Consider the following 71303-nt stretch of genomic DNA (forward strand, 5'->3'; position numbering starts at 1 on the left):
CCCTGAGGCTAGGAAAACCTGGTCGTAGTTTTTTAGGGTAAATCTGGGAGTTTTTGCAGCGGCAAAATGAGTCTCTTGCACTATGAGAATGTCGGCTCGTTGGCTGTTAGCCTCTCTGAGAAGTGCAGATCTTTTCTGCGGGGAGTTTAAACCTCTAGCATTAACAGAGACTATTTTAAAAGACATTTTCCGGAATGGAGAGAGTCCGGCTCCAAGGGTAAGATCGGCGTAGATTTTAAAGTATATCTCCCGGTGTAACTATTTGGAGAAGTAAGAGAGGAGTAACTGATGCAGGGTTTGGGTGGAGAACAGTGAGTAAAAAAGGAGAGCTCAGTAACAAAAAGGGCCTGAGCTCAATGTGCAGACACTACTGCAAAAATACAACGAGGGAGAGAGATCTTGCGTCCACAACGTGGGACAGGGATCTCTGAACAGGCAGGCAAGTGCTGGGTAATGACTCTGCAGTTAGCCAGCCATAATGCGTTTGAAGATAAGGGTGAGGATTACGACTGATGGCCGTTAGAAGGGTCTCCTCCAGTTTCCATGAGGGTCGGCATGTGAGTAGGAGGGTTTGGTACGTCTTCTGGGATGATGTGCCATTGTCTCAGGAGTGAGAGCCCCATAGGGAGAGTGCACACTGCATGGGTCTTGTTTAGGTGTGTAATAAGAAGTTTAGTAGGAAAACCCCATTTATAGGGTATGTTATGATTTCGAAGCGCTTTAGTTATTGTCGCCAGCTGTCTACGGTTGTCCATCGTTGCTTTGGATAGATCAGCATAGAGCGCAATGCCAGTAAAAGGGTCTGGAAGACTTGCTGCTCGCTTGGCAGCGCTTAGGACTCTTTCTTTGACAGAAAAAAAATGTATGCGAGCCAATACATCTCTAGGAGTAGAGTTAGGGAGGTGAGAAGGCTTAGGAAGTCTGTGTGCCCTATCAATTTCCAGATCTCGGGTTGTCAGATCAGGTAAAAGGGCCCGCATCAAAGCTTGTATAAATTGTGTAAGCTCAGTTTGTTGAACCGATTCGGGGACATTGCGGAATTTAATATTGTTCCGTCTGGAACGATCTTCCAAATCTGCGATTTTAAGATTGATTAAGTGGAGTTCATCTTCGTGCTCTGCAAAGCCATCAACCAATTCGTTATGTGCAGAAAGCACATCCCCCATTTTAGCTTCTAAATGAGTAATAGCAGTATCATGCTGATGCACTACAAGTGACAGGGAGGAGACCGCAGAGGATAAGTCAGAATACAGCGTTTGTCTCAGTGAGAGCAGCATACTCTTCATAGAGTTCTCAGACAGTGGCTGGTCTGAGGCAGGAAAGGCATCTAGAACAGAAGCTTGCTGCGGTGGGGGGAGGGAGAACAGGCTGGGAGCTGAGGGAGACTGTAAAGGCTCTTCCGTTCTGAGCCTGGACTTTGCAGGGCTGGATGTTGTGGGCGAATTAGGAGGAGAGCACTCACCCTGTGTGACAGGCATTTGATGAGGTCCCGAAGGCTGCAGGGAGTTCCGATGCTGCTGTGAGGAGGAGGACCGCGCTTGTGATTCTCGGCCGCCGCCGGCGCCATTTTGGCCGTCCTGCATGTCAGGTAAGAAGTAATCCGTCAGCTTTCTGGGGAGAGACGTTCCCTTCCTTCGTTTCAGCATGACCGCTGAGTGTGAGGGAACTGTCAGGCTACCGGGGATATGTTTTCCCCTTATCTTGTGCCGCTGTGTAGGTCGCTGAGGCTGGTGTTCTGCGGAGCTGAGGTATTAGGCAGCCATCCGCACAAGCCGGCAAGCCACGCCCCCCCAACCTGGGAATTTGAGACTCTACAGCTATGTTAAAGTGCATTTACACCTCAGTCTTGGTGGATTTTCCGGGTCACACCCCCCTCCTTATGATGAAGGGATGCTAGCTCATTTCCTTTAGAGCTGTTTCATTTCACTTTTTTTTTTTTTTTTACAAGTTCTCTTCGCACTCCAGGTGACAAGAAGGTTGACATTACTTCTACCATGACTTTTACCATCATATTGTTATTACTCAAGTACTACTTGTCAAGCATGTTGTTTCGGTTTCTCTGTATTCTGTTTCATGAAAATAAAATACTTTGAAAGAATACCTAGGGGCAAGGTTAGACTTGGACACCTTTCCCACCGAAAATCCTCTGGCTTTCTGGGTCTTTAGGATGGATCACCGGCCAGAGCTTGCACAGTATGCAATTGAGCTACTGGCCTGTCCTGCATCCAGCATTCTTTCGGAACGCACCTTAAGTGCTGCTGGTGGCTTTTTAACCGATCACAGGGTGTGCCTGTCCACCGACTTGGTTGATCGACTGACCTTCATAAACATGAATCAGTCTTGGATCACCACCAGCTACCAAGCACCGGAAGCTGACTGCCCTGTTATGTTGACTGTCTATCCTCTTCCTCCTCCGCTGATATCTTGGAAGAACATTTTTGGTTCTGGGTGATGCCACCAGCCCAATTGTTCAGCCCATGTTTGACAGGGGTGTGTAATTACAGTGCAATGCTTTGCAGCAGGGCTCATTCCTGCACTCCAACTAGAGTATATGGGAGAGGTTGCAGTGTCGTGGCACCAGCAAGCAGTGCCTAATGCCCAATTTTCAGCCCCTGTTTAACAGGGGCATGTAATTACAATTCTTGATATAATTTTTCACAGCAGGGCCCATTCCTGCACCTACCGAGAGTAACTGTGAGGACGCATAGTATTGTGGCACCAGCACCACCACCACAACCACCAAAGGCCCATTTTTTCTACCACTGTTCAACAATGGCATATAATTACAATTCTTTTTTTTTTTTTTTTTTTTTTTTAAGTATGTATTGAGAAATAAAAAATAAATAAAATACAATTGCAATAGATACAGGCACGATATCGTAGGACCATCATCACAGATGAGGTACATAGAAGAAGAGATCGTACAAATACAATAAGCAGGAATTGATTATACCAAAACAGGGTAAGCTGAATGTTCAAGTTGGATAGACAGCAGTACCGTTGACAGAAAGAAAACAGTGTGATGTGCACAACGGAGTAATATTCTAAAAAATTACTAACTGGGTGGATCATGTAATAGGAGTTAGTTGCAATAGCAATATTTACATGGATATCAATATTTCCCGGGATTTATTGGATAACATATTATTAGATAGCAATAGCTGAAGGTGAAAAAAGGGAGGGGGGGGGAGTGAGTCCTTAGAAAACAGTCCCTGAGAGAGGAAGGTCCAAGAAGGCGGTCCTTATAACCAGTAGGTTGCTGGTGGCAGGTCAGTCCATAGATGGGGTGTTGGAGGCCCCTAGGTCCGATTGGTGCGCACCGTGGTATAGGAAGGTGAAATGACCAATATGGGTTATGTCTTCCGGAGGAAGAGTGGAAGACATGAAGGGAAGCCACATTGCATAAAAGCGAGATTTCGATCTTTCGTCACAAAAGTTTGCGTTGCAACGGTCCTTGTATAAGAGAGATAGGAGCTCTCTTTGAATTTGGGCGACAGTGGGGCAAAGAGATGAAGTCCAATTCTTTAGGATGGTTCTCCTGGCAATAAGTAAGCAATAGCAAAGACCATTCCGAGTGTGTAGGTCGGGCTTTCGGGTAGTTAGTGGGCACGGGGCTCGTGTTATGGGACCACGGAAGCAGTAGAGGGTCCCAATATCCAAAAATAAGGAGGAGGAGGGGGTCCTTTGGTAGTTTTAGCAAAGTTATTTTGAAAATGTAGGATAGGAAATGGTCCCAAAATGTGGAGATATAGGAGCATGACCAAAAACGGTGGGTCAAGGAGGGTCTGTGTTGGAGACAATGGGGGGATTTGGCACTGTCCTGATCGGTGTTGGATGGTAGGAAGGGTAGATATGCCCTGTGGGCGATATTCAATTGCGTTTCTCTCCATACCTCATTTGGGGTTAGGCGTTGCACCTTGTTGAGACCTTGCAGAATCTTGTCAACTATGTCCGCATCAGGAAAGTCTTTACCCCAGTTAGCGACTGATGAGGATGTTAGTGGGGAGGAGGTTTTCTGGACCAGAGGCTTGTAAATGTCCGAAATGTTGTATGAATCATCCTTGAGTAGTTGATCTAGGAAGTTTGGAGTGAAGTGTTTATGTTCATCTCTACAGATGTCCCTTAAGTAGCTGATGCATTGTCTGTGATGGAAAGCGTGTGCTGGCGGAAGGGAGAACCTTTCTGCTATGATTGGGAAGGGCTGCAGGTGGCCTGATTCCAGATCGCAGATTGTGGCAAAACTTGTAATTCCTTTCCCTTTCCAGACAGAGAATGGCTTGTAGAGTAGGCCAGGAGGAAAGTTGGGGTTTCCTTGAATCGGGAGGTGTCTGGAGATGAAAGGGGGAAGCTTAAGGCATTTCCTAGTTTCCCTCCATGCAATGGCAGTATCCCTCAGTAGGAGGTTGTGTTGGTACAGAGGCGGGGTCGATTTCCATCTACAGTGGAGGAGTGCTACCAGTGATAGTGGGGAAACCATGGCGGCTTCCATAGAGTAGTTTGAGTATGTTGAGGATTGGGAAATCCAGTCTAGGCTGGTTCTCAATAAACATGACAGGTTATAGATTCTAACATTAGGGAGACTGATACCCCCCTCGCGTCTGGGAAGATATCATTTCTTCAAGGCTATACGTGGGCGTTTGCCCTGCCATAGGAAGGATGAGTTGGCGGATTCCAGAATTTTAACATCCTTATGATGAAGGAGCAAGGGGATGGTTTGTAGGGGGTATAATAATCTGGCAAAGCTAACCATTTTCACCAAGTGGCATCTTCCCAGGAGCGAGAGGGGCAGATCCATCCAGTTTACCTGGCCAATGTGGATAAAGGGCTTTTTGGATTAGATATCTGGAAAGGGGTTCTAGGGCGATGTTGAAGAGAAGCGGGGAAAGTGGGCAGCCCTGGCGGGTACCTTTATGTAAGCGAAAGTCTTCTGAGAGAAGGCCTGCTGCTACTAATTTAGCTTCCGGGGACGTGTACATAGCGTTGATAAGATGACAGAAGTGCCCCGAGAAAACCCATTTTGGACATAGTCATGGAAAGCCACTCAAAGCTGACATTATCAAAGGCTTTCTCCGCGTCTAATGTTATTATGGCAAAATCACCCTCCGGGTTGTTTTTAGCATGTTCCAAAGCAAGCATGACCTTGCGGATTATCAAGGTGGCAGCTCTGCCTTTCACAAAGCCAGATTGGGCAGGGTGAATTAGGGAGGGGATAATAGCAGCTAGCCTTGTGGCAATGATTTTAGACAAAATTTTGACGTCCAGGTTGAGCAGGGAAATGGGTCTATAGGAGCCTGGGTTAAGAGGGTCTTTCCCTTTCTTGGAAAGTAGCTTTATAATGGCCTGATTGCCGGAAGGCAGATATGGGCCACCAGACCAGATGCCATTATATACCTTGTGGAGAGTGAGTTTTGTGATGGAAGAGAGGGTTTTGTAAAATTTGCTTGTGAAACCGTCTGGGCCTGGGGCTTTGGGCGGGATTAATTTGCGTATGGTGGTGGAGATTTAAATAAGAGAAATGGGAGCATTGAGGGCTTCTAATTGTTCGGGGGTGACTCTAGGCCTGACCACGTCAGCTAGAAATGAATGGGCAGATGTGTTATCTATGTATGGGGTCCGGGACATAAAGTGCTGTATAGTATTTAAGCATAACCTTGTTAATCGCTTGCGGGGTGTTATGCATTTTACCTTCCGTGTTCCTGAGGGAAGGGACCTTTGCAGAGTCTTGCTAAAAGTTTGCCCGCCTTATTTCCAAACTTGTGAAGCGTTGCGTCGAAGTGGGATCTTTTAGTTAGTTCAAGTGTGTCCGCCCACGTGTCAAATGCTTTCATTATCAGAGAGGGATCTTTGGGCTAGATGTAGCCGCGCACTGGCCCGTTTATAATGTGACAAGGCGTTTCTTTTAAAAGAGGTGGCATAGGAGATGATTTGTCCTCTGTGGAACGCTTTTCCAGTATCCCAGAAGAGGTTTGGGGAATCAGAGTGGGGGGAATTTGCCTCAGAGTATTCTAGCCAGGATTCTCCCATAAAGTGTTGGAAGTCAGGGTTATTGTGGAGGTATGAAGGGAAGCACCACAGTTTAGGGTGGGTGGGGGGGGTTAGGTCAAGATTGTCAAGTCGTAATGATATCGGGACGTAGTCGGAAATGGCTATGTCTAGTATGTCTGCTTCAGACATCATGGGAATGAGGTTGTCAGAGCCAAAAAAGTTGTTGATTCTCAAAAACACATTGTGGGGATAAGAGTAAAAAGTGAATTCCCTGTCCGCAGGGAGTGTAAGGTGCCAGAGATCGTGTAGGTGGAGAGTATCCATGGTGGAGGCAAAGTGGGTGGGAGCGAGGGGAATGCATCCTGACCTGTTGCACCGTGTGGAAGATCTGTCGTCTGTGGGGTGTAGGATGTCATTGAAATCACCGCCAACTAAACCTGAAACAAGAACAGGAACATAAACAATCGAGCGAACTTCACTCTTTTCCCCATGGAGTCACTGTGTAGGCCAGCCCCCAGTACACGACCCTGTGATAAGATACATAGGCGCCCGGGTGGGAAGTATCAATATGGGTTCGCCTGAGTGGATCATGTGCCAGGGTATAGCTACAGTTGTACACAGTGAGTCTAGGGGGAGAAGAATAAAGTCAGATATGCAATATAATAACACAGGCAGATGTACAATGAAAACATTAAAAAAGAGACCCATTGAAGTAGAACATTTAACATAGCCGGAATATGGTGAGTTGCTCCTAGCCGAGGCCAGGGGGCAGAGCAGGGGAATGGGAATAAACGAAAACAATAATGTGTCTGCCGGGAGGAGCAGACTAGGAGTTCGACCGAGGCAAGGAATGCCTGGATGATCAACAAATATAACCGAAAAGAATCAACATAGAGTAAAACTCACAGATCAGTGCCAGACTTGCAGCCCTGGTAGGAGAGGAACCCCAGGCCCTACATACTCAGAACAGCAGTATACAGGCGGTGCAACAAGACAGGAACTGTGTAGGTTTGTTGTGTTAAATATAAACTGTTTGTAAGTTTGAACTGGTACATTTTTAAAGTGTAGCTCCAGTCAAAAAATCTATTCTTAAGCTTTTTGGAAAACATAGGGAAGGGTTATCACCCCTGTATCATTTTTTTGTCTGTCCATCTTTTTTCATCTCATTTCCTGTTGTCTCCTTCCGTTTGCAAGTAGGAGACATTTGTAAGTTGGATGTTTGAAAGTAGGGGCCTGCTCTATATGCTCTGCAGAAATGTGGGTCTAAGGTGTTGGTGTTGCCACAACACTGTAAGCCCTCAAAGTGACTTTTGGTGGGCGCTGGAGTGCCCTGCTGTGAACGATTATATCAAGAATTGTAATTACATGCCATTGTTGAACAGTGGTAGAAAAACTGGGCCGTTGGTGGTTGTGGTGGTGGTGCTGGGGCCACAACACTATAAATCCTCACAGTTACTCTCGGTGGGCACAGGAACAGGCCCTGCTGTGAAATATTATATCAAGAATTGTAATTACATGCCCCTGTTAAACAGGGGCTGAAAAATTGGGCCTTAGGCACTGCTTGCTGGTGCCACGACACTGCAACCTCTCCCAGATACTCTAGTTGGAGTGCAGGAATGAGCCCTGCTGCAAAGCATTGCATCGGAAATTGTATTACATGCCCCTGTTGAACAGGGGCTCAAAAATTGGGCCTTAGGCACTGGTGCTGGTGCCAGGACACTGCAACTTCTCTCAGATACTCTAGTTGGAGTGCAGGAATGAGTCCTGATGCAAATCATTGCAACAAAAATTATATTACTTGTGCCTGATAAACAGGGGCTGAAAAATTGGGCCTTAGGCACTGGTGCTGGTGCCAGGACACTGCAACCTCTCTCAGATACTCTAGTTGGAGTGCAGGAATGAGTCCTGCTGCAAAGCATTGCAACAAAAATTCTATTACTTGCGCCTGATAAACAGGGGCTGAAAAGTTGGGCCTTAGGCACTGGTGCTGGTGCCACGACACTGCAACCTCTCCCATATACTCTAGTTGGAGTGCAGGAATGAAACCTGCTGCAAAGCATTGCAACACAAATTGTATTACATGCCACTGTTAAACAGGGGCTGAAAAACTGGGCTTTAGGCACTGGTGCTGGTGCCACAACACTGCAACCTCTCCTATATACTCTAGTTGGAGTGCAGGAATGAGCCCTGCTGCAAAGCATTGCATCGGAAATTGTATTACATGCCCCTGTTAAACGGGGATGGAAAATTGGGCCTTAGGCACTGGTGCTAGGACACTGCAACCTCTCTCAGATACTCTAGTTGGAGTGCAGGAATGAGTCCTGCTGCAAAGCATTGCATCAAAAATTGTAATTGGAGGGGTGTGACCGGAAGTTGAAGTGGACGGACGTGCCTGTGCTGAGCTCCGCCGAGGCCTCTCAGCATCCCCGTCCATCCTCGTCCACCGGGCGTTTTTTCGCCCCGCCGGATCCTCCATCCAGCCGGGGGAACATCTAAGCTCCGGATGGAGCCGTTATTTTCGGCCGTTCCCACGCCGAAATCGAACCCGGGGCCGCGGGCGGCGAGACAGGCCGGTCTCCGCCGCCATCTTGCGACCTACTCCGCACCTCGGGACCTACGGACGGCGGCTTTCGGGAAGCATCCCGAGCCGGATCCAAGGACGCCACTCGCCACTGGGCCCACAGGACTCCCCCGCCTGGGACAGGGGGCTGATTATCGCCCGTCGGAGGCCTGGAGAGGAACCAGCGCTACAGCCTGAGAGGTGAGACCCGGCGGCCATCTTGGTACACCTGAGGTCTACTGCAGTATACCTGCACGCTTCCTCTGGCAGCTGACTCGCAAATTCCTTCAGCGAGGACATTGACCCCAGTCTCAGCACAGCCTGTCTCCCCCTGGATAGTTGCCCGCCCGGACAAAACGCCTCTCTAAGTCCTGCACATGCTCTAGGCCCCACCAGCGGCCATCTTGGTGCACCAGGTTCCTCCTTCCACCCTCCTGAGGCCCACATCTGCCCAATCTACACCCTGATTTGTGCCTGGACTCTCCCTGTAACACAGTGGTGCAGTGTTTCTTGGACTCCCTCCCCCCCTTGCTCTCTAACCTGCAACATCCTATTTCGGGGTCACACCCCAGGTCCCCCTGCTTGACAGACATGTGATCACTCTTTACGAGTCCTAGCCGCCTTCCAATGCTCCCCTACCGCTTACAGTCGCTACTTCCACATAGGGAGCTCCACGTGTAACTGAATATATGCCTAGTCCCAATGCCTCATGGTGAAATACGGACCGAAACACCTCCCTCAGTCTCTGTCTCCTGATCTGCGGCCCTCACAGACTCTAGATCGCTTTCTAAGCAGACCGGCCTCCCCTGTTCCAACTCCAGGTTCTTCCACATATGCACAAGTGGCCTCCCAATTGTCCGTACAAGATAACCCAAGCCCTTTGTCAAGGGGCCACTTAGACAAAATGTCCGCCCCTGTTACAGTTGAAGTACTTGATGATAAACTGCGAGTTCTCCTGCAAGACTTGACCAGCAATGTCTCTAAAGAAATGGGTAAACTCGCCCATGAATTGCGGGGGGAGCTTTCTCAGATTGGGGAACGGACTAACGTCCTGAAAACCAAATTTGACGATTTACTGCAATATGTACACGTCTTGGAAGAAGACAATGCCGGTCTGAAGCAATCCGTCTCGCAGCTCCAGTCCCAACAGGAGGACCTGGAGAACAGGGAATGCCGCCAAAACTTACGCATCAGAGGAGTCCCTGAGACCGTTAGTGAGGGGGAGATTAAACCATACCTACTCAGCTTCTTCAATGTTGTCGCCCCTAAAGTCCCGGACATAGATTGGAGATTGGATAGGGCCCACAGATCTTTAGCCCCAAAGCCCCCGGCTGGGGCTAACCCTAGAGACATTATTGTACGCTTCCACTACTACGACAGCAAAGAAGCTCTGACCATGGCCACCCGTAACAAGTCTCGCCTGGAATTTAAAGGGGCCAAGATACAAATTTTCAGTGACTTATCCCCCATTACCTTGGCTAAACGTTGCAGCTTTCGCCCTGTAACTACCCATCTGCAGAATCACCAGTTCCCGTATCGCTGGGGCTTCCCCTTTCGTCTCTCGGCTACTAAAGATGGGACTCAATACTCCATGAGGGACCTTCAGGAAAGTGAAGCTTTCATACGCAATTTGGGTTTACCACCGCTGCCAGATGAAGACCCCGTCCCGCTTCCAACGACGCCCAGACCCACGTCCATCCCAGCACGGATTTGGACTCCAGCCCGCCAGAAATCGCAGAAGTCCTTCTCTACTCCCCAGCGTAATTTGCATCCCAGGCTGCCTCCTTGAAGAGAACTCTTAATTGCTGTGTTTGGTTGGACTCGGCCTCGGCCCCTATTTCACCATGTTTTTCCCCCCTTGACAGGGGGTGTTCGCACCCTTAGTTATGGGTTGTGACTTTTTTTCTCTCCCCATTTTTGGTTGATTGGGACTATAGTATATTGTTCTTACTGCCTGTAGCTTTTGCTGGAAGGTGGCGGGGTCCCTCCAGATGAGCTGGAACCCCTGATGTGCCTCCTTTTGTTCCGCGGCTGCGGCTGCGGACTCCTGGGTGGTCTTTACCCCCCAGGCCTTTTTTCTACTACTTATGGTTTATTTTTCAATTTTTTAGGCCTTTTTTTGGCCTTTTTATTCATTTTTTGCTCATTTTAGATGCTCTCTTTCTCACTCTTTAGATGCATTGTTGTTATTATATGTTTTCACCCGCTTTTCATTCCTAGGATACACCACGGTTCCCAGTATTTCCTTGGTTTGTACAGGTATATTTGTTTATTGTATGTTTATTATGGGTACTTTAAGCTCCAACTACTTGGTGCACAATGGCTTTGAGGGTACTTACTTACAATGTTAAGGGCCTGAACTCTATTCATAAGCGTTGGTTGGCTCTGAAGGAGTTCAAGTCCTCCAACGGCGCCTCTACTGACGTCGGCAGTAGCCTCGGAGTTGAACCCCATGACATGGTCGGATCATGCCTCGGTCCAGCTCGACCTCACCCTCTCTTCCTCTACACCCAGGACCTGCCACTGGAGACTTAATGATTTCCTTCTCCGTGATCCGGTCACTGAGGCTCATTTATCCCAAAGTTTAACTGACTTTTTTCAACTTAACGTAGGATCTGTGCGGGATGTGTCCACCCTTTGGGAGGCTCACAAGGCCTTCTTCAGAGGAATATGTATTTCAGCCGGCTCCCGCCTTAAGCGGGACTCGGCTACGCAGAGGCTAGACATTCTTTCACAATTGCAAAAAGCTGAGGCTCTGCTCTTGTCCTCCCCTTCGGTGTCCCGTCTTCGCACAGTGACCTCCTTACGCGAAAGAGTAAAATCTTTAGATATGCATAAATGCTCTAAAGCCCTACTCTGGGCAAAACAGAAATTTTATGAGTTCGCCAACAAGCCTCATAGGATGTTGGTGAATAAGCTCAAACCCCGCCCATTTCACTCCTATCCTGATCTTCTTATTCAGTCAGATGGCACTCCGACTTACTGCCCCTTAACAATGACTAAAGTTTTTGGTGCTTTTTACAAAAAATTATATAACTGCCTAACTTCCGTTCCCAATCACGTTTTCTCTCAAGATAGCTTTAATGACTTCTGTACCTCTTTGAAATTGCCAGTGTTGTCCTCTTCTCAGGTGGATACCCTGAACGCTGTCGTCACGCCAGAGGAATTGGCAGCGGTAGTAAAAGCACTCCCGTCCCATAAATCAATCCCCAGGCCCAGACGGACTTCCTTATATTTATTATAAATCTTTCCTCCCGACTCTGAGCCCCCATTTGCTAAATCTTTTTTCCTCTTTACAGAAAGGTACAGTGCCTCATTCCCAGTTCCTACATGCGCACATAACAGTTATCCCGAAGCCGGGTAAATCCCCTACCCTACCGGACAATTACAGACCCATAGCTTTACTTAACTCTGATTATAAGATCTTCACCAAAATTTTAGCTAATAGACTTTCCTTGATGATTCCCGCCCTGGTCCATAGTGATCAGGTGGGATTTGTCCTGGGTAGACGAGCCGGTGACAACACTAGACGTACCATCGACCTCATAGACCTGCTCGACAAGACATCCCGCCCTGCCATTATTTTAAGTTTAGACGCACAAAAAGCTTTCGACAGGCTGGGATGGCCGTACATGTTTGCCACGCTCCAGCGTTTTGGTTTTTCTGGTTCTTTCCTGTCAGCCCTGCAGGCCTTGTACTCGCTTCCCACGTCCCAGGTCCAATTGGCATCTTATAGATCCCCACTCTTTACGCATAGTAATGGTACTAGACAGGGATGTCCCCTCTCCCCCCTGCTGTTTATATTATGCCTTGAGCCCTTGGCCGCAGCTATAAGGGAAGACCCGGATATAAGCGGAATCTCCCTCAGACTGAAGGAATACAAGTTGTCTCTGTTTGCCGATGACATCCTCCTCACCTTGACGAAACCTCATGTCTCCCTTCCCAAACTTCATACACTCCTGGATACATTCAGTAGACTCTCGGGATATAGGGTTAACACGACTAAAACTGAAGCGCTCCCCATTCACATTCCTCCCCCACTTCTAGCTTCTTTAAAAAATGAATTCCCCTACCATTGGTGCCCTGTCTCCCTCAAGTACCTTGGCATTAATTTAACCTCTACATATAATTCCTTATACGAAGCTAACTTTGTTTCTCTGATTGCGGAAACGCATAGCCTGCTCCGAGGCTGGTCAACATGCCCTTTATCCCTCATGGGTAGGATTAATGTATTAAAAATGGCCATACTCCCTAAGTTTTTGTATCTCTTTGAAACGTTACCAATTGCTATTTCCATGCCTCAGCTTTGGAATATTCAACGGGCCTTCACTAAATTTATATGCGGAAATAAAATGCACAGAATCGCCCAGACTGTGGTCTTTGCTCCACGGTCCCATGGGGGGTTGGGAGCTCCTGATATAGTGAAGTATTTTTATGCGACTCACCTTCTGCCGGCTATCTCCTGGTCGTAGTATTTCGCTACCAGTAGATGGTCGGAACTAGAGATGAGTGTTGTCAGTCCTGTTCACCCTTGCTCTATGCTGTGGTCAGATCTGCCCTCCTCTATGGCTCAGCTTCGGCACATACTCCTTGGGCCGATGCTATTTACTCTATCCATATGGAAACAATGTCATAGGAAGTTCTCTTTCTCTTCTCCATGCTCACCCCTGTTGAATGTCATTTTCAACCCAGACTTACCAGATAGCCTCTCCCTGAAGAATATGCTCCCTTGGTTCAGTTCGGGTATCTTACAACTTCGCCACCTGGTGCACCCGATATCTCGTAAATTCCTATCCTTTCTAGAGCTTCAGAATAAATATGATATCCCGAACCAACTCCTTTTTTCATACCTCCAATTTAAACACTATTTTCATTCCAGATCCCCTGACCTGGCTTTGGTCAACCCTAGTGCCTTTGAAACCTTATGCTCTCAGGGTCCTTGCCAGAAGGGCCTAATATCCTCTATATACAGCATACTTCATAATTCAACCGTCCCTACCGCAGAAGCTCACCTCTATATGAGGAGATGGGCCACTATTTTACAGACTCCCTTAACTCTCTCTCAATGGCAGGACGTCTGGATGTCTACCTCCAAAGTCTCTAGGTGTGTGGAGCAGAGAGAGACAGCTTATAAGATACTGATGTTTTGGTACAAAACTCCTGAAATGTTACACAAATATGACCCCTCCATATCTAAGCTCTGTTGGAGGTGCCTACGACATGAGGGCACTCATTTTCATATTTTTTGGAGTTGCCCTTTGATTGTACCTTTTTGGTCTATGGTCCAATCCCTACTCCACACTGTGTTGGGGATTGATATCCCTTTGGACCCTAGGCATTATTTACTGGGCCTGCCTGTTGCGACGCTATCTAAATGCGCTAAGAAGCTAACAGCATATATCCTCCTAGCTGCCAAGAGAGTGATCCCTGTTCTTTGGCTGTCCTCCTCCCCCCCCACTCACTCACAGTTAATTTCCGCTATTGCAAACATACGCAGGATGGAACATATGACTGCTTTGGTACAGGACTCCCTACCTAAATTCTCTAAAATATGGGACAGATGGGACAACTCCATATTTAACCCTGAGGCAACACTCTGATGTGTAGATATGAGCTCTCAGGAAAGTCTCCCCACGGCTTATTCCCGGGATCCTATCCCTACATTCCCCTTTATAAATTACGGCATTTGGTTTAACTATGCATCTTTGTTTGCGAATCTGTGGTGTATCCTTTTCCTTTCCCCCCAATGTGATATATCAAGATACCAACATTTAGTATCCCGCCTGCGGCAGTTTTTGCTGTTACATTTGCAATGTTAATTTTGATTGTATGTATCGGAAGCATAAATACTTTGTTCTGCAAAAGAAAACTTTTTCTCAATAAATATACATTTAAAAAAAAAAAAAAAAAATTGTAATTGCATGCCCCTGTTAAACAGGGGCTGAAAAATTGGGCCTTAGGCACTGGTTCTGGTACCACGACACTGCAACCTCTCCCATATACTCTAGTTGGAGTGCAGGAATGAGCCCTGCTGCAAAGCATTGCACTCTAATTACACGCCCCTGTTAAACAGGGGCTGACATATTGGGCTGGTGGCATCGCCCAGAATCCAAAAATTTTCTTCCAAGATAACATTGCATAAAAAAAATGTAATTACACGCTCCTGTTAAACAGGGGCTGAAAAATTGGGCTGGTGGTGTCACCCAGAACCAAAAATGTTGTTCCAAGCTTTCAGCAGGATCATTGAGAAGGAAGAGGATAGTCAGTCAACATAACAGGACAGTCACTGAGCATCAACATTGCAGTCTTGAAGGGGTGTGACATTTTGACATAAAAAAAAATAAAAAAAATAAAAAAATCAGTTACATCAGCTTCAGGTGCTTGGTAGCTGGTGGTGATCCAAGAGTGATTCATCTTTATGAAGGTCAGCTGATCAACTGAGTCGTGGACAGGGGCACCCTGTGATCGGTTACAAATCCTCCAGCAGCACTGAAGGTGCGTTCCGAAAGAACGCTGGATGCAGGACAGGCCAGTAGATCAATTGCATACTGTGCAAGCTCTGGCCAGTGATCCATCCTCAAGACCCAGTAAGCCAGAGGATTTTCGGTAGGAAAAGTGTCCAAGTCTGACCTTGCCCCTAGGTATTCCTGCACCATGTAAATCAGACACTGGCGATGGTTGCTGGAACCAATGATACCTTCGGGGTGCAAACTAAAAAATTGTCTGAACGCATCGGTCAGACGGCCACCTTCTCCACCGCTCCTTCTCTGACTGACCGAAGCCTCAGCAACACGTTGTCCAGGACCAGGAGTTTGTAACCTCCCAGTCTCTGGGAATGCATCGCACAGACCTTTCTGCAAGGCCTCATCTTCTACCCCCTCTGCGATGGCAATATAAGGTCTGCAACCTTACCCTTGTACCGTGGATCAAAGAGAGTGGCCAGCCAATAATGGTCCCTCTCCTTGATCCGAAGAATATGGGGATCCTTCCGCAGGCTTTGCAGGATCAGGGAGCCAATACAGCGTAGGTTAGCTGAGGCATTAGGTCCAGAGTCCTCTGGGTCACTAAGGACAACATGATCCGCAGCCACCTCCTCCCAGCCACGTACAAGTCCACAGGTTTCTTGGGACTGTAAATCATCCCTGAAAGACTGCTGCTGCTACTGATGCTGAGTGCCAGTCTCCACCTCCATGCTGACACAAGCCTTCTCCACCTCCTCCTCCTCGTCCTTTTCCTGTGTGATGGGTCGGACAGCAGGAACACTGTCTGGATAAAGGGGGCCTTGAGAGGCAAGGAAGTCCTCCTCTTCCTGCCTCTGTTCTGCCTCAAGTGCCCTGTCCATTATTCCATGCAGTGTGTGCTCCAACAGGTGGACAAGAGGTACAGTGTCACTGATGCATGCACTGTGACTGCGCACCATCCTCATGACCTCCTCAAATGGTGACAGGACAGTGCATGCATCCCTGAAAAAAAAACAAAAAAACAAATGAGCTTCCCTGACCCTTTCCTGGTGCCGTAGTCTCACAGGTACTCATTAATAGCCATTTTGCAGCGGCAGCACATGCAGCAGAGTGCTAACGTTGAGTTCCACCTGGTTAGCATGGCACATATAAGGAGGTTCTTGGGCAGGTTCAACTCCTTTTGGAGCTCAGCCAGCCGAGAACTGGCATTAAATGATCGGTGGAAACGCACACAGACTTTCCTGGCCTTCCTCAGGACATCCTGTAAGCCCGGTTACCTGCCCAAGAACAGGCTGCACCACCAGATTAAGGATGTGAGCCACATAGGGCACATGGGTCAGTTGTCCCTGTCGGAGGGCGGAGAGGAGGTTGGTGCCATTGTCGCAAACCACCATTCCTAGCTTAAGCTGGCGTGGGGTCAACCACCTCTCGGCCTGCCCCTGCAGAGCTGACAAAATACCTGCCCCAATGTGGCTCCTGTCCCCCAAACAAACCAGCGCAAGCACAGCATGGCATATTTTTGCCTGCATACTTGCGTAGCCCCTTGAACGCTTACGGAGCAACGCTGGTTTAGAAGACAAAGCACTGGAAGAGGCCATGGAGGAAGAAGAAGAGGAGGGGGTGGAGGAGAGAGGTGTGTCACAACCAGTAGTAGCATTTTGGAGGTGTGGTGGCGGAACAACCTCCAACACTACTGCACCTTGTCCTGCATCCTTCCCAGCTGCCAGAAGAGTGACCCAATGGGCTGTGACAGATAAGTAATGTCCCTGTCTATGCCTGCTGGACCATGAGTCAGCGGTAATACGCACCTTACCACTGACTGCCCTGTCCAGCAAGGCATGGACATTGCCTTCTACATGCCGGTAGAGAGCCGGAATCACCACCTGTGAGAAAAAGTGGCGTTTGGGGACCTGCCACTGAGGAACCGCACATTGCACAAACTCACGGAAGGGGGCCGAGTCTACCAACTGAAAAGGCAGTAGTTGAAGTGCTAGCAATTTAGCCAAGCTAGCATTCAACCGCTGGGCATGGAGATGGCTGGGAGTGAACTTCTTTCTACGGTCCAGTATCTGGGGCAGGGCAATTTGCCTGCTACAATTGGACGTGGGTGTACTGCTAGCAGAGTGCCCGCAAGTACTTGGCTGTGACACACCTAATTCTAAACCTTCATTCCTCTCAGTGCAGGTTTCAAAGAGGACGGAAGGTCTAGTGGGGTTGGAGATCCCATCTGATGAAGAACTAGGAGAGGTCCACTTTGTTCTTTGGTGTGGGTCTGTAAGGTATGCTTGCCAACGAGCTGCATGGCAGGTCAATATATGTCTGGTCAAGCATGTGGTGCCCAAGCAGCTGATGTTTTGGCCAACGCGAGATACGTTTGAGACATATGTTGCAAATAGCATCTCTGCGATTTGATGCACTGGTCTCAAAAAAGGCCCACACCAAAGAACTTTTGGAATAACGCACAGAGGCTGCTCCCTGCACAGGCTGTGCTCTGCAGTGTTATTCAGTCGGTGTGCTGCCCCTAAGCTGGCCCCCAGAGGTGCCTCATTGGAGATGTGCCTCCTCCTCCTCCTTCTCCTCCTCCTCCTCTCTCCTATCAGGCACCCACATGGAGTCAGTGACCTCATCATCCCCTCCCTCTTCATCACTGGAGCAAACCTGGCAGTATGCTGCAGCTGGTGGAACATGACTGCCAGATTGTTCTCCTTCTTGAGCATCCCCTCTGTCTGCACTAACGCTACTGCCTTCCTCTAGCTGGGTATCATCATCAGAGCCTTCAAAACACTGGGCATCCTCCTGGAGCATGTACCCAACACTGTGCTCAAACAGTTTGGGGGACTACTAGGAGGACATGGTGGGTCTAGGGAAGGAGTGACTGATGACATTGAGACAAGGGAAGAGGACACATTGTCAGCTTCTTTGTTTGTACCCTGAGACTGGGTGAGAGAGGATGAGGAGGGCTTGGTCATCCACTCTACCAAGTCTTAAGCATGATGCGGCTCAACATGTCCAGCTGCCAAAAATAAGGACAAGCATGTCCCATGGCCACGTGCTGATGACGATGCACCGCGTCCACGCCCAGCACTGTTGTCTCTAGACACAGAGCCTGCTTGCCCTCTTTTATTGGCTCGTGTCTGTTTGCTTCTCTTTGTTGGCCTTCCAGACATAGTAATGGCCTGCAGGGAGATGGGAAAACCAGCAACTGGGTAGCTTTAGGTGCACACTGAGCAGATGACACAGTGCACCGACTGTAATTACTGATGCTGCCTGTCTGTGTTAGAGAAACAGAACAACACCAGCATTAAGGGGTAACTTCAGGTGTATACTGTGCAGGAGGCACACAACACCCACTGCAAATGCTGCAGATACCTGTATTACAGAACACCAGCAATAAGAGGTATCTTCAGGTGTATACTGTGCTGGAGGCACACAACACCCACTTTAAAGAGGAAGTAAACCCTGCTGGGTTTACTTCCTCTTTCATTCCCTGCAAAGGTAAAGCATAATGGACTACTATGCATCGCATAGTAGTCCATTAGGTGTCACTTACCTGACATAGGAGCCAGCGAAGTCACTGCTGTCCCCTGTAGTCCAGCACATCCATCTTCTCGGTGGGTCTTGCTGCTCCGCAGCTGTCATTCGGCGAAGCCGCAATGACATCACTCCCGCGTATGTGCACAGGAGCCGCCACTCGCAGCACATCGCCATTGACCGCGGCGTGCTCCTGTCTTTCAGCAAATATCTCCTAAACCGTGTAGGTTTAGGAGATATTTCTTGGACCTACAGGTAAGCCTTAATCTAGGCTTACTTGTAGGACAAAGCGTGTTGTAAGGGTTTACAACCACTTTAACTCCTGCAGATGCCTGTACTAGAGAACACCAGCAATAAAGGGTATCTACAGGTGTATACTGTGCTGGAGGCACACAACACCCACTTTAACTGCTGCAGATTTACAGGAAAAGAACACACTGTCCCTGCCTATGCTGCTCTCTCACTGCATGCCGGAACACACTACACAAGGCCACCACGCTGGCAGCCTTATATAGTGTGGGGCATGTCCCAAACCCCCTGAGCTATATTTGGCCACAGGCATCCTGCCTGGGGCCAATTATGGCTCTCCTCGCTGCCGGCGCTGTGATTGGCCAAGCATGCGGGGTCATAGTGCATGCTTGGCCAATCATGAGACAGGAATGCACTGCAATGGCGTAGTGCATTGTGGGCCATTTGCGCCACACGAATATGGTGTGAATGGCCCACAATGTTCTGATTTTGCCGAACAGACGAACGGCCGATGTTCGAGTCGAACATGCGTTCGACTCAAACACCGAGCTCATCCCTACTGAATAACATGTCTGGCCTGCCTGCCTGAAAGTTTATTTGAATGCGTACACCAGGAATGGCCTGCAGTCAGATCTAGCTAAACTGGATACAGTGTATATGTAATGCCACTCTCTCTCCGCAAAGAACACACTACACAAGGCTGACGCAGGTGCCCTTATATAGTGTGAGGCATGGACTTAACCCCCTGAGCCATAATTGGTAAAAGGCACTCGATGTTTGAGTCAAACTTATGTTTTACCCGAACATTAAGCTCATCCCTAGCGTGCATACATCAACCAATCTCATCCCATCATCAAACTGTATCGACCCATATGTTATTCTTTAATAATACCCCCTGGATTAGAGATCCCGCCTACTCAGCAGTCAGATATTATAACCAGACTTGTATAGGTAGAGGTGTACCGCTGTATAGACTGATGGATCAGTCCTTCCACAGTGATCGTACATCCACATAAGATGTCACTTTCTATATATGTGCAGATAGTTTTGAACATTTATATGAATTTGCTATGAAAGGTTTGGTAGCGGTCCACTTATTATGGGGAATAGATTGAAAGGGGAATGTAAATACAACAATAGGTGATAAGATTGAATGCTGATCCACATGGAAAATCTAGAAATAATGATCACACCAATTCCAGGTCTGCCCGAAGCAGGGAGTGCAATGATGGGGGGACACAAAGGCAATCAGACAGACCTCTGTGGATTCCTGCTTCAGAATCCAACAAACCCAACAGAAAATATTCTCCACCAATACCTCCCAACAATTATAGGGGGGCCACACTAGCCTGGTGAAAGTTCTTAGCCTACCATTTTAGGCAAACTCCCATAGTTCCACTAAACATACCCTTACCAGCCCATCGATTGTTGCTACCAGATGTATGTCTCTTTTGTCTTTTGTACTTATGTACAAAGGATGTTGGCCGTAAATGTGTATTGCATACACACAATCAGACTTTTTAGGCAACAAACACAAACGTAGTGACGTTTCAATGTACTGATGAGTGACGACACCTTCAAAAGAGGACATTCAATTACTCAGGTGCCACCCTTTGGTCAACTTCTGTATTGTTGTCTGATGTTTTTCACAAAAGTCTGATGGTTTTGTGTACACTTGATCAGACTTTGCTACATCGTTCTTATGTTGTTAAAAAGTTTGTCTGTTCGCACAGCCAACAAAAGTCCAATGAAAACCAAAATAGTTTGTTCGATGGAACGTACACACAGTTGCATGCTGCCTTAAAACAAATAATTTGCATGTTTGTTGTCAAAAAGTGTGATTGTGTGTACGAGCCTTAAGAGTCAATGCTGTCTCTACCAGTGAAGCATACATCCATTCCCCAAAAAAAAAAACATGGGTCCCATGCAGGGGCGGACTAACCATTGGGCCACTTGGGCACTGCCCGAGGGGCCCTGAGTCACTAGTGGCCCCATCAGGTTTGCCAGCTTCAGTAAAACCAGGAACAGTATGTAAAAATCTGTTTTTTACATCTGTCTCTGAAATGTCCCTTACCGACATCCATTTGGTCTAAAAATCCTCAGATTATAGCTGCCCCACCTCTCCAGTACCTTCTTAGCCATTAAAAACATGACTGTGTATACTGTGTGCTTGTATACTGTGTGTTTGTATAGTGTGTGTGTGTGTGTGTGTGTGTGTGTGTGTGTGTCAGTGTGTGTATACTGTGTGGCCCCATAATCTCCTATTGCCTGGGGGCCCCATGAGTTGTCAGTCCACCCCTGGTCCCATGGGCAACCTGGTACACACACTAATGCCTTTCTCATACAATATTATTTTCCAAATGACTCCTCTTGGTGCAATTTTCCTCCTTGATTGACTGTATCCCTTGTATTTCCTTTTTCTTGCAATACTGTTATTCTAAGTATTTTTCAAGGCAAATTCAAGGTTTTACTTCATAGTATGCTCAATGTTAATTGTATATTATATGCTGGTACCAAATGTTTTATGTTGTGTGCTGATTGCACTGTTATAACACCATTACTCTGTATCTGCCATGTCATGTTACTGTATGGTATATGTTTCTTTAAAAAAATGCAATACAATGCATTGAACTTGGTATAAAAACAAAAACAAAAAAAAAAACATTCATACGCTGCTAAATGATGATGGAAATTAAATTGTTTTCAGGTTTGGAGATCATGTGTAAGTTCATTATGGTGATAAACATTTCCATGTTAGAAAACATTTTCTCACTTCTATAAAGGACTGTGTGCTTCCCGAGGTGGTATTGTGATCAGATTTGTATGTAGATGATACTTTGTATATATTTATGATGTTTATTATTATTGCTAATTAGAACTATAAGTACACAGAATGAGGTCAACCCCCACCCTGTGTGTACATTGATCTGCTGTTGATTGAAATAGATTCAAATAGACAAAGATGTGTCTGGGCTGATTGAGTAGATACAATGTTTCGTTTTTCTTGCTTCTTTCCTCCATTGTGTTGTGGTTTAAGAACGCCGCGATCTTCTCTTCTTGTGATTTCAGATAAAGTAACAATGTAAGGCGGGAGATTGTGGAGGATCTTTTATTGTAACAATGTTTGAGTGCGGCATAAGTGTTTATTCAGCTCTGCCACCTTGTGGTCATTCCTGGTAGAACACTGGTGTGTGTGTGTGCAATACAAGGAGGTGAATAGGGAATGTATACAGCTAGAAAGTGGAGATGATCTCCGCAATAAATCTAGAATTAGGTTGGGAATAGAAGGGAGGTTTATTCACCCCCTCCCACTCTGACCGATCAGTATTATTATTATTTCAGCATTGCCTCACAAACATGCTCTACATAGCGCCGGACATTCCTGGTTTCTATTCCTATTCTCCAATTAAGTTCTATATTATTAATACTGTCAGGTAAAGTTCCCTGTAAAGACAAAGCCTTTGTCTTCTTATCACACTCAGACTTGTAATAGAGGTGAGGAGTAATGACAGGAAATGTGATCACAGTACATCATTCTCTCATCTCTTTTCATTCCAATCTTTCTATGCTGATCGTCTACTCACCGCTAAACCCTCCAACCAAAACCATCCACCCCTCCATACCCGTCCGTCCTGACAGCAATTCAGAGCTTCTATGATTTGTATCATTTATTAGAACGTATTTCATGTGAAGGAACGATGTGATCTCCTTACAGGGACTGCTTTTTATTGTCCTCCATCCTTTAATTCTGCTGAATAAACATCCCCCAGCTGAAAGGAACACAGATCTCAGATCCTCCTTCACACTCCTTGGAAGGAAAATACGTTTTATTATCTGAAGAAATCGCCCAGATCTGTGATTGGTGCAAATATGAAATTCATTCATACAAATGGATTCTGAAGATTACTGAATAAAAAAATGTAAAACGTTTCCATATGTTCTCTTTTATTCCAAGTCGGAATGTAGCATCCCCCCTACAACATGATAGTGAGATGCGCTTCTGATGAATCACATCCGTTTCCATTCAGCAAAATATCTAAAAGCTTCTAAATGAATGAAATTCTCTGCAGTGTAATAAAAGACCCCGCCCCTTATCGGCATGTTTCCCATCAGGTCCGCTCTGCCTTACACCCAGGAAGGTGAGATGTCATAAAACAATGTGTTTCTTTGTTTCCTTTTCAATATAATGTTTTATAAATAAGAAATTACTATGAATAATTGAAACTGATGTTTGTTTTTCTGTTATGAAGTATTAAAGATTCATATTCTCCGTGTAATCTCCAGGTATAAATAGAAAATAAATAATTGAGAAGAAGGAATAAATGAATCTTCTGGACATGTAATTGCTGTTGCATCAATGTATCTGACTACAGGAATTACATTCTCTATTATTTTGTAATGGATGGGTGTGACTCCGCCTCTTTCCCCGGAAGGTTTCAATCAGGTCCGCCCAGGCTGTATATAAGGAGGGCAGGCAGACAGCGGAGCTCAGTTTCTGTTTGGGCAGAAAATCCTTCGTCATGTCTGGTCGCGGTAAAGGAGGGAAGGGTCTGGGGAAAGGAGGCGCCAAGCGGCACAGGAAGGTGCTCCGGGACAACATCCAGGGCATCACCAAACCCGCCATCCGACGTTTGGCCCGCAGAGGGGGTGTCAAGCGCATCTCCGGACTCATCTATGAGGAGACCCGCGGAGTGCTGAAGGTTTTCCTGGAGAATGTCATCCGCGATGCCGTCACCTACACCGAGCACGCCAAGAGGAAGACCGTCACCGCCATGGATGTCGTCTATGCTCTCAAACGCCAGGGGCGCACTCTCTACGGATTCGGAGGCTAAACCCTCATAGACACCTACCTACTTCATCTACACAAAGGTCCTTCTCAGGGCCACCCACCTTCTCATACAAAGAACTACATACCGCTATTTGTTATCAGTAGAAGTAAACGTGGAAAATGAATGACGAGTTGTACACATTTCTGTAGCGGGGGGTTTGTTCTCGGGATTGGACACGTGACATTCACCCTATGTAGGCGATCTAAGTGTGATCACACTGTATGAGGGGCGATTGATTCTAATCTTTAATGGGCCAATTAAAAACAGTAGTTTGGGTTTGTCAGGAAACGTCCAGAACTGGGATCGGATCAGCTTTATTTGAACATTTCTCTACTAGGTCTAAAGCCCCATATAACCCACTTTTCGATTTTCTGCAGATTTTTCAAAAACCATGTAGTGTAAGGGTCTGCCTGATTGTATTCACTGAAACTCTTAAGGTCTGACCTCCTATTATACGGCTTTGGTAACAAAATCGAATCACGTGTATGGGATCTTATGAACATTCCATCCAGAGAAGCAGATCTAGTGTAGCGCCAAATCTCAGCAGGGAATGGATGGAGGATTTCCGTACAATTATCGGATTCCTTCATTTGTTACTGGTGGAAGAAGTAAAGTTTTTATATTCCATCCTCCTGAGTGCAGATTGTAAAATTTTATAGATCAACTCTCTACCCAATTAGATACAACATTGGAGAAATCATTTTGTTGTGTTCTTAAGTCGCTTTAGTAAAGCAGATCGAACAGTGTATGGTCAGTTAGATATCACAAAGAACACACATCTTTAACACTTCATAACACAAACATCAGTTTCAATTTTTCATATTTATAAAGATTATTTTGAAAAGGAAACAAAGAAATGCATTTTTTTCCTACATCTCACCTTCCTGTGTAAAGATGAGCGGACCTGATGAGAAGGGGCGGGGTCTATTCATGTATTACACTGCAGAAAATGTCATTTATTTAGAAACGTTTAAATATTTTGCTGAATGGAAACGGATGTAATTCGTCAGAATCGCAATATTTTCTTTATTGATTCATAGTACATATTTGTATCTTTTTTTTTTTTCCAGTTAGTTACATAATTCTAGGCAGATCTGATTATGTGTTTTATTGTACACACCGTTATGTATCTGGCAGTGTCATGATTTCTACCAGTCCATTCACTTATTTATTAATATTCTAGTTGTAATATGGAGGAAATCCGTAACTGATAGAGGCCAGTCCCAGGATCCTATACAGATCTGATGACAAACCTCTTCTTCCAGTTCTTTTTCGGAGATTACACAAATCACCAGTTACTATTGTTAATAACAATTCCATATTTATAAAAGATTACTAAAGAAGGGGAAAAAAAAATCGCATTTATGTTTCTAAGATAAAACCATTTAATACTCCTTTCACTTTTTATACATCTAATAACAGAGAACATCTTTCACATTATTCAACAATCTTTTGAATCGATTTCTATTTCGGATGAATCCGTTTCAAAATAAATCGCTGATATCTCTCGGATAAATGTCTCAGTGTCGGATTTGGCGGTATAATAGGGCTGATAATTTCTCTGTAACGTTCTATAGACTTTCCATTGATCTCTATAGAAAACATTCTCTATGATTCTGTATACAAACCCCTTGATATAATATTTTAGCGCGTTTATAAAGTGCCTGGAATGTTCCCCGGAAGAACTGAAACTTTGTATCATTACATTTCTGTCAGATTAGCCGATCTGAGGTGATTGGGAAGGTTCCATGATAAATGAAGCCAATCCGTTCCATACCCCGCCCGCCATAATAGGGACATTCTGAGATCTGTGCTGCTGATCAGTCGGGGGTGATTGTTTTATTATATAATGAATGATTTCTGATCTGTAATAAATTCAACAGAACTAAAGTCTGAAGGACAATGACGATCAGTCCCTGTAAAATGACCGGATCCCCCAATAATGATTTCCAGGCTCTTTATATGTAGTCATTGTCCTCCCTGTACAGATCTCCTGTACTAGAAGTGTGAATAAATAAGAATGTATTTCCCGTGTAAAGCTATGCAGACAATTGAGGGCTGATTGCATGCGATGTGGTAGACACAATGAGGGGTGTGTGGGGGGCTCTTTGTAGAGAGATGTGGGTGGCTCTGAGAAGAGCCTTTGTGTTGTAGAAATGAAAGGATTTGGGAGTAGAAAGGAGTTGTCGGGATTACTTGGATTTGGCGGCGGCCTTGTGGCTCTCGGTCTTCTTGGGCAGCAGCACGGCCTGGATGTTGGGCAGGACTCCTCCCTGGGCGATGGTGACGCCGCCCAGCAGCTTGTTGAGCTCCTCGTCGTTGCGGACGGCCAGCTGGAGGTGTCGGGGGATGATGCGGGTCTTCTTGTTGTCGCGGGCGGCGTTGCCGGCCAGCTCGAGGATCTCAGCCGTGAGATACTCGAGGACGGCGGCCAGATAGACGGGAGCTCCGGCCCCGACCCGCTCCGCATAGTTGCCCTTCCTGAGCAGACGGTGAACACGGCCGACTGGGAACTGCAGACCAGCCCGGGATGATCGGGTCTTGGCCTTAGCCCGAACCTTGCCTCCTTGCTTTCCACGGCCAGACATTTTGAGATTCCTGTGTCGTTACACTGACAAAGATAACCACCTTCTAGGGTCTCCTTATATTTATACAGTCAATGCTGTGACATCAAACACTTTGATTGGCTACTTTTCAAGCTAGCCAATAGTGTTCTGAATTGTTTCTACACCAATCAGTAAACGAAGAAGGAAAGCAAAACACTCCTCCCCATCACATGACTGAATCCTCCAATAGAAGAGTGAGGAGGGGAGGAGACTCATTTGCATAGGACGCCTATAAAAGCAGCACATGAGGGCGGCTCCAGCACACATTTGCTTCAAACAGCAGAGATCACATTAACCCTTATCATGCCTGAACCAGCCAAGTCCGCCCCGGCGCCCAAGAAGGGCTCCAAGAAAGCCGTGACCAAGAGCCAGAAGAAGGACGGCAAGAAGCGGAGGAAGAGCAGGAAGGAGAGTTATGCCATCTACGTGTACAAGGTGCTCAAGCAGGTCCACCCCGACACCGGCATCTCGTCCAAGGCCATGGGCATCATGAACTCCTTCGTCAATGACATCTTCGAGCGCATCGCCGGCGAAGCTTCCCGCCTGGCTCATTACAACAAGCGCCGCACCATCACCTCCCGGGAGATCCAGACCGCCGTCCGCCTCCTCCTGCCCGGAGAGCTGGCCAAGCACGCCGTCTCCGAGGGCACCAAGGCCGTCACCAAGTACACCAGCGCCAAGTAATCCCCCATCCCCCCCATCATCATCCCAACACAAGACACAAAGGCTCTTCTAAGAGCCACCCACCATTTCCATCAATGAGCTCTCATCACATTTTGTCGCAATTAGAGATTCTAAATACATTCAATGAAGAATTAACCGATTATAACAATTGTACAATCTAATGAAGTTGGACATGTGAAGCTGTATTATAGTAAGAAATCCCTCCCAATACAAGCTAGTGTTGCAGATTCCCTTTATTTCGAATTTCCTGACATTTTATTTCCATCCAATCACATTGTATATCTTTCCAAATCTCCGTATAGAAGACCTGGATTTCATAACCACTAGGTGTCAGTGTTGCTCCACCTTACAGAACACATGGGACCTTATTTTCCCGTAAATTGAAAGCGGATAGTTATGTATATAAGGATAACACTTCTATAATATAGTATATATCGTTTTCACCTACACGTTTACTTTCTGCTTTATGGCTTATGTAAGACTAATGTCTGCAGAGACACATATACAAGGGGATTCTTAATTTTACTAAATCGTTTAGGGATCATCTGCTTCGAAATATTACTTACACATCACATTGTGTTTGATTCAAATGTGTCATATAGCATCTATTTTCTTCATGGGAATCCAACTATTATACATAATCATCTACTCACCTTAGATGGGGGATTTAGATCATCAGCTGGGCACACGTTGGCTTTCCTGGTCTGTATCCCTCTATATATAAGTGTGTGTGTCTTTTCTCTAATTAAAAACAAAACAATATATATATATTTGGTAAATATCAGATGCCTCCGATTGCAATACATAGATTGGAAAGTGGGGGTTACAGGGAACATTTAACCCTCTGCCATCTAATTTGCTGAGATATGGGAAACATAATCCAATCTCAATGTTTCTAATTCTTACACTGAGAAGGAGGATTTCTAATCCTTCATTATAAAAACATTTCTTTGCATTGTAAACTCCATTAGCAGGGTCCTCATATTGCTTGTGTATTGAAATGTATTGTGATTGTACTGTCGCCATTTTTATTGTAAAGAGTTGTGTAAACGGCACAATATATATATTCTGTATTTTATTAATGTTATAATAATTAGTATCAAAGTCGAACACGCCAGCGCCAAGTAAATCCCCGACACCCCCCATCATCCCAGCAGGACACAAAGGCTCTTGTAGAAGCCACTCACATACACCATATCAGAGCTGCGATTTCATTGTAAAGTAAACATGATGAAGATATCGTGAGAAATATGGTTCAAATAATGTTTTTAGTGAATTTTCTGACAAAACCTTAATGCAAATTCATCAGATTAATTATGCAATCTAGAAGTCGCCCTGTGTTCATTCCCAAAGATTACGTTGTAATCACCTATTTTTCTTAGAAATTAGATTCGGAAAGAAAACAATGAAATCTGATTGTAGCACGTCCTAGATCCCCGCACAGAAGTCATTTCTCTTGTCACCAGCAGGTGTCAGTGTTGCTCCTCCATAGAGGATACATTGTAGCAGTTTAGTTGAATTGTATCCACATGGATCTGATAGAAACCAATGAGAACACCGACCGATCCCAGATGTGGCCGGAGCAGGGAGGACAATGCTGGCTGGCTGGGACACGATTCATTGTCTGCTCAGCGATCTGTCCCTCCATGTTAGTACAGAATTGTGCTGGATGGAACAAGCTGTACAAGTCACCTTTCTACTTGTTATTCACTAAGAACGGAATAATCCGATCAGTGAGATCGGAGGAGGATTTTCTGTCATCTCATTTATTATGGAGACAAGCAGTCCAATGTGAGAGCTCCTAATCCTTACACATTGTGTGATGTGGAGGAACTCCCCTCCCCCACCCCACAAAGAAGAGAACTCTACTAACACAGAGAACGGGCAGATCTTGGCGGGCATTTTAAAAATGCCGCTTTTTTTAAGCAAACCAATCATGAAAAGGGGTGTGTTTTAGCTGTCCAATCAGAAGGCAGTGATGTGTATAAATAGACGCCGCACAGCCCGAGTTCTCACACTTGTATTCCTTGTGGAGATTGGAAGCATTGATCAGCCATGGCAAGAACCAAGCAGACCGCTCGTAAGTCCACCGGAGGGAAAGCTCCCCGCAAGCAGCTGGCCACCAAAGCCGCCCGCAAGAGCGCCCCGGCCACCGGCGGAGTGAAGAAGCCTCACCGCTACAGGCCCGGCACCGTGGCTCTCCGAGAGATCCGCCGCTACCAGAAATCCACCGAGCTGCTCATCCGCAAGCTGCCCTTCCAGCGCCTCGTCCGAGAGATCGCCCAGGACTTCAAGACCGACCTGCGCTTCCAGAGCTCCGCCGTCATGGCTCTGCAGGAAGCCTCCGAGGCTTATCTCGTAGGACTCTTCGAGGACACCAACCTCTGCGCCATCCATGCCAAGAGGGTCACCATCATGCCCAAAGACATCCAGCTGGCACGCCGCATCCGCGGAGAGAGGGCCTAAGAAACCCCCCACCGACCTCCTCATCGCCACCCCCCACAACAACAAAGGCTCTTCTCAGAGCCACCACATCCTCCTCAGAGAGCTCCATACTATCTCATCTCCACTACATCATACAAATCCTTCCCACCACATCACTTCTTTCTTCTCATCCTTCTCTGCACTCGGAAGCTCCGTCTGTAAGCAAATCTGATCTGTAACATCATTTCCAATACAATCCCAGAGTAACAACACCTGCTCTATGTACCCAACACAATACAATGGGACGTTATAGAGTAAAATGAACATTCCTGTCAACAGATTTTACAATCTTTGTCTATTTGGACTCTTCACATTCTCTCACACAAGACACATCATTGCATTTTCTAGAAACCCGACAATTTCTTATTCCAGGCAACAAGAGTATTTTTGTCAAGTCTTTAGAGATCTGAAGATAAATCCGATTAGAACATATAATGGGAGGGGGTAAACCTTACACAGCCCACGTGGAGATGTCACTATGGGGGGGTCAGGGGTGTCCTCTACTACCTCATCCCATACTACAACCCTCATCATCGGAGATCAAACATCTCTGCTGGGGCGGCACACATTACAGGGAGGAATACATCCGCAATGGAGATCAGAAAAACAAAACAAATCTGGAAATTCATTATTCATTCATTATCGCCCACCTGGGGATTTACTGTTGCTGCAAATATGTTATGTCGGCGGCCAATTTATAAATCCAAATGAGCCGCTTTATCGAAGAGCCTTTAGAGGATCACACTATTAGTTACTGAGCCGTTAATACAGGTTTATTTTTATACACATATGATGAATGTAACTTATGTTTAGAAAACACTCCATTCTCCTCATAACACAGGAGTCTTGTTGCCGATCATTCTAACATGAGCGGAGGATGATGTGTCTCCCGATCATTAGAATGATTCTCCGCATAAATGTCATTATAGAATGAAATATTAATCAGCCGTTCTGCAGCCAATCAGCGCTCATATGTGATTTGTGTCTCCTCTATTGGAAATGACATGCGGAGCACTGTGTGTGCTATTAGCGATGTGGGTGTAGGTAGGTATGTGTAGGTAGATAGGTGTAGCTCGGATAGGAGGAGGTGGGTGGCTCTGAGAAGAGCCTTTGGGGGGTGGAGATGAGGGAGGTATTCTTATTTCTTCTTCGGAGCGGCCTTCTTGGGCTTGGCTGCTGTCTTGGCTTTAGCCGCCTTCTTAGCCGGACTCTTGGCGGCTTTTTTCGGCTTGGCTGCAGCTTTGGGCTTCTTGGGGCTCTTTGTCGCCTTCTTGGCGGGAGCAGCTGCAGCCTTTGCCGGTTTCTTGGCGGCCTTCTTGGGGCTCTTGGCTGCTTTGCTGGGGGCTTTCTTCTTGGGGGACTTGGCTGGCTTCTTGGCGGCCGCAGGTTTCTTGGGCTTGGCCGCAGCCGATGGCTTCTTCTTGATGGTGACTTTCTTGGCCTTGTCGCCCTCTTGCTGCTTCTTGTTGATCTTGAAGGATCCGGAGGCTCCTTTGAGCGAGCGGAACAAGTACAATAGACGTGGTAGAAGTGTCATTTTCACCGCATTAATCCTACCCATCCAGGAGATGCCACAACCAGACCAACGTACTAAATCCTCTCTGCATTTTTGCGCCATGTAGGGATAATTAGAGAGAATAGAGTGTGTATATCTGAAGTGAGTTTTATTCCCAAGTATGGGAGCTGAGATTGTGCCCAGGAGAAGGTAAAATTATTCGAAAGTTGAGCTAGCACATCAGTAGGGAGCGTAACATTCAGGGCTAAAGATTTCTCCATATTGACCCGGAGTCCCGAGATCTTACTAAAATCTAATAAAATCCGATTAATGATGGGCATAGAGGTCAGAGGCGATGTAACAAAAAGAAGAAGGTCATCCGCATAGAGGGCGCATTTATGTTCGCCAGACCCACACCTGACCCCCCTAATGTCGGGGTTAGAACGTAAGGCAATGGCTAAAGTTTCTATGGCTATGGCAAAAAGAAGTGGAGATAATGGGCACCCCTGTCTTGTCCCCCTACCGATACCAAACTTGTTAGAATATCTGCCCAACAGACGCACCTGAGCCGACGGATTAGAATACAGAGCCGATATGAGGTTAAGAAAGTATTTACCGCACCCCCACCTCTCCAAAATATCCGTAAGGTACCGCCAATCAATAGAGTCAAAGGCTTTATGAAGGTCAATGGACAGCAGGAACCCCTGTTGCGGGGATCCTCCGTCCCATTGTGCCTGTAGGAGTGAAATAACATCTACTGCGCGTCTAATCTGGTCTGGTCCTTGTCTCCCAGGGATGAACCCCACCTGATCTTTGTGGATATACCGGGAGATAAAGCTTGAAAGCCTATTCGCCAGTATTTTCGTCATTATCTTAATATCATTATTGATAAGCGATATAGGCCTAAAATTGCCTACCACGCTGGCATCTTTACCAGGTTTTGGAATCACCGATATAAATGCAGAGTTCATGTCCAGAGGCATGGCGGTACCATCCCTGAGAGAGTTAAACATTTTCACCAGATAAGGAGCCAGAGAAGGGCCAAACTTCTTATAATAACCGTTGGAGAATCCGTCCGGACCCGGGGCAGAACCCCTTGAAAGCGTTTTAATAGTGTCAAGTACTTCTGCCTGAGTGAACGGATCCTCCATAAGGTCCCTGTGATCCTCCGAGAGCTTGGGCAGTGGGAGATCACTCAGGAGCCTCTCCCGAGCACCTTTGGAGGGACTAGACCCCTGCTTGTATAAGTCCGAGTAGAACTGCAAAAAGGCGTCCATGACTGTAACAGGATTCTGAGAGAGGTCCCCTGAGTGAATCCTGATCTTAGGGAAGGACTGAGATCGTGGCTTGGGAGTCAGTTTTACTGCTAGGCGTGAGCCTACCCTGTCTTTCTGTGCATAAAATTTAGCCCCCGTCCAGGAAAGATGTTGAGCAGCCGCTGTAGTTAAGGACATATTCAGTCGGGCCTTGACCTCGTCTAGTTTGGCTAATGAATCTGCCGTAGGACGCTGTTTGTGTGTTTTAGCTAGGGAACGGAACTCCTCCGTGAGTTTAAGGGTGTCAGCCCGATGTTGCGCTTTGAGATTAGAGGATAACTGGATTCATTTGCCTCTCAATACAGTTTTATGTGCAGCCCACAAAGTAACTGGCGATACCTCCCCGGTATCATTCAGCTCAAAGTATTCCCGAATAGCAGCCTCCAACACTGCGCTATGTGCAGGGTCACTCAGAATGGATTCCCGGAGACGCCAACATGGGCGGTTCCCGGAGCCCACAGGTCTTCTGGACACTACCACCACCATGGAGTGGTCCGATAAGGACGAGTCCAAAATCCTGGCATTAACTAGCAGAGGAACCGTCTGGGATTTCGTAAATATGTGATCTATTCTGGCATAGGTGCGGTGCGGCGCCGAAAAATGCGTATAGTCCTTCGCCCGAGGGTTCATCTCCCGCCAAGAGTCAATCAGACCATCCGCGTGGAGCATGCGAGCTATGCTATTGCTCTGTTTTGACGGACGCTTGGGTTTTGACCCCCCAGATCCCGATTTATCCAGAGAAAAGTCAAATGCAACATTTGAGTCACCTCCAATAAATACCGTGCCCTGAAGATGGATCTGAAGCTTCCTCAGCATGGATGCAAAAAAGGAGCTTTGGCCCTTATTGGGTGCATAGTAGGAAACAAATGTGTAGTGTTCTCCGTCTATGTATCCCGAAACCAGAATATATCGCCCCTGTGGGTCCTGAACAATCTCAGGTTGAGAGAGGTTTATATGTTTGGAGAAACACACTGCCACACCTCTAGTCTTGTTTTCCGCGGAGGCCAGAAAGAACTGAGGATAGTGCTGATGTAAAAATGTGGGTTTGAAAGAGGAAGGGAAGTGCGTCTCCTGTAGCAATAAAATGTCTGCATGTATGGATCGGTAATGTTCTAGAATCTTCCTGCGTTTTAGTGGAGAGTTAAGGCCCTGAGTGTTATGCGAAACTAGTTTAAGGGTGGGCACTTTAGCAGGTGTGTCAGCCATGGACCAGAGGGGGGGAACCCACGCAACTGAAAAATAACTCACCGCTCACATGAGGAGAGCCACGCTGTGTGCGAAGTAAGAACCACCAAGAGATCCTATAAATGTCCAGGAGTGCAGGCCGGATGTCGTATGTGAAGTTGTCTTGTCTGCAATAAACATGAGGAGAAAGGAGAAAGAAAGAGATGAAAAAGAAAAAGAATAAACCATCATAGAGAGAGAGAACATCAGCATGAGGAGAACCATGTTGTAACATCTTTGCGTTGACAGAAAAATACATACAGGGGACCCCCGTCCCCTTTCTCCCCCCTGAGCGATCGGAACCCCTCCAATCAACTCTCCTTCGTAAATGAACGGGACAACCCCAGAAAAGGTTACCCCGAAAATGGCCCAGAAGCGTAAACATTACCTCTGAGCCAGGGGGAGCGCACTAAATCCACCACCGCCCCGCCACCTTAAATATATAAACTGTGTAGCTGTCACCAGCTCCTATCTAGAATTTAAACCGAGCGCCCCTCAAAAATTATGACCATGGAGTAACACTCCTGTACCTATGGCAAAAATAATGGCCCAATCTCCTATTCAGACCCATCTTCCCCCACCCCCCCTCCCCCCAAATAGAGATGGTGGAGAAATGACCATACCCTTGTCATACCAGTATCTAATGGCCGAAGAGGACTTTTCAAAACAAGGATTGTGAAAATGAGCATATCCCCGAAAACATTCCCTGCTACCTTATACAGTTAAGTAACTTTCCCAATAATGCATATACTGTACAGGCCCGTCTGATATGAGAAGAGTTTGTTGTACCGGTCATTCGAGTCCGTAATAGCAAGGCCTGAGACCTCGACCTTAAACTAAAAAAAAAAAAAAAAAAAAAAAAAAAAAAAAAAAAAAAATGTTAACCCGGACCAAAGTTATTATGCAAAAAGAAATTTTATAACAAAAGTTATAAAAATACCAAAAATTAAAAAAAATGCAAAAAGTGCCAAAGCCCTCCTCCATACAGATACATGGCGAAAAAAGAGCAGAACATCAGGCAACTTAGGGAGGGGAAAAAGTCCCCCAAAAAGAACATTTCAGAACATGGGAAGACTTCCCAACCATAACCCTCTAGGTCGAGGAGGGGGCCAAGAGAGTCCCGTAAGACCCCCGAGTCCCGTGGACCGGGCCTCAACCATGGGAACCCCAAAAAAGTGTGAGTTCAGCCCCCATATGGGAAAACTAAAATAGTCTCAAGGTGGTAGATTTTCTTTGGATCGTTTGGAGCTTTGCGTCAGCCAGATCTGTTGCAGCGGGCTCGCTGGGGGAGGCCTCTTGGTTGAAGCTGGGGTGCCCCTGCTGGAAGTTTCCATTGCGGGTTCCAGTTGTATCAGACCTAGTCGAGTCAAAAGTTTTTCGCCTTCCTGGAATGAGGAGAATCCAAAGCTTTTGTTCTTGTAAGAAAAGTTCAGCCTCAAAGGGAACGACCATCTGTATGCGATTTCCTTGTCCATCAAAACTTGTAGTAAAGGTTTAAACGACCTTCTCCTCTGTATAGTGTATGGGGAGAGGTCAGTGAATAGCTGGATCTTGTGACCCTGGAACGATAGATTTTCTGCATATCTGGATTTTCGCATGACCTCCTCCTTCACCGAGTAATAGTGCGGCTTGACTATAATGTCCCTGGGTAAACCGTCAGAGCGGGGGGCCTGGAGAGCCCTGTGTGCTCTATCCAGTTCCAGATGGCGATCCGGGATGTCAGGGATCAAATTCTTAATGAGAGATCTCACCACCTTGTGAACCTCTTTTTCAGATTCTGGTATCCCCCGTACCCTAAAATTGTATCTTCTTGACCTGTTTTCGAGGTCATCGATTTTTGCAAACGCAGTCTCTAGTTGGTCCTGAACCTCCTCCAATCTAGCTGAATTTTGATTGATCCGTAATACAGCCTGGTCAGTTTTCCGTTCCACAGTGTCCAGTCTCAGACCTATTTGCTGCAGATCTGCATGTATGGAGGTAGTGATCTGAGTAGCCTGAATAGCAAGGCTTTTGGAAAGCATATGTGAAAAAGCTGTCATCATGGAAGGAAAGTCTGTGGGGGGAGGGAAATCTTCCTGTGCCTCACTGACTGTCAGCAGCATGCCTGTATGGGGATCCCTCATAGGTGTAGTGGGATATCCTGCACTCAATCCCCCTAGCAATGACTCAGTGGAGGAGGGAGAGTGAACTGAAGGTAGAGGGGCACAGTCTGTACCTTGAAAAGGCATCCGATCCTGGTCCTGGTCCGCTATGGATTCCTCCTGAGGAGCTGTGACTGGGAGGCAACGTGTAGCCGCCGCCATCTTGGCGTAACTGACAGGGCCGGTTTCGGCCTTCATACGGCCTGATAAGTCCTTTCTGGCGCTCGGGGACGCCATCCGCGGGTTCCCTGAGTGTTCCCCCACCAGGATTAGCTGTCCGGTATGGCGTGGGGGCGCTCGGAAGGCTCCGGTGGATAGATCAGGGCGGCGGTGGAGCGGAGCTCTAGATGCCGGCGGCCATCTTAGGAGACCCCGCGCATGCGCTCTCACAATCAGACTTTTTAGGCAACAAACACAAACGTAGTGACGTTTCAATGTACTGATGAGTGACGACACCTTAAAAGAGGACATTCAATTACTCAGGTGCCACCCTTTGGTCAACTTCTGTATTGTTGTCTGATGTTTTTCACAAAAGTCTGATGGTTTTGTGTACACTTGATCAGACTTTGCTACATCGTTCTTATGTTGTCAAAAAGTTTGTCTGTTCGCACAGCCAACAAAAGTCCAATGAAAACCAAAATAGTTTGTTCGATGGAACGTACACACAGTTGCATGCTGCCTTAAAACAGCTAATTTGCATGTTTGTTGTCAAAAAGTGTGATTGTGTGTACGAGCTTTAAGAGTCAATGCTGTCTCTACCAGTAAAGCATACATCCACTCCCAAAAAAAAAAACATGGGTCCCATGCAGGGGCGGACTAACCATTGGGCCACTTGGGCACTGCCCGAGGGGCCCTGAGTCACTAGTGGCCCCATCAGGTTTGCCAGCTTCAGTAAAACCAGGAACAGTATGTAAAAATCTGTTTTTTACATCTGTCTCTGAAATGTCCCTTACCGACATCCATTTGGTCTAAAAATCCTCAGATTATAGCTGCCCCACCTCTCCAGTACCTTCTCAGCCATTAAAAACATGACTGTGTATACTGTGTGCTTGTATACTGTGTGCTTGTATAGTGTGTGTGTGTGTGTGTGTATACTGTGTGGCCCCATAATCTCCTATTGCCTGGGGGCCCCATGAGTTGTCAGTCCACCCCTGGTCCCATGGGCAACCTGGTACACACACTAATGCCTTTCTCATACAATATTATTTTCCAAATGACTCCTCTTGGTGCAATTTTCCTCCTTGCTTGACTGTATCCCTTGTATTTCCTTTTTCTTGCAATACTGCTATTCTAAGTATTTTTCAAGGCAAATTCAAGGTTTTATTTCATAGTATGCTCAATGTTAATTGCATATTATATGCTGGTACCAAATGTTTTATGTTGTGTGCTGATTGCACTGTTATAACACCATTACTCTGTATCTGCCATGTCATGTTACTGTATGGTATATGTTTCTTTAAAAAAATGCAATACAATGCATTGAACTTGGTATAAAAACAAAACAAACAAAAAAACATGCAGACGCTGCTAAATGATGATGGAAATTAAATTGTTTTCAGGTTTGGAGATCATGTGTAAGTTCATTATGGTGATAAACATTTCCATGTTAGAAAACATTTTCTCACTTCTATAAAGGACTGTGTGCTTCCCGAGGTGATATTGTGATCAGATTTGTATGTAGATGATACTTTGTATATATTTATGATGTTTATTATTATTGCTAATTAGAACTATAAGTACACAGAATGAGGTCAACCCCCACCCTGTGTGTACATTGATCTGCTGTTGATTGAAATAGATTCAAATAGACAAAGATGTGTCTGGGCTGATTGAGTAGATACAATGTTTCGTTTTTCTTGCTTCTTTCCTCCATTGTGTTGTGGTTTAAGAACGCCGCGATCTTCTCTTCTTGTGATTTCAGATAAAGTAACAATGTAAGGCGCGAGATTGTGGAGGATCTTTTATTGTAACAATGTTTGAGTGCGGCATACGTGTTTATTCAGCTCTGCCACCTTGTGGTCATTCCTGGTAGAACACTGGTGTGTGTGTGTGCAATACAAGGAGGTGAATAGGGAATGTATACAGCTAGAAAGTGGAGATGATCTCCGCAATAAATCTAGAATTAGGATGGGAATAGAAGGGAGGTTTATTCACCCCCTCCCACTCTGACCGATCAGTATTATTATTATTTCAGCATTGCCTCACAAACATGCTCTACATAGCGCCGGACATTCCTGGTTTCTATTCCTATTCTCCAATTAAGTTCTATATTATTAATACTGTCAGGTAAAGTTCCCTGTAAAGACAAAGCCTTTGTCTTCTTATCACACTCAGACTTGTAATAGAGGTGAGGAGTAATGACAGGAAATGTGATCACAGTACATCATTCTCTCATCTCTTTTCATTCCAATCTTTCTATACTGATCGTCTACTCACCGCTAAACCCTCCAACCAAAACCATCCACCCCTCCATACCCGTCCGTCCTGACAGCAATTCAGAGCTTCTATGATTTGTATCATTTATTAGAACGTATTTCATGTGAAGGAACGATGTGATCTCCTTACAGGGACTGCTTTTTATTGTCCTCCATCCTTTAATTCTGCTGAATAAACCTCCCCCAGCTGAAAGGAACACAGATCTCAGATCCTCCTTCACACTCCTTGGAAGGAAAATACGTTTTATTATCTGAAGAAATCGCCCAGATCTGTGATTGGTGCAAATATGAAATTCATTCATACAAATTTCCCGCCGGAATTCTATGGAACGTTCCAATGATCTCAGATAGAGACATCCGACACTAAAATCTGATATCTCTTCCTCCGGGAACATCGATCAACGCTCCTCTGAATTGTCGGGCAGTTTATCCAACCAAGAATAATACATCCGTTAGAAATATGAATGTCACATTTCTTCTCGTCTTTTCATTTTCTCCACCATACAGAACCCGCCCTGCTAGAGAATGTTTTCTATAGAGATCAATGAAAAGTCTACAGAACAAATATATTCTGGACTGAAACGGAGAAAGATCTCAGAATATATTTCTTTTAAAATTATGAAAAGAAAGACATTACTGGCTGATGAAGGAAACGCCCACAGCTCTGATTGGCTCCGATTTCAAATTGCTACTTTCATATTTGCCCGCCTGAATAGCGAAGCACGTTACAGAGAAATAATCAGCCCAATTATACCGCCAAATCCGACACTGAGATCATCAGATGAGACATTTATCCCAGAGATATCATCAATGCTTTATTTCCATCGATTAATCCGGAATAAATAGAAATGGATTCTGAAGATTACTGAATAAAAAAATGTAAAACATTTCCATATGTTCTCTTTTATTCCAAGTCGGAATGTAGCATCCCCCCTACAACATGATAGTGAGATGCGCTTCTGATGAATCACATCCGTTTCCATTCAGCAAAATATCTAAAAGCTTCTAAATGAATGAAATTCTCTGCAGTGTAATAAAAGACCCCGCCCCTTATCGGCATGTTTCCCATCAGGTCCGCTCTGCCTTACACCCAGGAAGGTGAGATGTCATAAAACAATGTGTTTCTTTGTTTCCTTTTCAATATAATGTTTTATAAATATGAAATGACTATGAATAATTGAAACTGCTGTTTGTTCTTCTGTTATGAAGTATTAAAGATTCATATTCTCCGTGTAATCTCCAGGTATAAATAGAAAATAAATAATTGAGAAGAAGGAATAAATGAGTCTTCTGGACATGTAATTGCTGTTGCATTAATGTATCTGACTACAGGAATTACATTCTCTATTATTTTGTAATGGATGGGTGTGACTCCGCCTCTTTCCCCGGAAGGTTTCAATCAGGTCCGCCCAGGCTGTATATAAGGAGGGCAGGCGGACAGCGGAGCTCAGTTTCTGTTTGGGCAGAAAATCCTTCGTCATGTCTGGTCGCGGTAAAGGAGGGAAGGGTCTGGGGAAAGGAGGCGCCAAGCGGCACAGGAAGGTGCTCCGGGACAACATCCAGGGCATCACCAAACCCGCCATCCGACGTTTGGCCCGCAGAGGGGGTGTCAAGCGCATCTCCGGACTCATCTATGAGGAGACCCGCGGAGTGCTGAAGGTTTTCCTGGAGAATGTCATCCGCGATGCCGTCACCTACACCGAGCACGCCAAGAGGAAGACCGTCACCGCTATGGATGTCGTCTATGCTCTCAAACGCCAGGGGCGCACTCTCTACGGATTCGGAGGCTAAACCCTCATAGACACCTACCTACTTCATCTACACAAAGGCCCTTCTCAGGGCCACCCACCTTCTCATACAAAGAACTACATACCGCTATTTGTTATCAGTAGAAGTAAACGTGGAAAATGAATGACGCGTTGTACACATTTCTGTAGCGGGGGGTTTGTTCTCGGGATTGGACACGTGACATTCACCCTATGTAGGCGATCTAAGTGTGATCACACTGTATGAGGGGCGATTGATTCTAAACTTTAATGGGCCAATTAAAAACAGTAGTTTGGGTTTGTCAGGAAACGTCCAGAACTGGGATCGGATCAGCTTTATTTGAACATTTCTCTACTAGGTCTAAAGCCCCATATAACCCACTTTTCGATTTTCTGCAGATTTTTCAAAAATCATGTAGTGTAAGGGTCTGCCTGATTGTATACACTGAAACTCTTAAGGTCTGACCTCCTATTATACGGCTTTGGTAACAAAATCGAATCGCGTGTATGGGATCTTATGAACATTCCATCCAGAGAAGCAGATCTAGTGTAGCGCCAAATCTCAGCAGGGAATGGATGGAGGATTTCCGTACAATTATCGGATTCCTTCATTTGTTACTGGTGGAAGAAGTAAAGTTTTTATATTCCATCCTCCTGAGTGCAGATTGTAAAATTTTATAGATCAACTCTCTACCCAATTAGATACAACATTGGAGAAATCATTTTGTTGTGTTCTTAAGTCGCTTTAGTAAAGCAGATCGAACAGTGTATGGTCAGTTAGATATCACAAAGAACACACATCTTTAACACTTCATAACACAAACATCAGTTTCAATTTTTCATATTTATAAAGATTATTTTGAAAAGGAAACAAAGAAATGCATTTTTTTCCTACATCTCACCTTCCTGTGTAAAGATGAGCGGACCTGATGAGAAGGGGCGGGGTCTATTCATGTATTACACTGCAGAAAATGTCATTTATTTAGAAACGTTTAAATATTTTGCTGAATGGAAACGGATGTAATTCGTCAGAATCGCAATATTTTCTTTATTGATTCATAGTACATATTTGTATCTTTTTTTTTTTTTCCAGTTAGTTACATAATTCTAGGCAGATCTGATTATGTGTTTTATTGTACACACCGTTATGTATCTGGCAGTGTCATGATTTCTACCAGTCCATTCACGTATTTATTTATTTATTAATATTCTAGTTGTAATATGGAGGAAATCCGTAACTGATAGAGGCCAGTCCCAGGATCCTATACAGATCTGATGACAAACCTCTTCTTCCAGTTCTTTTTCGGAGATTACACAAATCACCAGTTACTATTGTTAATAACAATTCCATATTTATAAAAGATTACTAAAGAAGGGGAGAAAAAAAAATCGCATTTATGTTTCTAAGATAAAACCATTTAATACTCCTTTCACTTTTTATACATCTAATAACAGAGAACATATTTCACATTATTCAACAATCTTTTGAATCGATTTCTATTCCGGATGAATCCGTTTCAAAATAAATCGCTGATATCTCTCGGATAAATGTCTCAGTGTCGGATTTGGCGGTATAATAGGGCTGATAATTTCTCTGTAACGTTCTAAAGAATTCTGGCGGGCAAATTCGAAAGTAGCAATTTGAAATATGAGCCAATTAGACCTGTGGGCGTTCCCTTCATGAGCCAATAATGTTTTTGATGAGGAATCCAAAGAAATGTCTTCTGAGATCTTATTCCGTTTTCAGCCCAGTAAATACTCGTTCTGTAGACTTTCCATTGATCTCTATAGAAAACATTCTCTATGATTCTGTATACAAACCCCTTGATATAATATAATATTTTAGCGCGTTTATAAAGTGCCTGGAACGTTCCCCGGAAGAACTGAAACTTTGTGTCATTACATTTCTGTCAGATTAGCCGATCTGAGGTGATTGGGAAGGTTCCATGATAAATGAAGCCAATCCGTTCCATACCCCGCCCGCCATAATAGGGACATTCTGAGATCTGTGCTGCTGATCAGTCGGGGGTGATTGTTTTATTATATAATGAATGATTTCTGATCTGTAATAAATTCAACAGAACTAAAGTCTGAAGGACAATGACGATCAGTCCCTGTAAAATGACCGGATCCCCCAATAATGATTTCCAGGCTCTTTATATGTAGTCATTGTCCTCCCTGTACAGATCTCCTGTACTAGAAGTGTGAATAAATAAGAATGTATTTCCCGTGTAAAGCTATGCAGACAATTGAGGGCTGATTGCATGCGATGTGGTAGACACAATGAGGGGTGTGTGGGGGGGCTCTTTGTAGAGAGATGTGGGTGGCTCTGAGAAGAGCCTTTGTGTTGTAGAAATGAAAGGATTTGGGAGTAGAAAGGAGTTGTCGGGATTACTTGGATTTGGCGGCGGCCTTGTGGCTCTCGGTCTTCTTGGGCAGCAGCACGGCCTGGATGTTGGGCAGGACTCCTCCCTGGGCGATGGTGACGCCGCCCAGCAGCTTGTTGAGCTCCTCGTCGTTGCGGACGGCCAGCTGGAGGTGTCGGGGGATGATGCGGGTCTTCTTGTTGTCGCGGGCGGCGTTGCCGGCCAGCTCGAGGATCTCAGCCGTGAGATACTCGAGGACGGCGGCCAGATAGACGGGAGCTCCGGCCCCGACCCGCTCCGCATAGTTGCCCTTCCTGAGCAGACGGTGAACACGGCCGACTGGGAACTGCAGACCAGCCCGGGATGATCGGGTCTTGGCCTTAGCCCGAACCTTGCCTCCTTGCTTTCCACGGCCAGACATTTTGAGATTCCTGTGTCGTTACACTGACAAAGATAACCACCTTCTAGGGTCTCCTTATATTTATACAGTCAATGCTGTGACATCAAACACTTTGATTGGCTACTTTTCAAGCTAGCCAATAGTGTTCTGAATTGTTTCTACACCAATCAGTAAACGAAGAAGGAAAGCAAAACACTCCTCCCCATCACATGACTGAATCCTCCAATAGAAGAGTGAGGAGGGGAGGAGACTCATTTGCATAGGACGCCTATAAAAGCAGCACATGAGGGCGGCTCCAGCACACATTTGCTTCAAACAGCAGAGATCACATTAACCCTTATCATGCCTGAACCAGCCAAGTCCGCCCCGGCGCCCAAGAAGGGCTCCAAGAAAGCCGTGACCAAGAGCCAGAAGAAGGACGGCAAGAAGCGGAGGAAGAGCAGGAAGGAGAGTTATGCCATCTACGTGTACAAGGTGCTCAAGCAGGTCCACCCCGACACCGGCATCTCGTCCAAGGCCATGGGCATCATGAACTCCTTCGTCAATGACATCTTCGAGCGCATCGCCGGCGAAGCTTCCCGCCTGGCTCATTACAACAAGCGCCGCACCATCACCTCCCGGGAGATCCAGACCGCCGTCCGCCTCCTCCTGCCCGGAGAGCTGGCCAAGCACGCCGTCTCCGAGGGCACCAAGGCCGTCACCAAGTACACCAGCGCCAAGTAATCCCCCATCCCCCCATCATCATCCCAACACAAGACACAAAGGCTCTTCTAAGAGCCACCCACCATTTCCATCAATGAGCTCTCATCACATTTTGTCGCAATTAGAGATTCTAAATGCATTCAATGAAGAATTAACCGATTATAACAATTGTACAATCTGATGAAGTTGGACATGTGAAGCTGTATTATAGTAAGAAATCCCTCCCAATACAAGCTGGTGTTGCAGATTCCCTTTATTTCGAATTTCCTGACATTTTATTTCCATCCAATTACATTGTATATCTTTCCAAATCTCCGTATAGAAGACCTGGATTTCATAACCACTAGGTGTCAGTGTTGCTCCACCTTAGAGAACACATGGGACCTTATTTTCCCGTAAATTGAAAGCGGATATTTATGTATATAAGGATAACACTTCTATAATATAGTATATATCGTTTTCACCTACACGTTTACTTTCTGCTTTATGGCTTATGTAAGACTAATGTCTGCAGAGACACATATACAAGGGGATTCTTAATTTTACTAAATCGTTTAGGGATCATCTGCTTAGAAATATTACTTACACATCACATTGTGTTTGATTCAAATGTGTCATATAGCATCTATTTTCTTCATGGGAATCCAACTATTATACATAATCATCTACTCACCTTAGATGGGGGATTTAGATCATCAGCTGGGCACACGTTGGCTTTCCTGGTCTGTATCCCTCTATATATAAGTGTGTGTGTCTTTTCTCTAATTAAAAACAAAACAATATATATATATATATATTTGGTAAATATCAGATGCCTCCGATTGCAATACATAGATTGGAAAGTGGGGGTTACAACGAACATTTAACCCTCTGCCATCTAATTTGCTGAGATATGGGAAACATAATCCAATCTCAATGTTTCTAATTCTTACACTGAGAAGGAGGATTTCTAATCCTTCATTATAAAAACATTTCTTTGCATTGTAAACTCCATTAGCAGGGTCCTCATATTGCTTGTGTATTGAAATATATTGTGATTGTACTGTCGCCATTTTTATTGTAAAGAGTTGTGTAAACGGCACAATATATATATATATATATTCTGTATTTTATTAATGTTATAATAATTAGTATCAAAGTCGAACACGCCAGCGCCAAGTAAATCCCCGACACCCCCCATCATCCCAGCAGGACACAAAGGCTCTTGTAGAAGCCACTCACATACACCATATCAGAGCTGCGATTTCATTGTAAAGTAAACATGATGAAGATATCGTGAGAAATATGGTTCAAATAATGTTTTTAGTGAATTTTCTGACAAAACCTTAATGCAAATTCATCTAGAAGTCGCCCTGTGTTCATTCCCAAAGATTACGTTGTAATCACCTATTTTTCTTAGAAATTAGATTCGGAAAGAAAACAATGAAATCTGATTGTAGCACGTCCTAGATCCCCGCACAGAAGTCATTTCTCTTGTCACCAGCAGGTGTCAGTGTTGCTCCTCCATAGAGGATACATTGTAGCAGTTTAGTTGAATTGTATCCACATGGATCTGATAGAAACCAATGAGAACACCGACCGATCCCAGATGTGGCTGGGACACGATTCATTGTCTGCTCAGCGATCTGTCCCTCCATGTTAGTACAGAATTGCGCTGGATGGAACAAGCTGTACAAGTCACCTTTCTACTTGTTATTCACTAAGAACGGAATAATCCGATCAGTGAGATCGGAGGAGGATTTTCTGTCATCTCATTTATTATGGAGACAAGCAGTCCAATGTGAGAGCTCCTAATCCTTACACATTGTGTGATGTGGAGGAACTCCCCTCCCCCACCCCACAAAGAAGAGAACTCTACTAACACAGAGAACGGGCAGATCTTGGCGGGCATTTTAAAAATGCCGCTTTTTTTAAGCAAACCAATCATGAAAAGGGGTGTGTTTTAGCTGTCCAATCAGAAGGCAGTGATGTGTATAAATAGACGCCGCACAGCCCGAGTTCTCACACTTGTATTCCTTGTGGAGATTGGAAGCATTGATCAGCCATGGCAAGAACCAAGCAGACCGCTCGTAAGTCCACCGGAGGGAAAGCTCCCCGCAAGCAGCTGGCCACCAAAGCCGCCCGCAAGAGCGCCCCGGCCACCGGCGGAGTGAAGAAGCCTCACCGCTACAGGCCCGGCACCGTGGCTCTCCGAGAGATCCGCCGCTACCAGAAATCCACCGAGCTGCTCATCCGCAAGCTGCCCTTCCAGCGCCTCGTCCGAGAGATCGCCCAGGACTTCAAGACCGACCTGCGCTTCCAGAGCTCCGCCGTCATGGCTCTGCAGGAAGCCTCCGAGGCTTATCTCGTAGGACTCTTCGAGGACACCAACCTCTGCGCCATCCATGCCAAGAGGGTCACCATCATGCCCAAAGACATCCAGCTGGCACGCCGCATCCGCGGAGAGAGGGCCTAATAACCCCCCCACCGACCTCCTCATCGCCACCCCCCACAACAACAAAGGCTCTTCTCAGAGCCACCACATCCTCCTCAGAGAGCTCCATACTATCTCATCTCCACTACATCATACAAATCCTTCCCACCACATCTCTTCTTTCTTCTCATCCTTCTCTGCACTCGGAAGCTCCGTCTGTAAGCAAATCTGATCTGTAACATCATTTCCAATACAATCCCAGAGTAACAACACCTGCTCTATGTACCCAACACAATACAATGGGACGTTATAGAGTAAAATGAACATTCCTGTCAACAGATTTTACAATCTTTGTCTGTTTGGACTCTTCACATTCTCTCACACAAGACACATCATTGCATTTTCTAGAAACCCGACAATTTCTTATTCCAGGCAACAAGAGTATTTTTGTCAAGTCTTTAGAGATCTGAAGATAAATCCGATTAGAACATATAATGGGAGGGGGTAAACCTTACACAGCCCACGTGGAGATGTCACTATGGGGGGGTCAGGGGTGTCCTCTACTACCTCATCCCATACTACAACCCTCATCATCGGAGATCAAACATCTCTGCTGGGGCGGCACACATTACAGGGAGGAATACATCCGCAATGGAGATCAGAAAAACAAATCTGGAAATTCATTATTCATTCATTATCGCCCACCTGGGGATTTACTGTTGCTGCAAATATGTTATGTTGGCGGCCAATTTATAAATCCAAATGAGCCGCTTTATCGAAGAGCCTTTAGAGGATCACACTATTAGTTACTGAGCCGTTAATACAGGTTTATTTTTATACACATATGATGAATGTAACTTATGTTTAGAAAACACTCCATTCTCCTCATAACACAGGAGTCTTGTTGCCGATCATTCTAACATGAGCGGAGGATGATGTGTCTCCCGATCATTAGAATGATTCTCCGCATAAATGTCATTATAGAATGAAATATTAATCAGCCGTTCTGCAGCCAATCAGCGCTCATATGTGATTTGTGTCTCCTCTATTGGAGATGACATGCGGAGCACTGTGTGTGCTATTAGCGATGTGGGTGTAGGTAGGTATGTGTAGGTAGATAGGTGTAGCTCTGATAGGAGGAGGTGGGTGGCTCTGAGAAGAGCCTTTGGGGGGTGGAGATGAGGGAGGTATTCTTATTTCTTCTTCGGAGCGGCCTTCTTGGGCTTGGCTGCTGTCTTGGCTTTAGCCGCCTTCTTAGCCGGACTCTTGGCGGCTTTTTTCGGCTTGGCTGCAGCTTTGGGCTTCTTGGGGCTCTTTGTCGCCTTCTTGGCGGGAGCAGCTGCAGCCTTTGCCGGTTTCTTGGCGGCCTTCTTGGGGCTCTTGGCTGCTTTGCTGGGGGCTTTCTTCTTGGGGGACTTGGCTGGCTTCTTGGCGGCCGCAGGTTTCTTGGGCTTGGCCGCAGCCGATGGCTTCTTCTTGATGGTGACTTTCTTGGCCTTGTCGCCCTCTTGCTGCTTCTTGTTGATCTTGAAGGATCCGGAGGCTCCATGTCCTTTGACCTGGACGAGGCTCCCCTTAGTCACCAGCGCCCTGATGGCGATCTTCAGGCGGCTGTTGTTCTTGTCCACATCGTATCCTCCGGCGGCCAGGAGCTTCTTGAGGGCGGCCAGGGAGACCCCGCTGCGCTCCTTGGAAGCGGCCACGGCTGTGACGATGAGGTCGGACACGCTGGGACCGGACGGCTTCTTGCTGCCTTTCTTGGCTCCTCCGGCTGCCGCCTTCTTAGTCGCCTTCTTCTTGGCGGCGGGCTCCGCTGGAGGAGCGGCGGCTGGGGCGCTCTCAGTTTCAGTCATGATTCTCAACGAGGTTTGGAAACTATATCAATATCGTGTATGTGTGGTGCTCTGCCTTATATAGAGACGTTCTGCACTTCTATTGGTTGATATAGAACTTGCCTTCTGCACTGCTATTGGTTACACGCTAGACACGCCCACTCACTGTCACTCCAGTGTTGGGGAATCTTCTCTCTCTTGTTGTGTTTCCCTGGCAGAGAGAAAAACGATTATAATAAGAAATAGAAGGATGTCCAATCTTTATCGGGGACCCGATCTGCTCACTGGACTGTCACTTACCGATCTGTCACTTACCGCTCTCATGATCTGCTCAGGAGGCTGAACACAGAGGCTGCAAACACATCCATCCTCCTGAGCGTGTGTCCCATTCTTCCTCCTACCTGCTTTTCTACACACATTCTCATCAGAAAACAATCTTCTCACATCTCCCACTACAATCATCTTCACATTAGATGAGTGAAGAGTGAAGATCAGGAAACATTCCCCTCTAATACAGAACTCTGCTCATCTATAGCTGAGTAGAAGGAGCCGGGAACAAAAACATCAGCCGGTGCCATGAGATCCTTGTGTGATGTGATGGGGGAGATTGTGAAGCCTCATATAACACTCTATCAGATTTTCTGCTGATTTTTTGTCTTCAGCTTTACAAAAACAATGTAGTACAAGGGCCTGCCTGATTGTATACTAATTGAAACCCCTAAGGTTTGGCCTCCTATTATATGGTTTTGGTAAATCTCAAGGAAAAAAAACAGTAGAAAATCTGATAGTGTGTATGGGGTTTTAGAGATGCAAAGGTGTCAGCTGATGAGAACATGTCATATTTCATGTACTATGTATCATTCTTTGCTCATTATGACAACTGTAAGATTGTAGCCACTGCACACAGCAGACTAGTAAGTAGTTTATTCTGGTGGTAATGTATCATTATTTGCTAATCAATCATCATGATAAATATATTGTCATTCAAATATGCCAAGTAAGTTTATTGCCTTATTTTACTACACAGCTATATAGCCTACTTAGAAAATATACTGTATAAAGAAGAGAGAGAATAAATAAATAAATAAATAAATAAATAAATAATTAATATAAATAAGGTACTAATGCGCACAACCCCAACTAATCAAACCTAAACTAAACTAAACTAATATAAAAAAAAATATATATATATATTATTAAGGGAAGCTGCTAACATAAATAATGCTCTCCACGCTATCTAATAAGATGTAAAAAAAAAAAAAAGGTATGTACCACTGGCTTTTAAAATAGACCACCTATTAAGTGACACAAATCAATAACTCTACATATATATGTACATAAATGTGCAAATATAAAAACACTCAAACCCCCCTTTTTTTCTTCTCCCCCCTCCTCTTTCCCCTTTTCTCTCTCACTCCCCATCCCCTCGCCCCCCCCCCCCCCCCTCTCCCTTCTAATCATTCCCCATCCTGACCCCATCCCCCACTCTGTAGACTCACTCTATACAATTAAATATCAGCAGTACAGAACCCCGGAAACACAATCCACTGATGTGATCCACCGACTTTCAACATGGGCCCCCCAAAACAAAAACGGCCTGGTAGGCACAATCTCATGAACAAGCCTACAGAGGCTGCAGGCGCTCACCCAGGCTCAAATAGCCTTATCCTCAAATGAACCCCGCACATCTTCACCCCCAGACCGAATTGGCTTTAAGTTTGAGGACAGAGATCTTTTACAACCCCACAACATACCAATTTGTTTTGATCTTCTTTTTCTTTCTTTTCTGTTTTCGGCTCCCTCGCCTTCTACCTTGTGAGAGCTACTCCGAAATCACTTATCTCTGATAAGTTGTGACCCAAGGTAGTCAAGCTACCCTACGACAGTTTGTATGTTCAAATGATCAGTGCTTGATTTTGTTTCTGCCAAGAACTCTGATTGTGTTTAGGTAATGTTTTTTTTTTTTTCCAGCATGGTGTAATTTTCTGTACATCTATGCATTTTCCTCAATAAAAACTATCTTAAAAAAATAAAATAAAAAAAATGTGCAAATATCGCAGAAAATATGTGGCTACATCACAATGCTAAAATAGCTTAAAAAAAAAAAAAAAAAAAAGGTCCATGTGCAATACAAGTGTTCAAAAAAGTTCCAGTGCTATTCAGTAGCTCAATATCCAAAAGTGACAGTTTATCTAATGGTCATGCAGTGTTGTCACATATGCAGACATGCTTCACAAAAAGATAGACGCTCCACCTTCAGTGCTCCACCAGTGCACCCCCTGTTTCCCCCAGCCTCTCACCTCAATACGAGACCCCTCAGGGTCAAACACACTTGTGGGGGAAATTGCTGGCTTAGCTTCTTATAGATGATTCGTTCAGCCTCACATTCAAATCACAATACCACCGATCATGGGGGAAAGAAAGGGGACTCTCATGTGTAGAATTGTAAATAGTGATGGACGAACTTCCGACGTGACATTTCGCAAACGCGGCCGATAGTTCGCGGACCATAACGTTCGCGGCGGGCCCCATTGACATCAATGGGAGGTGAACTTTCCAAACCTACAGGTCATATTTGCAGCCACAAAATAATTACTAGCTAGTAGCTGTGCACACATAGTCCCACCACATGGCCAATGACATAGCACATGTATGAATGAATCTGGGATCGACAACTACAAGCTTTCTTTTTTTATATGTGAAATTCTGACAATTCAGGACTCATGAGGCAATGGAGGTAAGGAAAGGTCAGGGTAGGCAAAGACGAGGGTGCAGGAGATGACCCCCAGCACCGTGATATAGAGCACTGACACCTGCACCGTGATAGAGAGCACTGACATCAGCAGCGTGACATAAAGCACTGACATCAGCACCGTGATATACAGCACTGACACCAGCACCGTGATATACAGCACTGACACCTGCACCGTAAGCAGCCCCAGGAGGAAGTCAGCACAGCACAGGGATGGTGGGAGCCCCTCATAATATGCACAGCAGAGGTAAAGCCCCAGGAGGAAGTCAGCACAGCACAGGGATGGTGGGAGCCCCTCATAATGAGCATAGCACAGGGATGGTGGGAGCCCCTCATAATAAGCAGCCCCAGGAGGATGTCAGCATAGCACAGGGATGGTGGGGGCCCCTCATCATAAGCAGCCCCAGGAGGAAGTCAGCACAGCACAGCGATGGCAAACTTTACAAACCTACAGGTCATATTTGCAGCCACAAAATAATTACTAGCTGTGCACACATAGTCCCACCACATGGCCAATGACATAACACATGTATGAGGTGAATCTGGGATCGACAACTACAAGCATTCTTTTTTATATGTGAAATTCTGACAATTCAGGACTCATGAGGCAATGGAGGCGAGGGAAGGTCAGGATAGGCAAAGAAAAGGGTGCAGGAGATGATCACCAGCACCGTGATATAGAACACTGACACCTGCACCGTGATAGAGTGATCTGACACCAGCACCGTGATAGAGAGCACTGACATCAGCAGCGTGACATAAAGCACTGACACCAGCACTGTGATATACAGCACTGACACCTGCACCGTAAGCAGCCCCAGGAGGAAGTCAACACAGCGCAGGGATGGTGGTAGGCCCTCATAATGAGCATAGCACAGGGATGGTGGGAGCCCCTCATAATAAGCAGCCCCAGGAGGATGTCAGCATAGCACAGGGATGGTGGGAGCCCCTCATCATAAGCAGCCCCAGGAGGATGTCAGCATAGCACAGGGATGGTGGGAGCCCCTCATAATAAGCAGCCCCAGGAGGATGTCAGCATAGCACAGGGATGGTGGGAGCCCCTCATAATAAGCAGCCCCAGGAGGATGTCAGCATAGCACAGGGATGGTGGGAGCCCCTCATGATAAGCAGCCCCAGGAGGAAGTCAGCACAGCACAGGGATGGCAAACTTTACAAACCTACAGGTCATATTTGCAGCCACAAAATAATTACTAGCTGTGCACACATAGTCCCACCACATGGCCAATGACATAACACATGTATGAGGTGAATCTGGGATCGACAACTACAAGCATTCTTTTTTTATATGTGAAATTCTGAAAATTCAGGACTCATGAGGCAATGGAGGCGAGGGAAGGTCAGGGTAGGCAAAGAAAAGGGTGCAGGAGATGATCACCAGCACCGTGATATAGAACACTGACACCTGCACCGTGATAGAGTGATCTGACACCAGCACCGTGATAGAGAGCACTGACATCAGCAGCGTGACATAAAGCACTGACACCAGCACTGTGATATACAGCACTGACACCTGCACCGTAAGCAGCCCCAGGAGGAAGTCAGCACAGCACAGGGATGGTGGGAGCCCCTCATAATGAGCATAGCACAGGGATGGTGGGAGCCCCACATTATAAGCAGCCCCAGGAGGATGTCAGCATAGCACAGGGATGGTGGGAGCCCCTCATCATAAGCAGCCCCAGGAGGAAGTCAGCACAGCACAGGGATGGCAAACTTTACAAACCTACAGGTCATATTTGCAGCCACAAAATAATTACTAGCTGTGCACACATAGTCCCACCACATGGCCAATGACATAACACATGTATGAGGTGAATCTGGGATCGACAACTACAAGCATTCTTTTTTATATGTGAAATTCTGACAATTCAGGACTCATGAGGCAATGGAGGCGAGGGAAGGTCAGGGTAGGCAAAGAAAAGTGTGCAGGAGATGATCACCAGCACCGTGATATAGAACACTGACACCTGCACCGTGATAGAGTGATCTGACACCAGCACCGTGATAGAGAGCTCTGACATCAGCAGCGTGACATAAAGCACTGACACCAGCACTGTGATATACAGCACTGACACCTGCACCGTAAGCAGCCCCAGGAGGAAGTCAGCACAGCACAGGGATGGTGGGAGCCCCTCATAATGAGCATAGCACAGGGATGGTGGGAGCCCCTCATAATAAGCAGCCCCAGGAGGATGTCAGCATAGCACAGGGATGGTGGGAGCCCCTCATCATAAGCAGCCCCAGGAGGAAGTCAGCACAGCACAGGGATGGCAAACTTTACAAACCTACAGGTCATATTTGCAGCCACAAAATAATTACTAGCTGTGCACACATAGTCCCACCACATGGCCAATGTCATAACACATGTATGAGGTGAATCTGGGATCAACAACTACAAGCATTCTTTTTTATATGTGAAATTCTGACAATTCAGGACTCATGAGGCAATGGAGGCGAGGGAAGGTCAGGGTAGGCAAAGAAAAGGGTGCAGGAGATGATCACCAGCACCGTGATATAGAACACTGACACCTGCACCATGATAGAGTGATCTGACACCAGCACCGTGATAGAGAGCACTGACATCAGCAGCGTGACATAAAGCACTGACACCAGCACTGTGATATACAGCACTGACACCTGCACCGTAAGCAGCCCCAGGAGGAAGTCAGCACAGCACAGGGATGGTGGGAGCCCCTCATAATGAGCATAGCACAGGGATGGTGGGAGCCCCTCATAATAAGCAGCCCCAGGAGGATGTCAGCATAGCACAGGGATGGTGGGAGCCCCTCATCATAAGCAGCCCCAGGAGGAAGTCAGCACAGCACAGGGATGGCAAACTTTACAAACCTACAGGTCATATTTGCAGCCACAAAATAATTACTAGCTGTGCACACATAGTCCCACCACATGGCCAATGACATAACACATGTATGAGGTGAATCTGGGATCGACAACTACAAGCATTCTTTTTTATATGTGAAATTCTGACAATTCAGGACTCATGAGGCAATGGAGGCGAGGGAAGGTCAGGGTAGGCAAAGAAAAGTGTGCAGGAGATGATCACCAGCACCGTGATATAGAACACTGACACCTGCACCGTGATAGAGTGATCTGACACCAGCACCGTGATAGAGAGCTCTGACATCAGCAGCGTGAAATAAAGCACTGACACCAGCACTGTGATATACAGCACTGACACCTGCACCGTAAGCAGCCCCAGGAGGAAGTCAGCACAGCACAGGGATGGTGGGAGCCCCTCATAATGAGCATAGCACAGGGATGGTGGGAGCCCCTCATAATAAGCAGCCCCAGGAGGATGTCAGCATAGCACAGGGATGGTGGGAGCCCCTCATCATAAGCAGCCCCAGGAGGAAGTCAGCACAGCACAGGGATGGCAAACTTTACAAACCTACAGGTCATATTTGCAGCCACAAAATAATTACTAGCTGTGCACACATAGTCCCACCACATGGCCAATGTCATAACACATGTATGAGGTGAATCTGGGATCAACAACTACAAGCATTCTTTTTTATATGTGAAATTCTGACAATTCAGGACTCATGAGGCAATGGAGGCGAGGGAAGGTCAGGTTAGGCAAAGAAAAGGGTGCAGGAGATGATCACCAGCACCGTGATATAGAACACTGACACCTGCACCGTGATAGAGTGATCTGACACCAGCACCGTGATAGAGAGCACTGACATCAGCAGCGTGACATAAAGCACTGACACCAGCACTGTGATATACAGCACTGACACCTGCACCGTAAGCAGCCCCAGGAGGAAGTCAGCACAGCACAGGGATGGTGGGAGCCCCTCATAATGAGCATAGCACAGGGATGGTGGGAGCCCCTCATAATAAGCAGCCCAGGAGGATGTCAGCATAGCACAGGGATGGTGGGAGCCCCTCATCATAAGCAGCCCCAGGAGGAAGTCAGCACAGCACAGGGATGGCAAACTTTACAAACCTACAGGTCATATTTGCAGCCACAAAATAATTACTAGCTGTGCACACATAGTCCCACCACATGGCCAATGACATAACACATGTATGAGGTGAATCTGGGATCGACAACTACAAGCATTCTTTTTTTATATGTGAAATTCTGACAATTCAGGACTCATGAGGCAATGGAGGCGAGGGAAGGTCAGGGTAGGCAAAGAAAAGGGTGCAGGAGATGATCACCAGCACCGTGATATAGAACACTGACACCTGCACCGTGATAGAGTGATCTGACACCAGCACCGTGATAGAGAGCACTGACATCAGCAGCGTGACATAAAGCACTGACACCAGCACTGTGATATACAGCACTGACACCTGCACCGTAAGCAGCCCCAGGAGGAAGTCAGCACAGCACAGGGATGGTGGGAGCCCCTCATAATGAGCATAGCACAGGGATGGTGGGAGCCCCACATTATAAGCAGCCCCAGGAGGATGTCAGCATAGCACAGGGATGGTGGGAGCCCCTCATCATAAGCAGCCCCAGGAGGAAGTCAGCACAGCACAGGGATGGCAAACTTTACAAACCTACAGGTCATATTTGCAGCCACAAAATAATTACTAGCTGTGCACACATAGTCCCACCACATGGCCAATGACATAACACATGTATGAGGTGAATCTGGGATCGACAACTACAAGCATTCTTTTTTATATGTGAAATTCTGACAATTCAGGACTCATGAGGCAATGGAGGCGAGGGAAGGTCAGGGTAGGCAAAGAAAAGTGTGCAGGAGATGATCACCAGCACCGTGATATAGAACACTGACACCTGCACCGTGATAGAGTGATCTGACACCAGCACCGTGATAGAGAGCTCTGACATCAGCAGCGTGACATAAAGCACTGACACCAGCACTGTGATATACAGCACTGACACCTGCACCGTAAGCAGCCCCAGGAGGAAGTCAGCACAGCACAGGGATGGTGGGAGCCCCTCATAATGAGCATAGCACAGGGATGGTGGGAGCCCCTCATAATAAGCAGCCCCAGGAGGATGTCAGCATAGCACAGGGATGGTGGGAGCCCCTCATCATAAGCAGCCCCAGGAGGAAGTCAGCACAGCACAGGGATGGCAAACTTTACAAACCTACAGGTCATATTTGCAGCCACAAAATAATTACTAGCTGTGCACACATAGTCCCACCACATGGCCAATGACATAACACATGTATGAGGTGAATCTGGGATCGACAACTACAAGCATTCTTTTTTTATATGTGAAATTCTGACAATTCAGGACTCATGAGGCAATGGAGGCGAGGGAAGGTCAGGGTAGGCAAAGAAAAGGGTGCAGGAGATCATCACCAGCACCGTGATATAGAACACTGACACCTGCACCGTGATAGAGTGATCTGACACCAGCACCATGATAGAGAGCACTGACATCAGCAGCGTGACATAAAGCACTGACACCAGCAGCGTGACATAAAGCACTGACACCAGCACCGTGATATACAGCACTGACACCTGCACCGTAAGCAGCCCCAGGAGGAAGTCAGCACAGCACAGGGATGGTGGGAGCCCCTCATAATAAGCAGCTCCAGGAGGAAGTCAGCACAGCACAGGGATGGTGGGAGGTCCTCATAATATGCAGCCCCAGGAGGAAGTCAGCACAGCACAGGGATGTTGGGAGCCCCTCATAATGAGCATAGCACAGGGATGGTGGGAGCCCCTCATAATATGCACAGCAGAGGTACAGCCCCAGGAGAATCTGAGGTGAATCTGAGATCGACAACTACAAGTAGGGATCAGCCGAACACCCCCCGGTTCGGTTCGCACCAGAACTTTCGAACGGACCCCAAATTCATACGAACTTTAGAACCCCATTGAAGTCTATGGGACTCGAACATTCGAAATTAAAAGTGCTAATTTTAACGGCTAATATGCAAGATACTGTCCTAAAAAGGGTTTGGGGACCTGGCTCCTGCCCCAGGGGACATGGGTCAATGCCTAAAATGTTTTTAAAAATGTCCGTTTTGGCGGGAGCACTGATTTTAATGACGATTGAAGTGAAAAAAAAAAGTGAAATATTCCTTTAAATATGGTGCCTGGGGGGTGTCTGTAGTATGCCTGTGAAGTGCCACGTGTTTCCCGTGTTTAGAACAGTCCCTGCACAAAATGACATTAAACGGAAATAACATCATTGAAAACTGCTTGCGGTTTTAATGTTATATCTGGTTCCTGCAATATGGTTGAAAATTATTGAGAAAAATGGCATGGGTATCCCTCCCTGCCCATTACCAGCCCCTTTGGGTCTTGTACGCATATTAAGGGGAACCCCGTACCCATATTAAAAAAAGGAAATGCGTGTGGCCCCCAGGCCCTATATACTCAGAACCGCAGTATATAGGCGGTGAAAACAAGACAGGGACTGTGTAGGTTTGTTGTGTTAAGTTGAATCTGTTTGTAATTTTCAACTGGTACATTTTTAAAGTGTAGCTCCAGTCAAAAAAACTATTTTTAAGCTTTTTGGAAAACATAGGGAAGGGTTATCACCCCTGTATAATTTGTTTTGTCGTCCATCTTTTTTCATCTCACTTGCTGTTGTCTCCTTCCGTTTGCAAGTAGGAGATGTTTGTAAGTTGGATGTTTGAAAGTAGGGGCCTGCCCTATATGCTCTGCAGAAATGGCGGAACAAGGTGTTGGTTTTGCCACAACATTGTAAGCCCTCAAAGTGACTCTTGGTGGGCACTGGAGCGCCCTGCTGTGGACAGTTATATCAAGAATTGTAATTACATGCCATTGTTGAACAGTGGTAGAAAAATTTACCTTGGTGGTTGTGGTGCTGGTGCCACAACACTATAAGTCCTCACAGTTACTCTGGGTGGGCATAGGAACGGGCCCTCCTGTGAAATATTATATCAAGAATTGTAATTACATGTCCCTGTTAAACAGGGGCAGAAAAATTGGGCCTTAGGCACTGGTGCTGGTGCCACCACACTGCAACCTCTCCCATATACTCTAGTTTTATTGCAGGAATTCGCCCTGCTGCAAAGCATTGCATCAAAAATTGTAATTAAACGCCCCTGTTAAACAGGGGCAGAAAAATTGGGCTTTAGGCACTGGTGCTGGTGCCACCACACTGCAACCTCTCCCATATACTCTAGTTTTATTGCAGGAATTAGCCCTGCTGCAAAGCATTGCATCAAAAATTGTACTTAAACGCCCCTGTTAAACAGGGGCAGAAAAATTGGACCTTAGGCACTGGTGCTGGTGCCACAACACTGCAACCTCTCCCATATACTCTATTTTTTTTTTTTTTTTTTTTTATTATTTTTTTTTTTTTTTTTTTAATAATTTTTATTGAAGATTTGCATCAGAACAGAAAAGATAAACAATCCTCAATACAATTCAACAAGATAAATCCACCCATACATAGGCAGAGCCAAGCTAGACATACATGGATCTAGACCAAAATAGAACAAAACCAACCTATAAAGCCAACTAGAGATACATTGATAAAACATTGGTATTATTTAGAACCCATAACAATAAGTTCAGTCTCCTTGGTGGAGAATGACTAGTCAAAGCACACGAGCCATAGATCCCCTGGTGCCCCAAACGGGATCAAGCTGCAGACCAAGGGCTAGGCCCGCCCGCCAAGACCAGGACTCCCCCCACCCCTCCTTACCAAGTTTAGTTGCCTGAGATGCCCAAAGAAATTCTGGGCTAAAAACCATCCCAGAACATCGCTGCCATCTCTAATAGAACCCCTTGTGGGGCCCATCCCAAACCACCAAGGGAGGTGAAGAAGAAGAGAAGAGAAAAAACGTGTGAAAAGGAAAAAAAAAAGGGGAAAGGGGGAGAGGAGAAGAGGAGACAAAGTAAAATGCTGAATCAAATGTTACCTGCCCTAGAAGCCAAAGTACCGGGCCGCACTCCTGGAATAAGAGAAATATTACACAACGTCGCCCATGGTTCCCAGATCATCCGGAATCTCTCCGTTTTGTCGTGCCACTTAGCCACTACTTGTTCTTGCACCATAATCCATGTTACCTTAGATCTGAACATCCTATAGGAAATCGTGTGTTTCTTCCAGGCCTTAGCAATCGTAAGTTTAGCGCCAAGAAAAACAAAAAACACCAAGTGCTGTAAATGCTTAGATAGAGCTGGGATGAAAAGATTCAGTAAGGCTAAACTGGGGTGTGGTAGTAAGGCAGTCCCCGTAATGGAACTGACCGTACGAAACACTTTCCGCCAAAAGGAGCGGATGCGTGGGCAGGACCACCAGACATGAAACATATCTCCTCCCAGTTCACAACCTCTGAAGCACATTGGCGAGGAACCCGGAAAAATTTTTGCCAGCCTGGAAGGAACGTAGTACCATCTAAACAGGACCTTGATACCTGCCTCAAATAGAGAAACATTAAGTATACCTTTGTGAGCTCTTATCGAGGCCCCAAACCACTGTTTTGATTCCCAAGAGCAGCCCAAGTCTGCTTCCCATGCGAGAGCATAAGAGGGCTTGTTGTCCTTCCCCATCAGAGCCGTGTAAATCAGGGAGATACCCCCCCTCTGGTCCGTGGCCTGCGCACACCATTGCTCATATTGCGTTATAAAAGGAGGAAGAGGTTTGGAAGTCCAAATGGAATTCAAATAGTGTGAGATTTGTGTAAATCTGAATATTTCCGAATCGGGCATATCTAGTTTCTTTTTGCAATGTGATAAAGAAAGAGGGCCAGAAGGGGAAAAGAAGTGTCCAATTCTGTATAACCCCTTATTCGCCCACCATTTAAAGGCTTCTATATTTTCCCCCGGGGGAAAATCCCCATTATGAAAAATGTGTGTTAGCGGCTTCAGTGGGGAGATTAACGAGTCCCGTTTGAATAGGTTGGAGCTAAGCGCCAATGAATGCGAGAGGGTGGGAGCCAGAATCGCTGGTCTGCGTGTGGGGCTACAACCCATCAGGAAGTCTATTGTGTGGTGGGGAATAGATTGCCGTTCTATCGATAACCAGTCCGGTTTAACGGAACCCGAGAAAGCCATTGATATCTGGGCCAGTTGTGCCGCTTGATAATAACCCCACAAATTGGGAAGACCCAACCCCCCTTGAGATTTCAATCGGTAGAGTGTGGCTGAGGAGCACCTATAGCCTTTCTTCCCCCAGACAAACCTCACGATGTCCGTTTGTATTTTGTCAAGGAATGTTTTGGGGACTGGAATTGGGAGTGAACGGAACAAGTACAATAAACGCGGTAGAAGTGTCATTTTTACCGCATTAATCCTACCCAGCCAGGAGATGCCGCCCACAACCTGACCAGCGAACTAAATCCTCTTTGCATTTTTGCGCCATGTAGGGATAGTTAGCTTTGAATAATGTGTGTATATCGGAAGTGAGTTTGATTCCCAAATAAGGGAGCTGGGATTGTGCCCATGAGAAGGTAAAATTATTTGAGAGTTGTGATAGCATATCTGTGGATAACGTAATATTCAGGGCTAAAGATTTCTCCATATTGACCCGGAGTCCCGAAATCTTACTAAAATCTAATAAAGTCCGGTTAATGATGGGCATGGAGGTCAGGGGCGAGGTAACAAAAAGAAGGAGGTTGTCCGCATAAAGGGCGCATTTATGTTCGCAGGACCCGCACATGACCCCCCTAATGTCGGGGTTAGAACGCAAGGCAATGGCTAAAGTTTCTATGGCTATGGCAAAAAGAAGCGGAGATAGTGGGCACCCCTGTCTTGTCCCCCTACCAATACCGAACGTGTTAGAAAATCTGCCCGGGGGCGTGGCTTGGAGCCGGGACGAAATGGACGCTTGCTAGAGGAGCTCCGTCCGCGGGAGTCCTTTCTTTAGCCTCTAACACAGGAGCAACATCAGCCAGTCGATGGGGAAATCACGGGGACAGCGCTCGCAGTCCCGCTCGCGCTCCCCGAGGAGTTCCGAGGCTCAGACAGGGCGCGGAATACCGGAACTATTCCGTCCCCGCTCACGCGAGGCCGAGGCTTCATCTCGGGCCTACCCGGAGGCCGCATCTCCTTCCAGGAGTTCAACGCCGGCGGAGCTTTCCCCGCGAACGGAGGGATCGCTCAGCCCACATGCCAGACAGACTCTCACTGTAGCAGACCTCCGGGATGTGGCCACTGACATAAAGAATTCCCTCTCAGCAGCTATAGGGGAGCTCCGCAGAGATATACAGGCCATGCACACCAGAATCTCTGGTGTGGAAGAAGCGACAGCCCGCCATGACTCCGCCATTAGGCAGCTGCAGCACACCTCCTCCTCCTACAACATGCAACTGAGAGATGCCAACAGGTACATGGAGGACCTCGACAACAGGGGACACCGCCACAACTTGAGGGTAAGAGGCATCCCCGAAACTGTTGAACCCACATGCCTGACCCAGGCCACTACACAGATCTTTAATGATGTCCTAGGCAGACCCCCGGACACTTCCCTGGACTTTGAACGACTACACAGAGCCTTGAAACCCAGGGGCAGAGATACAGACCCCCCCAGAGACGTTGTCTGCTGTTTAGTTAATTTTAAAACCAAAGAGGAAATTCTGAGGAAGGCTAGAGACAGACGACAGTTGCTGTTCCAAGGCACAGAAGTGAAGATTTTCCAGGACCTGTCTCCCGTGACACTACAAAACAGGAGAGATCTGCGCCCCCTTTTGGAGGTTCTGCGCCGCAAAGGCATTCCCTACAAATGGAGATTCCCTTTTGGACTCTCAGCATCTGTTTCCGGTCGCACTGCCATTCTGAGAGTACCAGAAGAACTGAGCAGGTTCTGCGACGCACTTCAGTTGCCCCCGGTGGAGCTACCTGATTGGTACAAAGCTTTTCGGTCCACTCATCTCCGCAGATCTGACTCGATGGACACCATCCCTGAGAGAGATGATTTCCATATCAGAAGGCGCAGATCATCGTCACCGAACCCGCTTCAGCAGAGAGAACGCGGAGACAGGGCCTACAATAGCCCTACTGCCTCACCGGCTCACAGGCGAGCGCGACCAGATGACCCCTAAACTCAGCGCCATTTTCATTCTTCCAGTTTGCAGGATCATGCGCCTTGGTTTGTCCTGCTAGAGACTCTCATTTGACCCTGTCGCTTCTTAGTGGATCTTCCCTCACCCCCTCCCGAATTGTAGGGCCGAAGAGACACTGTCATTGATTTACTCACTCGTTTGCCCCCAATTTTTTTTTTTCTGTTTTTTGCCTTTCTCAGTGGGGTGTCCTTCCCCCCCCCCCCCCTCGAACCCATGTTTCCCACGAGACTACAGCTGCTTGCCAGTTTTTACCCAGCCAGACCTGTTGCCATGTTCAGTTGACGGTTGTTGAGCAAGTTATTCAGGTTGGGGAGTTCGCTGATCGATTAAGTCCGCATACGTCAAGGCTGGATATATCTAGCCAAGGGACCCCTTTTTTTTTTTTTCTTTCTCTTCCCCCTCTACCTCCCGCTCACACAGCGGGACCACTCGCAAGACTGTACCACCACCTCCCGCCAACATGTAGAGGACATCTCCTGCGAGTATGCATGCGATTTGATATCACGGATCATTATTTCTTGTTTGGGATAGGCAGCGGAGTACTTCCTGCCTATTTTAAACTGCTTTGATGACTATGCGGAGGCTGGAGGGGGGAGGCGGGAGGGGGGGGGGGGTGGGAAATTGGAACGCTATGTGTCCGGTTAAGTATAAGATAGCACATAGAGTTATCAGGATGAGGGGGACCGTTAGCTGCAGGTTAGCTATTGTATTTTGCATTTACCTCACGGCCTTATTTTTATTTTTTTTGGCATAAGAAGCAATGTTCCAAGGCGTTGTTCTGTTATTGGGCCCCCTAGTGTTGTTTTGTTTTATTTCTATTTTCCTCTTGTTGCTGTTTCACTGTTATGTTTTTCACAGGCTATGTAGTCATGGTGGTGTAACCTATCATCTTACCCCCTCTTGCTTAGTATAGCAGGCTCCTGCTACACCTACAGACGCCTTCCAAGGACTCCCGCTGGACTGAACCTGAAAGGACTTTTTCTCGGACGACCTTCCACGCACTCGCACAACGGACGGACTCTCCGACTGTTGACCCATTCCGGACTTACCACACTAGGTCAGGGTAAGGTAGCTGTGCTACACAACCCTCCGGCTTTCTTTCTTCTTTGTTCCCTTTTTCTCCTTCTTTCTCTCCTATTCTTCCTACCTTTGTCTTACCCTCTATCCCCCTCCCCACTCTCTCTCCTATACCCTTTTGCCTCTTCCCCCCCACATATTTCTCTCCGGCCTCCCCTGAGCCACACGCCACTCCGCAAGGGGAGGTTCTCCTTACTAGCGCTGGGCTTACACCTAACTATCCGCACTCCTTCCCACCTGACTTTGAGGAGCCCGAACTGCTGATCACAGGGCCTAGCCACATTTTCACAAGCGATCCCGCACAATTTACTTTACGCAAATATGTCTAACCCGACTCCTACACTAGGCCCCTCTACTCTAAAAATCTGGTCTCAAAATGTGAAGGGCCTTAACATCCCCGAAAAACGTAGCCAGGTCCTAAACCTTTTATCCAAGCAGAAAGTAGATATAGCATTCCTACAGGAAACGCACTTCCGTACTGGACAGGTCCCTAACCTTCTTAGCCGAAAATTTTCTACGGCTTACCAATCTACAAACCCCTCTGCAAAAACTAAGGGTGTCTCAATCCTCATCGCTAAGAATATCCCATGGCAGTGGGAGGATTCACTTATAGACCCAGATGGCAGATATGTCTTTTTGAAGGGAACCATATATAATAAACCAGTTACATTAGCGAGCATATACAGCCCTAATACGGCGCAGGTTAGTTTCTTCCGAAAGGTCGTTGACCTTCTTACGAACTTCCACGCGGGAATGACGATTCTGGGCGGTGACTTTAATGTGATACTCCAACCCCTCCTAGACTCCTCGTCGGGTACGTCCTCCCTTCCCTACAGCTCTCTACGGCAGATCAGGACTTTACTACAAGCTCTCACTTTACACGATGCTTGGCGCACTCTACACCCCACCACAAAAGATTACACCTTTTTTTTCCGCACCACACAATCGGTAGTCCAGGTTAGATTACCTATTCATTTCTCAAAGAGACCTCCCTCTGCTCCAATCGGCGAGGATCGAACCACTCCTTTTTGCAGACCACAACCCGATCTCCATGCTCCTTACATTCCCGGTTCAAAATAGGGCCACGAAAATCTGGCGCTTGGACGCCTCCCTCCTTTCCTCTGAGACAGATCTAAATGCTATTTCCTCCAGCCTAACTCATTATTTCCAAGAAAATACAACCCCCGGGATCTCCCCTATTACGATCTGGGAAGCCCATAAGTGCACTATAAGGGGGAAGTTTATAGAACTTGCTGCATTGCGGAAAAAAGCGAACCAAGCCCATATCTCTGAATTAGTCCACAAAATCCAACAGCTCGAACGAGCCCACAAACGCTCGTTAGCTCAGGCCACACTTCAAGACTTGACTGACACGAGAAAGCTCTTACAGGAAGCGTTGAACCGTAAAACCCACCGTAAGTTTATTCTCAGCCAGAAACTGTTCTATGAACAGGGCAATAAAAATGGCAGACTTCTGGCCCAAGCCATTCGCACTAAGCGCATGTCCACTACAGTTCACACCATTAAGGATCCAGGGGGCACGGCACACACATCATCGGAGGGTATAGCATCTCAATTCGAATCTTACTATAAAAGCCTTTACAACTTACACAACCCAACGTTTACTCCTTCGTCCCAAAAACACAGGGAAATGCTCCTTACAAACTTTTTGGAAAAATATAGCCCTGGAAAGATTTCTAGTGAACTAGCCTCTGAGTTGGACAATCCCATCTCAGATTTGGAGCTCAAACAGGCCATCAAGCAATTAAAACCGGGCAAAAGTCCGGGGCCGGATGGTCTGTCTGCCCCCTATTATAAAGCTTTCACTGAGATCCTCACTACACCCTTTCTGCGGGCCTTTAATTCCCTTAGTAACTCAGAAACCCCATTCCATCGGCTTCTAGATGCCCACATCACGGTCATCCCCAAACCAGGGAAGGACACTTCATCAGTCACCAGTTATAGACCCATTTCTCTACTCAATTCAGACATCAAGCTCTTCGCCAAAATACTAGCCAACCGCCTACTCCCAATCCTCCCCTCTCTAATTGGCAAATATCAGGTGGGCTTTGTCCCTGGCAGGGAGGCCAGGGATAATACTACCAAAGCCATTAACCTACACCACTGGCTTACGTCCCGTAATGAAAAGGGTTTTTTCCTGTCACTGGATGCTGAGAAGGCATTTGACAGGTTGGCCTGGGATTATTTAGCTTCGGTACTCCGACACCTAGGTCTACCCAACAGACTGCTGACCTTGATCCTGTCCCTTTATACCACCCCCACTGCATCCATAAGGGTCAATGGCCACCTGTCAAATGCCTTTGACATCCGAAATGGAACAAGACAGGGATGCCCTCTGTCCCCTATTCTATTTATCTTGACGCTTGAGCCTCTCCTTCGGCGCTTGCATTCCAATGAAGATATTAGGGGAATTCAGGTAGCAGGACACACTCATAAGTTAGCGGCATTCGCGGACGACATCCTTTTGTTCCTCAGCGAGCCGCTAACGTCTATCCCTAATTTGCTCAAGGACTTTGAAGCCTTTGGCAAACTATCCAACTTGAAAATCAATTTTTCAAAGTCCAACGCTTTAAACATCACTTTACCTACCGAAATAGTATCCCAATGTCAAACAGCGTTCCCTTTCTCCTGGAAACAGGACGCTATCACATATTTAGGAATCCAACTTCCCAAGCATTTGTCCAACTTATACTCTAATAATTTCCTCCCGCTGTCACGCTCCATTACTGAAGATCTACGACGATGGGACAAACCCCACTTCTCCTGGTTTGGCAGAGCAGCCATTCTCAAGATGAATGTGCTCCCCAGAGTCCTATATCTTCTACAGACAATTCCCATTCAACTCCCTGCCTCCTTTTTCGTGCTCCTCAAACGTGCGTTCACACACTTTTTATGGAAACATAAACGCCCGAGAATCAGTTATAATCAACTTACCAGCCCTAAAACCGCAGGAGGTATAGGTCTCACGGATCTTAAACTGTATTCCCTTGCCTGCCAAATGGTCAGAATCTTTGACTGGTCAGCTCATGGGTCAGATAAGGACTGGGTCTCCATAGAAAATGCTTTCTCGAACATTCCTGTCAAGCACACGCCCTGGATCCCCACTTCCTCTGTACCTAAGGCCCTGAAAGGCCATCCGCTAGTGCACGCTACCCTGCTTAACTTTAAGGAAGCATGCAACAAATGTAAGGTCTCATCCAATCCGGGGCCCCTCACGCCTATTTGGCTTAACCCCGCGTTCCCCCCAGGCATGTCTGTAACCTTCCTTAAAAATAACTGGCCACATGCAGAACTGTTGGCGCATCAGTTTTATCGAAATGGGGAGATGCTGGATTACTCGACACTTCCGACAGATAGGGATATTCCCCCTGTACCCAAATGGTCTTACTTTCAAATACGCCATTTTCTTAGAAAAGTTCACAGAGAGGCTGATCTCTCTAGACAGCTGACGCCTTTTGAGACTCTCTGTTCTCAAGCCTCGCCCAAGCGCCACCTAATTTCAGAGGTCCACTCGCTCCTCTCTCAGCCCACCTCTTCGAAACATTGGAAAGCATGCTTAGAAGAGTGTTAGACTCTATAATTCGCTTCAACTGTATCCTTATTGCGCTTGGTGCTTGTTATATAAATGTAATTTGTTTTACAGAAGTGCCGGAGCGCTGAATTCGGTACTTGCGCCTCCACCTATCCCACGGACCTCCAATGTTCAGTGGGCTAGGATGTCTGCCCTTAGAGGAGCAGGCGTTTCAAGTAGGGGTAACTTCCGGGGGACGGTATGGTCTCCGGGAAATTCCCCCGAAACACCCGAGGATGTCTTCTAAGGCCTCCTCCACTTCTTCTGTCTCTTCTTTCTTCCTTTCCTCAACCTTTAATCTTTTCACTATCCCTCTTGCTCTAACTCAAAGGTTCTCAGTGGTCACTCTCTATTTTCTCTCCCCCCAGGTCCACAAAGTTGTTTCTTCTAGCACAATGTTCCCGCTTGATGGCTCCCATCACAGGACGACAGGCCCCTGGGACTCTCTAGAGGTATGTGAAGCGGGTCTGGAAAGCATCCCCTCTCTTTGTTATCATGGCTGACCACCCAGGCTCCACACTCAGAATAGCTTTGCATAACGCTCAAGGCCCAAACTCAACAAAAGGAGAAAGCTTTTTATCAGTTACAAATCCCTAAAATTGGACGTGGTCCTGATTCAAGAAACCCACTTTCCTAATCGGTACAGCCCTAATTTCTTGCATCACCACAAACCCAGACATTAAAGGGGTACTCTGTGGGCCTCAGGAACACAAATGCGGATTGTTCGCTGACGATTTGATACTCTTTATCACCTCCCCCCTTATTTCCCTACCAAATTTATGTAATACCCTGACCTCATTTGCAAAAGTTTCTGGCCTGGAAGTCAATTTCTCCAAATCCCAAGCCACCAACGTCTCCCTTCCACCAGCACTGGTGGACCTACTCAAATTAAATTTCAGTTTCCATTGGAACGATCATGCCATTAAATACCTAGGCATAAACCTCACTCCCAAATTCGATACTCTTTATGAGATCTCTCAGGGGTACTGATCGAGCTCTACCAACAATCTCTCATAGTCGATCTTGGATAATATGGGGGGGGGGGGGGTGACCGGGAGCTTCCGCTCTATGTGCAGGGGGCCCGCTCCCTGTGCAGTGTGATCCCGAGAGGGGCGCAGGGATAGGAGCTCCTCCTGTAGACGGCCTAGGTTGGGCCCAACCTGGGAATTTGAGACTCTACAGCTATGTTAAAGTGCATTTACACCTCAGTCTTGGTGGATTTTCCGGGTCACACCCCCCTCCTTATGATGAAGGGATGCTAGCTCATTTCCTTTAGAGCTGTTTCATTTCACTTTTTTTTTTTTTTTTTACAAGTTCTCTTCGCACTCCAGGTGACAAGAAGGTTGACATTACTTCTACCATGACTTTTACCATCATATTGTTATTACTCAAGTACTACTTGTCAAGCATGTTGTTTCGGTTTCTCTGTATTCTGTTTCATGAAAATAAAATACTTTGAAAGAATACCTAGGGGCAAGGTTAGACTTGGACACCTTTCCCACCGAAAATCCTCTGGCTTTCTGGGTCTTTAGGATGGATCACCGGCCAGAGCTTGCACAGTATGCAATTGAGCTACTGGCCTGTCCTGCATCCAGCATTCTTTCGGAACGCACCTTAAGTGCTGCTGGTGGCTTTTTAACCGATCACAGGGTGTGCCTGTCCACCGACTTGGTTGATCGACTGACCTTCATAAACATGAATCAGTCTTGGATCACCACCAGCTACCAAGCACCGGAAGCTGACTGCCCTGTTATGTTGACTGTCTATCCTCTTCCTCCTCCGCTGATATCTTGGAAGAACATTTTTGGTTCTGGGTGATGCCACCAGCCCAATTGTTCAGCCCATGTTTGACAGGGGCGTGTAATTACAGTGCAATGCTTTGCAGCAGGGCTCATTCCTGCACTCCAACTAGAGTATATGGGAGAGGTTGCAGTGTCGTGGCACCAGCAAGCAGTGCCTAATGCCCAATTTTCAGCCCCTGTTTAACAGGGGCATGTAATTACAATTCTTGATATAATTTTTCACAGCAGGGCCCATTCCTGCACCTACCGAGAGTAACTGTGAGGACGCATAGTATTGTGGCACCAGCACCACCACCACAACCACCAAAGGCCCATTTTTTCTACCACTGTTCAACAATGGCATATAATTACAATTCTTTTTTTTTTTTTTTTTTTTTTTTTAAGTATGTATTGAGAAATAAAAAATAAATAAAATACAATTGCAATAGATACAGGCACGATATCGTAGGACCATCATCACAGATGAGGTACATAGAAGAAGAGATCGTACAAATACAATAAGCAGGAATTGATTATACCAAAACAGGGTAAGCTGAATGTTCAAGTTGGATAGACAGCAGTACCGTTGACAGAAAGAAAACAGTGTGATGTGCACAACGGAGTAATATTCTAAAAAATTACTAACTGGGTGGATCATGTAATAGGAGTTAGTTGCAATAGCAATATTTACATGGATATCAATATTTCCCGGGATTTATTGGATAACATATTATTAGATAGCAATAGCTGAAGGTGAAAAAAGGGAGGGGGGGGGAGTGAGTCCTTAGAAAACAGTCCCTGAGAGAGGAAGGTCCAAGAAGGCGGTCCTTATAACCAGTAGGTTGCTGTTGGCAGGTCAGTCCATAGATGGGGTGTTGGAGGCCCCTAGGTCCGATTGGTGCGCACCGTGGTATAGGAAGGTGAAATGACCAATATGGGTTATGTCTTCCGGAGGAAGAGTGGAAGACATGAAGGGAAGCCACATTGCATAAAAGCGAGATTTCGATCTTTCGTCACAAAAGTTTGCGTTGCAACGGTCCTTGTATAAGAGAGATAGGAGCTCTCTTTGAATTTGGGCGACAGTGGGGCAAAGAGATGAAGTCCAATTCTTTAGGATGGTTCTCCTGGCAATAAGTAAGCAATAGCAAAGACCATTCCGAGTGTGTAGGTCGGGCTTTCGGGTAGTTAGTGGGCACGGGGCTCGTGTTATGGGACCACGGAAGCAGTAGAGGGTCCCAATATCCAAAAATAAGGAGGAGGAGGGGGTCCTTTGGTAGTTTTAGCAAAGTTATTTTGAAAATGTAGGATAGGAAATGGTCCCAAAATGTGGAGATATAGGAGCATGACCAAAAACGGTGGGTCAAGGAGGGTCTGTGTTGGAGACAATGGGGGGATTTGGCACTGTCCTGATCGGTGTTGGATGGTAGGAAGGGTAGATATGCCCTGTGGGCGATATTCAATTGCGTTTCTCTCCATACCTCATTTGGGGTTAGGCATTGCACCTTGTTGAGACCTTGCAGAATCTTGTCAACTATGTCCGCATCAGGAAAGTCTTTACCCCAGTTAGCGACTGATGAGGATGTTAGTGGGGAGGAGGTTTTCTGGACCAGAGGCTTGTAAATGTCCGAAATGTTGTATGAATCATCCTTGAGTAGTTGATCTAGGAAGTTTGGAGTGAAGTGTTTATGTTCATCTCTACAGATGTCCCTTAAGTAGCTGATGCATTGTCTGTGATGGAAAGCGTGTGCTGGCGGAAGGGAGAACCTTTCTGCTATGATTGGGAAGGGCTGCAGGTGGCCTGATTCCAGATCGCAGATTGTGGCAAAACTTGTAATTCCTTTCCCTTTCCAGACAGAGAATGGCTTGTAGAGTAGGCCAGGAGGAAAGTTGGGGTTTCCTTGAATCGGGAGGTGTCTGGAGATGAAAGGGGGAAGCTTAAGGCATTTCCTAGTTTCCCTCCATGCAATGGCAGTATCCCTCAGTAGGAGGTTGTGTTGGTACAGAGGCGGGGTCGATTTCCATCTACAGTGGAGGAGTGCTACCAGTGATAGTGGGGAAACCATGGCGGCTTCCATAGAGTAGTTTTAAGTATGTTGAGGATTGGGAAATCCAGTCTAGGCTGGTTCTCAATAAACATGACAGGTTATAGATTATAACATTAGGGAGACTGATACCCCCCTCGCGTCTGGGAAAATATCATTTCTTCAAGGCTATACATGGGCATTTGCCCTGCCATAGGAAGGATGAGTTGGCGGATTCCAGAATTTTAACATCCTTATGATGAAGGAGCAAGGGGATGGTTTGTAGGGGGTATAATAATCTGGCAAAAGCTAACCATTTTCACCAAGTGGCATCTTCCCAGGAGCGAGAGGGGCAGATCCATCCAGTTTACCTGGCCAATGTGGATGCCATGTAAAGGGGCTTTTTGGATTAGATATCTGGAAAGGGGTTCTAGGGCGATGTTGAAGAGAAGCGGGGAAAGTGGGCAGCCCTGGCGGGTACCTTTATGTAAGCGAAAGTCTTCTGAGAGAAGGCCTGCTGCTACTAATTTAGCTTCCGGGGATGTGTACATAGCGTTGATAAGATGACAGAAGTGCCCCGAGAAACCCATTTTGGACATAGTCATGGAAAGCCACTCGAAGCTGACATTATCAAAGGCTTTCTCCGCGTCTAATGTTATGATGGCAAAATCACCCTCCGGGTTGTTTTTAGCATGTTCCAAAGCAAGCATGACCTTGCAGATATTCAAGGTGGCAGTTCTGCCTTTCACAAAGCCAGATTGGGCAGGGTGAATTAGGCAGGGGATAATAGCAGCTAGCCTTGTGGCAATGATTTTAGACAAAATTTTGGGTTGAGCAGGGAAATGGGTCTATAGGAGCCTGGGTCAAGAGGGTCTTTCCCTTTCTTGGAAAGTAGCTTTATAATGGCCTGGTTGCCGGAAGGCAGATATGGGCCACCAGACCAGATGCCATTATATACCTTGTGGAGAGTGGGTTTTGTGATGGAAGAGAGGGTTTTGTAAAATTTGCTTGTGAAACCATCTGGGCCTTGGGCTTTGGACGGGGTTAATTTGTGTATGGTGGTGGAGATTTAAATAAGAGAAATGGGAGCATTGAGGGCTTCTAATTGTTCGGGGGTGAATCTAGGCCTGACCACGTCAGCTAGAAATGAATGGGCAGATGCGTTATCTATGGGGTCCGGGGCATAAAGTGCTGTATAGTATTTAAGCATCACCTTGTTAATCGCTTGCGGGGTGTTATGCATTTTACCTTCCGTGTTCCTGAGGGAAGTGATGTGTGTCGGGTGGAAGGGACCTTTGCAGAGTCTTGCTAAAAGTTTGCCCGCCTTATTTCCAAACTTGTGAAGCGTTGCGTCGAAGTGAGATCTTTTAGTTAGTTCAAGTGTGTCCGCCCACATGTCAAATGCTTTCATTATCAGAGAGGGATCTTTGGGCTAGATTTAGCCGCGCACTGGCCCGTTTATAATGTGACAAGGCGTTTCTTTTAAAAGAGGTGGCATAGAAGATGATTTGTCATCTGTGGAACGCTTTTCCAGTATCCCAGAAGAGGTTTGGTGGAATCAGAGTGGGGGGAATTTGCCTCAG

At 46.3% G+C, this 71303-nt stretch overlaps 7 protein-coding genes across 7 annotated transcripts; 4 read left to right on the top strand and 3 right to left on the bottom strand.

Moving 5' to 3' along the window:
• Positions 1–25736: 25736 nt before the first annotated feature.
• Positions 25737–26310, bottom strand: LOC143955280 (histone H2A.J). The gene has a single exon (XM_077465359.1). It carries the CDS (start codon positions 26201–26203, stop codon positions 25808–25810), a length of 396 nt encoding a protein of 131 aa, XP_077321485.1. The 5' UTR covers positions 26204–26310; the 3' UTR covers positions 25737–25807.
• Positions 26311–26469: 159 nt separating this feature from the next.
• On the top strand, positions 26470–26967 carry LOC143955281 (histone H2B 1.1). Its single transcript, XM_077465360.1, has one exon. It carries the CDS (start codon positions 26525–26527, stop codon positions 26903–26905), a length of 381 nt encoding a protein of 126 aa, XP_077321486.1. The 5' UTR covers positions 26470–26524; the 3' UTR covers positions 26906–26967.
• A 1943-nt stretch (positions 26968–28910) lies between these two features.
• Positions 28911–29705, top strand: LOC143955279 (histone H3). The gene has a single exon (XM_077465358.1). It carries the CDS (start codon positions 28961–28963, stop codon positions 29369–29371), a length of 411 nt encoding a protein of 136 aa, XP_077321484.1. The 5' UTR covers positions 28911–28960; the 3' UTR covers positions 29372–29705.
• Positions 29706–41160: 11455 nt separating this feature from the next.
• On the bottom strand, positions 41161–42664 carry LOC143955285 (histone H2A.J). The gene has a single exon (XM_077465363.1). It carries the CDS (start codon positions 42551–42553, stop codon positions 42158–42160), a length of 396 nt encoding a protein of 131 aa, XP_077321489.1. The 5' UTR covers positions 42554–42664; the 3' UTR covers positions 41161–42157.
• Positions 42665–42819: 155 nt separating this feature from the next.
• On the top strand, positions 42820–43701 carry LOC143955286 (histone H2B 1.1). Its single transcript, XM_077465364.1, has one exon. The coding sequence runs from the start codon at positions 42875–42877 to the stop codon at positions 43253–43255; it is 381 nt and encodes a 126-aa protein (XP_077321490.1). The 5' UTR covers positions 42820–42874; the 3' UTR covers positions 43256–43701.
• Positions 43702–45228: 1527 nt separating this feature from the next.
• LOC143955284 (histone H3) lies at positions 45229–45983 on the top strand. The gene has a single exon (XM_077465362.1). The coding sequence runs from the start codon at positions 45279–45281 to the stop codon at positions 45687–45689; it is 411 nt and encodes a 136-aa protein (XP_077321488.1). The 5' UTR covers positions 45229–45278; the 3' UTR covers positions 45690–45983.
• Positions 45984–46453: 470 nt separating this feature from the next.
• LOC143955283 (uncharacterized) lies at positions 46454–47516 on the bottom strand. The gene has a single exon (XM_077465361.1). It carries the CDS (start codon positions 47498–47500, stop codon positions 46841–46843), a length of 660 nt encoding a protein of 219 aa, XP_077321487.1. The 5' UTR covers positions 47501–47516; the 3' UTR covers positions 46454–46840.
• Positions 47517–71303: the final 23787 nt, after the last annotated feature.

Source organism: Lithobates pipiens, unplaced genomic scaffold, assembly GCF_037356315.1.
Source record: "Lithobates pipiens isolate NorthernLeopardFrog02 unplaced genomic scaffold, aLitPip1_a1.2 Scaffold_35, whole genome shotgun sequence".
Classification (NCBI taxonomy): Eukaryota; Metazoa; Chordata; class Amphibia; order Anura; family Ranidae; genus Lithobates; species Lithobates pipiens.

What these genes read in the sequence shown, in the direction of transcription:
- LOC143955280 (XM_077465359.1), bottom strand. Translation starts at nt 26,203, where the DNA reads ATGTCTGGCCGTGGAAAGCAAGGAGGCAAGGTTCGGGCTAAGGCCAAG.
- LOC143955281 (XM_077465360.1), top strand. Translation starts at nt 26,525, where the DNA reads ATGCCTGAACCAGCCAAGTCCGCCCCGGCGCCCAAGAAGGGCTCCAAG.
- LOC143955279 (XM_077465358.1), top strand. Translation starts at nt 28,961, where the DNA reads ATGGCAAGAACCAAGCAGACCGCTCGTAAGTCCACCGGAGGGAAAGCT.
- LOC143955285 (XM_077465363.1), bottom strand. Translation starts at nt 42,553, where the DNA reads ATGTCTGGCCGTGGAAAGCAAGGAGGCAAGGTTCGGGCTAAGGCCAAG.
- LOC143955286 (XM_077465364.1), top strand. Translation starts at nt 42,875, where the DNA reads ATGCCTGAACCAGCCAAGTCCGCCCCGGCGCCCAAGAAGGGCTCCAAG.
- LOC143955284 (XM_077465362.1), top strand. Translation starts at nt 45,279, where the DNA reads ATGGCAAGAACCAAGCAGACCGCTCGTAAGTCCACCGGAGGGAAAGCT.
- LOC143955283 (XM_077465361.1), bottom strand. Translation starts at nt 47,500, where the DNA reads ATGACTGAAACTGAGAGCGCCCCAGCCGCCGCTCCTCCAGCGGAGCCC.